Raw genomic sequence first — 60,037 nt, forward strand, 5'->3', positions numbered from 1 at the left:
ATAATGGCTAGGGCTATACAGTTTGTGCACCAGGTAAAAAACAAAGCACTAGCACACGATATCATCTGGAATATTATTCTTTCGAACCCACACATTTCCAGTGCTTTCTCACGCTGGTAAACTTCTTATTTCACATCAAAATGCCAGTTAGTCCTGATAAGCACGTTGCTGCTACCACGACAGTCATACGTCAGTGATAATTATAACACTGAATATCCGCTGTCCATTTAATTGAATATGCTTTAGTACAATTAGTACGTGACCGGGGTTGTTGGAGAAGTATGGGAGAGGCCTTTGCCCTGCAGTGGGCGTAACCAGGCTGATGATGATGCTTTAAAGCAGCATGAATGTTCATTGTTGCAGTTACACATCGGCATGGACATGTTAGGCATATGTCCTTTGATGCCGAGAAGTAATTAATGAAGACAGTGGAGGTGAATACCGAAGGGAGAAGAAGGGTATCGTAAGTGTGAAACAGAATGCACTTCCCGTGAAGGGGGCAGCTGAGTGAGAAATAGCTAGCTTTTAGGTTTTGGTATTTGGCTTTTTGGTTTTTGGCTGAACTCTGTCATGCCGAGAAAACGACGTAGTTCCATTCTACATCTGATTGAAGGGAAAATGTGAGAGACCTAGTCATAAACCCAGCTCTTGTCGTTCAAAGATAAATGAGATATGCGTCTCCAGCATTCATCACTGGGGGCTCATTCTCCATGAAGACACTTTTCGCCTGCGACCACCGCGTGCGAGATGCACATGTTTTAAAATCCGAATGAATGTTGCAAAACAACTCGACAGAAAGACATGTGGGGTCGCTCGAGTCGTCTGCAGCACGGCAGATTCCTTGAATCTGCGCGACGGCGGCTCTCTTCTGCTCAAAGTGGCGTCGCCGCCGCACGCGCTTGTTGTAGCTGCCGCGTGCTCTTTCACTCGACCGACGTACTCATCTGTCACAACTGTCCTCATTGCTACGCACTTCAACCACCACAGATTGAATGGTCGCTTTGCCCTTCTGCTAAACATCGGCGTAGGAACTTTTGCGAAAAGGTATGTCAACACCCTATACCTCGGAAAATACGTTGTTTGTTCCCTTATATTTTCTGAGAAAGCTTGCTCCCACTGCAGAGAAATGCTCGCGCGTGGTGTCTCCTAATCGACGCACATCGATAAGCATTTGATGATTTGATTGACTGATTTATTGACTGATTGTTACTTAACTTATTTATTGACTGATTGTTGTACGACTGACCACTAAGGCTTCAATAATTTGCACGGTGTCCTTTTAAGACAGGCCGTGATTGCGTGACGCAATCAGGCGAACCAGTCCTGAGATTTGTTTTATTTGCTTATCGAGGAGTTTCAGTGTAAAACCCGAATCTAGGTTAGATTGGATGTGCAAACCCAGGATCCTAATTCTATGTACCTTAGGCACTTGTTGACCATGTATGAACAGCTGTACGCCTGAGTCGCCTTTGTGGGGTTTAATAGTGAGCAATTCGGACTTTTCTGGCGAGCAGAAGAGCTCCATTATGCGAACATGCCGTTCGATAACGTTGATAGCTGTTTGTATGACATCTTGGGCATCCCCAATAGAGCCTTGTGACACCAATAGAGTCATATCATCAGCATAGAAAGCGTGGTGCAAGTTAGTGATACCTGCGAGCTCTCTGGCGAGTGGGGCCATGGCTACGTTAAATAATAGTGGTGATAGGACTGCTTCCTGGGGTGTGCTCCTGTTTGGGAGGACAAAGGTTGCCGATGTGAGTGGATCTAATCTAATCTCGGCGGTACGATTTTCCATAAAAGCTTTGACATAATGCCAGATCCTACGGCCGCAACCTGTGGTGGCAAGGGTCCTGAGGATATGGTCGTGTCCTACGTTGTCAAAGGCATTTTGTATGTCTAATGCTAGGAAGGCTCTGGTACGGGATGTCCGTCATTTGGGATTTGATAAGGCCTCTTTAATATGCAAGAGGACATCCTGCGCCGATATGTTGGGGCGGAAGCCAAACTGAGCGTTGGGAAAGAAATGCTTAACTTCTAAGTGCGGTTGTAGTCGCCGGACAATCACGTGCTCAAAAAGTTTGCCTACACAACTTGTGAGCGAGATAGGTCGTAAATTATGAAGCAGTAAGGATTTACTCTGTTTTGGAATAAGATTAATCTGGGCGTGTTTTCATTCGCCAGGCAGAGTGCCCTTTCGCCAGTGTTCGTTAAAGAGATCCGTGAGCTCTTGCAAAGATACGTCATCTAAATTTCGGAGGACTTTGTACGTTATGCGGTCGTGCCCTGGTGCAGTGTCCCTGGTAATATAGCCAAGGACCTGTTTCACCTCTGGTAGTGTGACATCTGCATCAAGGTTTTCGTCTGCATCAGGGGGCACAAAAGGGGCTGCGTTCGGATGCGTAGGTATGGGCTGTGTAATATATAGATTTTTGATGTGTGTCATAATATCCGTACCCTTTTGCTCCTCTAAGTAAATCAGCTTTTGAGTAGTAGTGTCCGCGTGGGTTTTGGTGGAAGTAGGATCGAGAAGAGCCCTCAGGAGGTTCCAAGTGCGTTTTGTGCAGAGCGTTCCTTTCAGCGTGGTGCAAAAGTGGGCCCAGTTTGTTTGAGCAAGCTGGGTGGCGTATTGTGCAGCTTCCCCCGTGACTGCAGCGATACGGAGGCGAAGTTTGCGGTTTAATCTTTGGCGCTTCCATCGTTTGGAGAGGCTTCGACGAGCCTCCCACAGATGGATGAGGTGCGAGTCTACTTGGGGGGGGGGGGGCATTCTTGGTGTTCTTAATCTTTCTTCCGGCTTTGTCGAGAGCATGTTGTATCTTATGAGGCCAAGACTCCAAGGTCTGCGGTGTGGTATCCTCGACGGCGACGTACGAGCGGAGTTTATGCCAGTGAACGAGGGTCTGAATTTTGGGCCGAAAAATTTTGGAATTTTGCGTTAGGATTGTTTCTATCACGTGGTGAGCGCTGCCTAATGTGTTCGGCAGGACCTCGAGTGCTTTCACTATCACATGTGTGCTTGTCATCGTGATGTCTGGCGTGCTGTCTCTTGCCGTACTGGTGCCCACTCTCGTTGGTATAGTAGGATCTGTGATTAAAGTAAGCGCGTGGTGCATCATAGTGTTATGTATAAGGTTGCTCTTTGGCGTGTTATATATATAAACCCATGCCGTATGGCGGGCGTTAAAGTCGCCCACTATGATTCGATGTGTATAGCATTTTTGAGCAAGAATTTTGTTTATCCTTGTGCACTTATCTTTAGGGGGACTGTATATGTTGAGAACCAACAGTCCTTTTCCCCATGGGGGGTTGGACGGGATAATCTCGAGAGCGGTGCACTCGGTTCCTCCTTCTGAAGGATCCCCGGTAGGGGTTCGGTCTATGAAGGGGAGGGTTTTATTAATAAGAATAGCGGTACGCGATGTTACAGATGCCACATGATATCCCTGCAAGGTTAGAGACGCGGACTCTGTTTCCTGCAGGGCCAGTATATCTGGCGGCTTCGGGAAGTGTTGAATGTACGCAGTCAATTGGGCGAGTTTCTTTTTCATGCTACTACAATTAAATTGCCATATGATTAGGTCAGATAACGTATGGTTTCCGGGTGGAGAAGTTAATCACGCTCTACCCGAATTCTGTCGCTTATTGGAGTTGGCCATGTTGAGTCGTTACGGGGGTCGAAACCCCAAACTGTGGGCTGGTCACCTCCTCCGTGGGCTGAGGGGAGTGAGCGGCGGCGGCGGCAGGTTTGGGCTGTTTATGCTTACGCGTGGGTTGCTGCATCTGTGGGTCTGGATCCAGGCGGCCTCCGGTTGCCAAACCAGATGGAATCTTCAAACCCCCTCTTGCCGCCGAGCCAGGTGCATTGGTGCGCAATCGTTGCGGGAGTGCCGGCCACGTGGCGTCACTTCCCGTGCCGCACTGCACAGGAGAGCGTGGCGGGTGGTTCGTGAGTGGTGTCGCAGGTGTCCGTAGGGCAGGAGGTACTCGTGGTTGAACGTGTGCTTTTTTGGTTTACTTTTCGTGGTATGATATTTTCTGTTCCTTGGGTCGGGCAGTGCTGTGAAATGCTTGGCTGCAGGCATTCTTAGGAATGTCGTCAGGTGGTTGGTTTGTCGTTGATACCTCGGTACTCCGCCTCGGTGGAGTCGTATCGGGTCCCTTTGGGCGCTGGCGCCACTCTTTCACCACTCGGGGCCCAAGTCTCCTCTGAGGAGCCGGGCAACTCAGGTCGATCGTGGGATGGTCATCGGATCCACAAGTAAGACAGCGTGGAAGGCAACCTTAGTGGTGTTCATATGGGTTAAGCAAGCCACAGTTCCCGCACCGCCGTTCTTGAGGGTATGGGCAGATGTCATGTCGATGACCGGTTCGGAGGCAGCAGTGGCACACTTGGGTGACTGGGCGGAAAGGTCTGCATCGAAATTCTACGCCTTGAAAGTACACGTAGCTGGGAACTCGCCTGCCCTCGAAGGTGTACAGGCATGCTCCGTTCGTTCCGAAGGGTCTGGCTTGGATTATGTTGATATCATGGGGGTAGGTGACCATATCGTTCATGAGGGCTTCCTCGGTAGGTACAGGCAGAGCGCCTGTGATTATCCCCTTGCAGGAGTTGTCCGGGGAAGCCACATACGCAGAGACTTGATACGATGTGTTGCCGAGCAGGAGCGTTTGAATGTGGCAAAGCTGTTGCGCCATGTCAGGGTCCGGGGTACTGACCATTGCGATGTTCTGTTCCTGGCGTACTGGTATGCGCGCCGCCGGAGGCAGCGGGGCTCGGAGTGCGATTTGTATCGCGTCTCGCAGCGGTAAGACCGCTCCTTGTTGTAGTGGTATACCTCCTCTTATTCTGAGAACCACCTTGTGGTCCCCTGCGGGGAGGTGCGGAAGTCGAGGCCAGCCGGGTCCGTGTCAACGTTCGCGTGAGTCAAATGGGACGGGTGGAGTCTTGAAGAACTCCTCGGCGACAACCCTCCGTCGGCGAGCGTCAACTACCCGGTAACATGGAGCGTGAGGCACGGCTGGCTGAGGATGTGTATCATTGGACATGTCACCTGCTACGCTCCGGCCGGGTCGGTAGTCGTAGAACTCGATGTCGAGCTCGGGCTCCAAGTCGTCTGCATCCATGCAGTCCAGTTGGCCTGCCGGGTCGGAATTGCTGGCGGACATCTCCGCGGCTCAGGCCCCTACCCTGGGAGCCGCGTTGCAGGGTGCGTCGGATGCCGACGCGGCGTCCGCGTCCGCCGTGCCGCTGTCGCGGTGGCGCGTTTAGGCTTAACTCGGTGACCACCGCTTAGGGATTTCAAACGGCCGTCTCGGGCTAAGAAAAGAGTCCAGCCCGGAAATATTGGTGTCAAGTAAAAGCTGGGGCTTGCCGGTGACGATGGTTGTACGATTTCGTGCCGATGGTGAAAGATTCCGGGTGGTTGAGGGTGGATTAGCAGAGCCAGCTGCGACGCGATGTGCATCCGCCGGTGCCTAGGTACAAAATCCGACCGAGCACGAGCTGCTCTTCGAACGCCAAAGGTGCAGCTCGCAACGCGGTGATTGCGCCACAACAGGCAGGGGCAGGAGACGCTTCTGCCTGCAGAAAGCGCGGCCCCTGCCTTCCCCACGTTGGTGGTCCATCCCAGAAGGCCGCCGGGGACGCACGTATGGTACCAATGTGGCAATGGCGTGGTTTCCCAGTACACACGAGCAGGTTCTAGTCCTGGTCAGCTATGACCAAGAATGTCATGCCGCGCCTCCCCTCATCGCTCGCGCGTCCGTCGTAGTCTTCTTCCACAGCTGGCTCCAATGTCGCTCGTGATGCCGGCGCTACCGTACAACGAAACTGAGTGGGCAGACGTATAACACAGGTTATAATTTGCATTCTTAGGCTAAGTACCCAAATTCTAATTTTTAAAAGGTCACGTACTCATTAATTCCTCATTCAGGAAGCTGCGGCTCGGAGTTGGCATTTTTTTTCAACAATGCTACAGATGATTTGCACCAAATCATAACGCACACAAACCGGCACTCTACGTGCATGCTTGAAGAAGAACATGTGACAACTAAAATTTTATTTAAACATTTTGCCATGGAAGAAAGTAGCAGGTGTGTCCGAAAGGCGAACCAACGATTTTAATAGCGAAATAATAGAGAGCTATAAGAAGTAAACATAATAGCTTCATCGGCCATATATACATGTAAACGTTCGCTTACTGAATAAATAAAGCAAGCATGTTGCCCTACATGCACAGGAAAATATAAAACACCTTACTGAATGACCGCAGGAACTCGCTGTCAGAAGGCTGGTGTGAGGAAGATCGGCACAGCATCGAACGAATTTACTTTCGTACTGCCTCTTGCTTCAACGTGAACTAAGCGTCAAGAACACAGCGCACACCAAAATACCAATCCATTGGCCCAGTTTGGAGCACCAGATAGCTTTCAAGATAGCGTCCGTGCTATACGCGGCCAACCCTAAAGTATAACGCACCCGGTGCCTTGCTCGCTATAGAAGACGGTGCGCTTCCTCCCCGCCTCCCTTCCTTGCGCGGAGAAGGTCGAGCCACCATCCGTGGCTCACCCTCACACGCTTTCACTCGCACCCGCAGCATGTGACGTGCGGCCATAATTTTATCGGACCTGTACTTTATACGGAGCATCACGGCGACGCCGACAGCGACGGCGGAAATGTGCCTGCAGTGTTTGTATAATTGCTAACCCAACAAAACTGTTCATTATTCGCTGTCGCTAGGCAGCCTCTTGAGGCGCAGAAGGAGTGGGTTTATTTTAATAAAGTTCTCGCAGACAACTCGGATAAGAAGAAACAGGTTCCCAGACGTACAAGACAGGGATAAGCTCTTCCGAATCGGCTTTGTCGATCTCCTAGCTGCCACCAACATTGACACTTTGATGAAGAAGAGAGACGAATTCTCGGAAGTTTGCGATAAGAACTTCCTGCACCAATTTTCATAAAATTTGCAGCAAGCAAACAGTTGTAAAATAACTGACATAGAGCTGACGGCGCCAGCCCGACCGACTAGGTCGACTGGTGGCGCCTCTCTACGATAAGAAGTAGACCCGTGCGGCTTTAACTGCGCTTGACGACACAGGCTCGGCAGACTACCACAGCACGTAAGACAGTTAGACAGGTGGTGACGTCATCCGTGGCGCATTCTTTCACTTGAGGATTGAAGAAGTCATTGAAGAAGCTTGAAGAAGTTATTGGGGCTCGGCGATGGCTTTGGTTAGAGTTACTGAATGAGCCCTATACAATATCCCTAGCATGGGCTGCCTCACTCCATTCCGTCCGAGCGCAAGGCACGTGCGCGGAAACGTGAGGAAGCGCTCGTTCCTCGCCACCGCAATGACACATAACGTGGTGGTGTCAGAAGAGAACGTATATTGCAGGGGTTTACTAGTCGCAAATAAGACGTTAAGTTTGTTTGAGGATGGTTGTTCGCTACTACACGGCTTAAATTTCCCATTGTCAACGTGTGAACCCTAAAGTGCATAATTTGAAAGGTATTTATTGATTAATTTCCAATAACTAAATGCCAATTGCGCTTTGCCATTCAATTCAATAGTGCGTTTTGCAGAAATACATATGAAAAGTTGGAAGAGGGCTATTTGTCATTGAAAAAACAACAACTTTGCAGTAAAGGTTACGTACATGGTGATAGGAAGGTATGTACTCTTTGTAGTTATCAGCTGAAACTGAAAAAATTAAAATAATAAAATTTTGTCGAGAACCCCGTCTCTAAATCGCTGCTGCTGCTGCAAAAAAAAGACAGGTACCGAATAAGTATGAAAGCAAAAAAAAAAAAACAGATTTGTCCGTTTCAACACACACACACACACACAATAAGACGGTAGAGGTATAAATGAGTCCTCACTGATCACTGGACCTCCTACCGGGTGCGTTTCTGGTGGTGGACTGTACAGGTTTGCCTCTTGGCCAGAATACACGCATGACAGTTCGCTCGCATTGCGGGAAAGGGAATCTGCGTTCCCGTGCTTCCGACACCGCAACATAAGGGCGAGTTTAAGTATTATGGGGTTTTGCGTGCCGTGGCTTGATTACGAGGCTAGTGGGGGACTTCTGGAGTAATTTCGACCACCAGGAGTTCTTTAACGCCTGGTAGCCTGGTGCGCCGAGTTTCAAAGACCGTAGTATTGTTACCGAAAATGCAATCGCGCCAAACCGGAAACATTGTTTTGGGCCGTTCGAAACGCTTTTTTGTGTAATCGTCAACACCTTGTGCGCTGAGGTCTCTCTACGCATAGCATCTTGAGGAGTAAATTCCGCTAAACGTGGTACAGGTATTTTTACATCTTGACTTTAGAGCACGTGGTAGCTTCCTCGGCATTCATTCGTACGACGCAAACGTTTTTTTTTTTGTTGTTGTTGTTGAGGAGGCTAACCTTATGGCACACATGTAGCGTTCTTCCTGCCGCAAATAAGCTAAGGGTCACTGAAATAGCTCTATATATCTTGAAGGTTAGCAGCTGTGTTCGAAGTGGTTAAGCAGAGGTGCTTTCAGATGTATATTTGCGCTCGTCGCGTCGCTTAGTGAATACGGCGAACCTGTATTTACCAGGCACTTCCTTTGTTGCTGCTCCTTATAAAAGCAGGCGCAAGAAAACTTTCATAACACGAACATAATTTACTTGCCAAAAAGAAAATTCCGTCCCCCCCCCCTCCACTGCGGGCCTCCGTAGAACTGATTTCCCATAATTCATTCATCTGTACCATAAAAGGCAGAAAGCTGTGGCGCATTTTATGCTGGGCGCGGCTCAGCTGCTTCGGCAATTTGGCGTGAGGCGCTGACGCTACCAAAAACCAGCTCTGCGTTAGACACGTGGCGTCACACTCCAGTCGACAACCGCCGGCTTCTTATCTGACAAGTCGTCATCTAGCACTGTCTGGCTCATTCGCATGTAACAGATGCTCTTATTGCCTAAGATTATCCCGTGACGATTGAACCGTAAAGTGCGACCATTTAATGACAAGTGGTTGCTGTTTCCGAGAAGCTTTCTTTTTTTTAGTTTTTGTCGCTTGGGCTTACATATAGAGACTGTACTATTGTGGCTTCTGTATATTTACGCGCTGCCGGAACTCAGACGTAATACATTCCAAATGGTCGCTTGTCGCGACCAAAATTTTATGATGATCATCACCATTTGCTCGAATGCAGAGTGGGTTCGGTGCGATCGTTGTGACAGTTGTCCGTATAGAGCACTAGATTCTGTTTAACGCTTTGTGTGAATTTTATTTTGTTGTGCTTTGTGAACTTTGACATCGAAGTGGCGTCGCAGCTGTTAGCGTTTGCCCCTGTTAGCGTTCGGCTTGGTACACTGTAAACATAAATAAACCCACGTGGGAGTGTTCAGCAGGTGATGTGCCTTAAAAGCTCTCCGTCCTTGAACATTTACTGCGATGTATGGCAGCAATACAGCGGCATTGCCTCGTTTCACTCCGTTGGCTAGCCGCGGGAGGATTAAGGCGACATTACGTGATTTTACTCCGCTTAAAAATCTTGTTCTCTTGTGAAAATTCCGCACAGGAGGTTTCAAAAAACTCCCCCCCCCCCCGCCGAAACAGGTTGGTCACGTGGCGCTTCCCATGAGGCTGTGCGCCGTGCCAGTGAGCGGCCGCGTTCGGCGGAGTCGGCAGTGCTCATGGCGGGCGGTTTGTTTACGTATGTGAAGTAGCGTTCCGTAACAGCTTTCCGTCAACTTATATCCGCTATTTCCTTCCAGAAAGTGTTATAGGCTTGCCTGAATATCACTGTAATTCAGCCTCAAGTACGTTAGCTGTGATCACTTTGCTGACAACGATGAATGCAAGAGCAACGTCCTCAAGTGCGGAAACAAGGCTTAGATATACCACCTCGAAGCTGCTCCAATCGACTCATGTCGGCTTAGGTTTCTGGCTGTGTTCTCGTATTGGGTTACTTTGGCTTGTGTTCTTCTTTAGGCGTAATACGGTTTTTATGTCCGGGTGTTTACATGCTGACAGCGTCCGGTGTAATGCTTGATAGGACAGCGTAGCAATTGCAAGAGCAGCTGCTGTTCGAGCGACGACGTCCATGCTAGTCGCACGTGAATGGCAGATTCCTAGTTTGTTGATGAGCTGTGTTGCCGGTGAGAAAGACCGGAGTGCAAGCAACTGTTTTTATGTATATGTGTACGGATGTCCCTGCCCGAGAAGAATGGTAGGATATAAGTATACGTGCTGTAAATAAAGCCTACTGAGCTATGTGAATCGAATTATTATCGAGCATTAGGCACTTTCGGTGTTACGTCGACTGCTGCAGGTCATGCTCACACATAATAATTTCTTGCTTCGCTACCACTATTTCGCACATAATTAATTTTGCCACGGAGCACATACACATTTGTGTTACTTACTGCAACTAACGCACAACCTTTCGGCCGCGAACGTTGGCAGTGCACAAAGTCGCTTCAAAGCTCACAAAATGCCATGATAATTTTGAAAAAAAATGTCATTAACTTTTTTTCTCACTATACTGAATTAACAGTTTTGTCTTCATTAAGGTGTTCAGGTAATTTGAAAGAATTATATCTCGCATGAGCGAGCATGTGAGTGGCAATACAGAAAACAGCACAGCTGCTCCCTAGGCGGTTTCGAGGCACACAGTATCGTGGCTATATATACTGCCCGCGTTGCTTCTAGTGTGTCCTGTGTACGTTCGATGTCTTTCAAAGTAGTGCATTAAACGTTTCTCAAGTATATATGTATGCCATGATTTATGTGCTCTCATTGACTTATTTCGTTGAATTTGACGTGGACTTGTGTGTATATATCAAAATTTGACCAGTAGCCTCTGCATATAGACATCTTCCCACAAACTGACACGATACATTTCTTTATACTCGCCTTGCACGTCGAGAAAACTCCTTGCAGAGCGAAGTAAAAAGAAGTAGAAAAGACAGAAAAAAAAACTCCCATGAGTTCACGCAAAAATTCCGCTGAAACAGAGTAAAAATTCTACTCCTATCATACGGAGTATGATGACCTCACAACCGGGGGGTCACTAGAGGACAAGCATTAGACTCCCACGAGGGAGTTATTTTCGTTTACAGTGTACCGCTATTCTAGAAGATTACGTCGCGCCGGGCTCTCGAGCGTACAATGGCGTTACGTCGCTCTGTAATGCCAACGCAAGCAACTTGCGTTTTACTAAAGCTCTCTAACATTGATGTAAAGAGTACCCTCGGTTGAGATCAAATAGCTGTTTGTTCCAGAAAACGGAAAAGCTCGCAAAATCCCATCAGCGGCAATCAATGCTCAGCAGGTAGCCCTCGTAAAACCAGTGCAATAGTGCAATATAATAGTGTCATAAAATGTATATAACGTTGGAAGCTCGGCTTCATTTCATTGTGACACAATAATATCAAAGCAGACAGTCAAGACAGCTGTAATTTCCGGGTTGTTGTGGTCTTACTCAAATAAATATTTAAATGCGCAAGATCAATAGAATAATTGTTACACACTGGATATTTTTTCCCATATCTAGAAATGTTATGATGACATCTGCGTAGAGAGGGCACTGATCTGCGATCCCTGTGAAATTATTTTTTTAGGTTTTGTTTTCTGGCCGTCTACGCGGAAATTCGGGTGTTCTAAATCAAATCATAACGTTTTCTTTTATTTTATTAGCTTACAACCTGAAATGTGCAAAATATTGTCATTCAAGCACATTCTAGGCCGAAAAAGGAAAACCTACGGGCTTCTGTGAAAGAAAGCCTCGCAGATGAAGAAGACCTCATGGTCAGAGATACGAGCCCTGGACCAACGCCTTTTCGGGGCGGTCACTCAACAACCTGAGCTAAACAGGTGGCTAGCAGATAGGATAGACAGTCGAACTAAGCGGCAACTCGAGGCACTGAGGCACTACATATGGCAAATCGGTTCTCTGGAAGCCCGCAAGGTGGGGAAAAGGGCGCGATAAATGAAAAATTGTCATCCAGCGTTTTCCTGAACGCTAAACGTACGGCACAATATACTGAAAAGAGTCCCAGCGCAAGCGGCACGAAACAAGGTGTTTGTGTTGCTTTTGGCGGGCTAATATATTGTTCCTCTGTTTTGCAATCGCGAATATTTCATAGCTGCCCGACATTCAATATAGCCTAATTTACTAGGCTAAGAGATAATGAACTGTGTTTACGACGCTATGCAAACGCAAATAAGCGCCAACGTGCATGAAAATCCTTCATTTAATCGCATTTCTGTTTACCCGCGTTCGAGAAACATTTGCCTACCGCTACTAATACTTCAGCTACGCGCCAGTGCCTTTGCACGTGCTGAAATTCCATCTCAGATATTCCGGAATGAAAGAAAAAAAGTAAAAACAAAAGAGACCGTCTCTCCTCATCGCTGCCATTGTCGTCACGAGCAGAACACCCACTTGCCATGCTCCTTAGACTTTGCACTCAACTCGGCGTTGCTTTAAAGGATGCGAAATTAAACGCGGGATAAGGGCACACGAGCAGTTTAAACATCAATCACCGGGGAAGTTATTCAGCAGCTCGTACGTGCGTTCGCAGAAAGCTCTAGTATAATGCGCCGACGCCGCGCGCTTAGAAAGGCGCGCGAACGGCTGTAGCTATTGTCATCTCTGAAATAAGAAAAAAAGAGGTGTATGGAGAAGATAGACGACGAAAACGTAGCATGCATGCGACTCGGATCGCCGACTGCAAATGCGCATGGCGAAATACGCTGTAGCATAGCAGGAATATATATATGCGAACGTGAGCGCCTGCGACAGAAATGATGTTCTACATGCACCGCCAAGGTCCGTGGGTGGTGGCGCTGGCTAACACTCCCAGGGTTCTAATAGGAAATAGGAATATCCAAAAAGTGGATGGGGAAACGGCGCCACGGTAGCTCAATTGGTCGAGCATCGCACGCGAAATGCGAAGGCTGTGCAATCATTCCCCACCTGCGTCAAGTTAGTTTTTGATCCACTTTAATTTCCATTAATTTATCGTTATTTCATTTCATTTATTAGGCACAAGTAATTTCCCCCGTGGCGTCAGTGTTTGTTGGCTCCTTGTGATATGACTAATAAAAAGCGGGCCACTCGGTTAACACCCCTTCTTCTCTTGCATATATATATATATATATATATATATATATATATATATATATATATATATATATATATATAAACGAGAAGAAAGCGGGTTAACCGAGGGGCCCGATTTTCATTAGTCGTATCATAAGAAGCCAACAAACACTGACACCAAGGACCACATAGGGGAAATTACTTGTGCTTAATAAATGAAATGAAGAAACGATAAATTAATGGAAATTAAAGTGGATGAAAAAAACAACTAGCCGCAGGTGGGAACCGAACCCACAACCTTCGCATTTCGCGTGCGATGCTCTACCAACTTTTATTTCCATTAATTTATCGTTTCTTCATTTCATTTAATAAGTACAAGTAATTTCTCCTATGTTGTCCTTCGTGTCCATGTTTGCTGGCTTCTTATGATATATACATATATATATATATATCCGTAGTATGGGAAGGGTGTATGGGAAGTACGGCAGCTATCTTGGGCCCTAAGACCATTCCAGTCTGTTTTTATTCCAATCTCCTGACATCAGAAGTGCCTAAGCGTCGGTCGTTGGCACGCATGGTTGTTTGAACCGCCCAATGAAACACTCTCTTCATCTATAACAGACCACTTTAGCTTGTCGAAGCGACTAGCACAGCCTAGTATGACATCATTTTTTATCTAATTGGCAGAGAACAGCGGAGCAATACGCTGAAATGGAGAGGGCTTTGTTGGGACCGGGCTAGCGCAGTGAAAGTAGATAACCAGGTGAGGACGGTGGGGCCGGCGTGTGCGATTGGTCCACTGCCGTTGCTTAGCTTGCGGTGGCTGCTCGAAAGTCGCGGCGGCGTGCAACGGAACCGTAACAATGGCTCTCAGACGCATCTCCAGCGAAGAAGTGTTGGGAGAGCGATGTCGTACGCGTGCCGAAACGGCTAGACAACGGCTATTGCCCCGTAATAGATTTTACTAAACGCAAGTAAATCCGTTCTTGGCGGTAGCCCTGAGTAGTCAGCGGCAGAGTGATCGGCAGGACTTCTATTTCTTTCGGAACGGGGCACTATGTGGAACGGGGCACTCGGCAAAAAAAAAATAAATAAATAAAAAAAATAAAAAAAAGAAGTAGGATCAGTTTTGTTCGGCACAATAACTCTTGCAGGTCACTTTGACGTGGTGAGTTTTTGATGTTTTGTGACGTCGTGTAACTTCAAGGCAAAGTGGGCGCAGCACGAAATATTTTGACCAATAGTGGTGGGATAATAGCGACAAAGGTATAGAATCAGAGAAAAGATTCTTTTCTTCGGTGTAATCATGCAAAATCATTGTATCACTCATATCAGATAGTAAGCTCAGGCCGTTTCCGTGACGTCACGTGACATACAGGCGAAGCAGGGGTTGCCTGAAAATGATTGACCAATCTGGCACGGCCGACTGCATCAATAGAATAAGAGTTTGAAAAAGGTTTACGGTATAGGCGGCTCTGGCCATGGTGTGGTCTGACGCTGTCTTTGCTGATAAACGCTTTCATTGTCCTTCTCGCAAATAGGCGCTTTCTCGTGCCAACGCAGAAGACCAACGCTAGAAACCTAGGTAAAAACTTCATCCAAACGCTCAAGGCGCCGAAGAAATGTAGAAGAAAAATAACGGCGTCGTACAGATAGCAGCAAACAGGTTTCCTAATTCGAAACCATGTAGAACTCTGCCCATCATATGTTCAAATTCTGCAGGAGTGTTACACATCCCGAAGGGTATTGAGTTGAATTAATAAAATCTATATGGTATTAAAAGGCGCTTTTGTCCGTCTGCTTCGTGCGTAGGCATTTGCAAATAACCATCTCGAAGAAGGAGATTTGGGAAATATTCGGCACGCTCTAGTGCGTGAAAGGTATTTTCCATTCGTGGCATCGATTACAGGCATTTGCGCGTGAAATTATGTAGTACTCGATAATCGGCGTAAATTCGTACAGAGTCGTCCTTCTTACGGACCAGCGTAACAGTAAACGACTAACGGCTTGATGAATATCGGTTAATGTTAAGTTTGAGCATGTCGGCGACGTTTTCCTCGAGATACGTGGTATCAGCGGCGGCGCACTATCGAGCTGCCATCGCTTTTGATGCAACGTACTGCCAGGGAAGTGGGACCGGGAAGGTTTGAGTGGATGGGAAATACAATTTATTCTTATAAAGCAGAGCTAAAAAGTCACCTTCCTGGGTAACTATAAGATCATGGTTAATAGCGCGCTTAAAGGCTGCAGTCTTCATTAAATGTTGAATACAAATGTTGTGTTTCCAGGTGAAGGGAAACAAACGTAAGTGGTTACGCTAGTCTGCTCAAAGTAAGTGTCCTAAACGTAAGTGCCTTCTAAGCAAGTCACAGCGTTGCCTACTAGCAACACATTTGGCGAAGTAGTGCCAAATGCCGTGACTAGCGTTCTTCTGTCGGGAAATGCCACGAAGCTAAGAGAGATGGTAAGCTTGCTAACCCTTTATTGACGAGTGTTGCCCACAGGCAACATACCAGAAAGACATTCTTTCTTGCCGAGTTAGAATATTCAGTACGGAGATCCTTGTTAAGTGTTTTCGGCCAACATCGAAAGACAGGCAGCAAGCGCCATTTGCCGGTTTAAAGCAGGAACGCTACACAACGAAGATGAAGTTTAGCAGGCGACTCGCTGTCTTTTGAAAGAGGAGACAGGCCGATGCAAGATGTCGACGCGCAGCGCTGTCACACTCGTTATGTAAAGCAAATGAAATGTAGACATATGGTTCACGTAGGATGAAAGCTGTCTATAGAAATTGAAAATGAAGGCTTAGGTGGCTTGAGGTGAAGACGGCTTGAACCGTCCTGCCTGGGGTTTTCCCCCTATTGCTGAAAACATTTCGGCAAAATATTTTTTTTCTCTTTTGGTTGATTATGAACGTTAGTAGAGAGCACGATCAGGTTGCTATTGTAAGCGGAAGCGCCGTCGCTTCTGTCTTTCTCCTAGTTTCCCGAGGACGCAAGTGCGTGACCAGAAAGAAGAAGCCGCAGAGAGGAGTTAGCTGCACTAGTTGCGCGTCTGGATGGTCCTATTTCACATAACTGCGTCAGCACTGCAATCATAGTCGTGACATTTTTCATTAGTAAAATATTTGTTATTCTGCAGTTTCAAAGGCTAGCTAAGTACCTTGGCATAATTAGTTAGCTTTCCTCTAACACGATGACTGTTGGCTGAAAAATTCTCCCGTATGACCACCTTGTTTCCTTTGAGAACGTGACGCTTCGAAAAAACCGTTGCTTTGGTTTTGTAGGTGGAAAGCTTTACTATGATTTCTCGAACTTTGTTAGTTGAAAAATGCCGAATTCTATGCGCGCGCGATGCCTTGGCCAGAGAAGGTTAGTTCGAGAGATTGGCGAATAAAACTAACATTTTCTTCTGTCTGCTGCGCCGTTTAACAGGCGGCGCGCTCGTCATCAAGACGAGCGCGTCGCCTGAACGCCTGACTTTGCAACTGTTTCAGTTAGTTGACACGTTGTTAATTGGCACTGTGTATTACCTAACTCAGATGTCGGCTTCTTTGTCGTTTTCTAGGCGCGTGTTCAGCGATTGTTGCTGACTCTTAAGCCCTCGGATTTCACTTGACACCGTCATTGGTGCGGCTTCAGTGCGAATAGAGCATTCACGCGTATCTTTCGATTTGTGCAACTCTCTAAGCTTATCGTCCCTGGTACCCGGATTTCGCTCGACATCGCAGCACCTTAACACATATTGAATTTGATGTCATCTATTGAAACAATGCCACGCGCTGGCCCCTATCAATACCTAAAGGCTGTTTTGGCACATCACATTGCACATCTGTAAACAGAAGCCATGATAACGTGTGATGCGCAAAATTAAAACATTAAATTATCAGTTCTTGCCCGGGTAAAACCATGACTTAATTATGAGTCACGCCGTAGTGAGCACTCCACATTCATTTTGATCCCCTTGGGTTGTTTAACGTGCGCAGAATGCACGGTGCACGAGCATTGCTGCATTCCGCCCTCGTCGCAAAGCAGCCGCAGCAAAGCAGTATCGAAACCGCGACGCCGCGTGCAGCACCGCAGCGTCGTAGCGCTTCAAATAGTGCCGCGCGTGTTCAGCAAAAGAAAGGTCAACGCTGCCGTCAACGCGACGTTCTATGTATGGGATCCCGTGACAATGGTCCATCGCACCTTTCTCTGTGGTAGTAAGCGATGCACTCTTTTTCCGTCTGTCACCCGTGACGTCATTAATAACAGCTGCTTCGTCTGCTTAGACGCCTGTAAGGCTAAATTAAAATGAGCACCTACGAACGCGCGTGACATTGCGCAGAACTTCCACATTCGTGAGCACTCTGCTGCGGTGCAGGACATAAGCTAGTGAAATCGGCACTTCTAAAATAAAAGCACCAATATGTCGCAGTGAGCTTTTTCATTCGAGATGGAAGATAACACTGCACCGTCTTTTGACGAGGGTTTCTGCAGATCAACGTTTCGCGGCCAAATTAGGAGCTAGCGCCTGTGCGGCAGGCAACATGAACTGGACACTTTAAACACGCGTGCAGTATATCGCGTGTGAGACATTCCCGCGTTTCACGAAGTCGTCTTTACACTCACATTCAGCTTTGAAACAGACAGCAAACGAAAAAAGAATGAGCACTCAGTATACGTTCAAAACTTGCTTATGCTTGTCACCTATAGTGAAAGGCTCGTGAGTGTTCGGTCTCTATATCCTGCACATTCTGTACTTTGGTTTTGTACGCAGCCTGCTTAGCTACTGTATAGAATATTGGAGTAGTGCTTATATAACTTATCTAGACGCAGTTGTTCTCAAGCGAAATTCAGCAATTAGGACTGTTACGTTCGCGAAACTCACTGACTCAACACAGCTTTCATGCAAATCGCTCAGATTGCTACTTTTAAACTCTGTATACATGCAAACAACTGCAGCGATATTACATACTATTGTAGTGTATATTGGCCCCCTTGCCTTCGACCTCTTCAGACTAACCACCCCAACTACGAGAGCTGGAACACACCACAATTTTAACCTCTCACCATATCATAACACTTATTGTCGAAGACTGATCGAATTTAATGGTGCCCAAGTCTGGAAGGGAATTGCGAATGATATAAAAATAAAAAGCGATATCGCAATTCAATTTGGGCATTCCTGTTTGGCCACAAAGTAGTCTCAAGTATTGCTATTGTGTTGCTTTCATACATAGCCTTTCCTTTCATACATAGCTTTGTCAACAATTGTTGTTTTGCCTGTTTAACCTGGTACCATAGTCTGAATTGAACGAGACACTAGCCTTGTGGTTATTTGTCCAAACAATACTTGTAAATTTGTTTTTACACTGTGTGCATGATAAAGAAAAGAAAGAAAAATCTCGGCCACGACAGCTCGCTAGCGCACATGCTCTGGCAATGCTCCGCGTCAAGCGGCACCGTGTTCAGTAAAGAAGTCTGGGTGGACGCCCTGCGAAGCGACGACCACCACACCCAGCTCCGGGCCATCCAGAGGGCTCACGAAAGGGCGAACCCTCACGGGCTTAACGTCCCAACTTGGGTGCGGCCCGCGACCCCTGCCGACCACTAGACCAAGAGCGGGTGGGGAGTGGTTCCTCAGGACTCAATAAAGTCATTCCCTCCTCCTCCTTCTAGGCCACGACACTTAAGACTGCTTACGTGTGGGAATGCGAAAGCATTGTAGTTGATTTGGGAAAAATTTTTCGCTTAGTTATTGATTCGTATGCCGTCGTGCACGTTGTAACCTTGCGCAGCATTCCTTCTTGTGCGGCGTGCTTCCGTGGGCGACCACGTTTCGAGGATGCCGCAGGGGTAAACGCTTCGGAGTGCATTCCGGAAGACAGAGCACCGATAAAATCCAAAGATCAAGCGCGGGAGACAGCGACGTGACGTGTGCAATGACGCGCGCACTAGGCGCACCTCATTTTATGCGCTCATAATTTAGCGTGGATACGTGCATCGCAGTAGACACAATAGCGATGGCGTCCGAAGAGTAAGCGACACGTGCGAGGCAGGGACGTGACGTATGCAATGACGCACGCGCCGGCCACAGCTTCAGTGAACCGTAAGCGTGGAGGCGCCGTGGCGTCGGGGAAGCGTGCTAGTCTCGCCACACCGGATGCGAGACCCAGACCGAAATGGAGAAACCCATGCCGAAACACCGAGACCAACATGAATAAAATTTTCCCTTAAATTCCAATAATTTACTTTGTTTACAGGAACCGGCGTGGCAAATCTGACGTCAATGCGATCATTCTTCACGTGTTTTTATTCGTCGCAACATCGGCCATTTTCGGTACTATCTATCGGTCACGCTACCGACAACGACGGATTTTCGCGTAATGGGGCACATAATGCTTTCGAATTAAGAAAAAAATGCGTTGTGCACGAAAGATTTTTGGCAGAATGTTACACTCCTGTAACAGGTAAAGGCGAAAGGCTGCCGCCCACTTGGTAATGCGCTCTCTCGCATTGTCACGTTGCTGCTTCCGCAGTTCGGCGTCTTCGGCTCGTTTTCGACGCTTACCCGCGGCTTCGCGCGCTCGTATAGCGTGGTCAGATTCGCGGCAATGACGTTTTTCTTCGACTTTACGTTGCATCGTCTAAGCAGAGGATTGAAACGTGCGCTGTTCGGTGTGCTGTTATGGGTGATTCCAATGACTGCATACATTGTTCGCTTCCCTTTTCTCAGCGCTTGTAGCCTCATCCTTACGGGGGTACGAGTCACTGCATATTTTGATTGCTCTCGGGAGTATTAGCCGTTGCGAGGGATCGTTGCGTTTTTGTGGCAATTGGCTAGAGGCCGCGTCTCTGTACCCTGTATGCGTGATTCCAATGATTGTATGCACTGTACGCTACACTTTGATGAGTGCTGGTAGCTTCTCCATTACGAGACGGATGAGCCATTCTATTTTTTTTTCCTTGCTTGGTGCGTCAGCCATTGCTAATGATGAAAGTTTCAACGCAACAGCGTTAAGGGCCCAGTGCCGCAAAAATTCTGGTGTCCCGCATCCAGCGTTGACCGTCTTTACGCGAAAAGTCATTCCTAACCAGGTATACCCGACCACTCAGGCCACCAGCAGCGATTTGTGTCGCCGAAGCAGCGCCTCGCCGTTGCTGTGCTCCCATTGCTCCGAGAAACGTCACGTGACGTCAGTACACGTCTTCAGCACGTCAAAAGCACGCGCTAGCAATTTTGGAGGAGACTTTCCCATCTACTCTGTTACAGAAATAGCTCTATACGTTACTTCTGTAAAAGAAAACAGAGTTGGTCAGCTGAAATGTGTAGCCATAAGTGAGATCTCATTAAGGCTTAAAAACGCGTACGATCACCTTTAAAGGAAACCTCTGGAACACTTTCGTCTTTTCTCGCCGTCGGAAAAGGCAACAACGCATTTCCTGTTCTGCCGAAACAAGTTAGTGCCGCATTATCGGCAGTGCAGCTCTCCTTTTACGCGGAAATTTCGCCGCCTATCTTCCATCTATCATCATTCCTGAAAGGAAAATTCCGTCGTCGCCGCGAGAAAGGGTATTCATACTCTGTCATCATTGTAAACCAGGCTCTTGTTTTTTTTTCTATTTAAACGTGAGAGCGTTCATTCCGGTTTTAAAAGTGAATACTTTCAGCCTTCAAAGCCGCAGATTCTGCGTAGTAGCAATCTAGCACCATACTTTGTGCAGTTCTATTACTTTAAACCAGCTGCTAACCGCGAACTACGAACACTAGGTCTGTTAATATTTTAGAATCTACGTAAATATCCAGTAATATATTCAGTTCGAAAGCGGCAATATGCCATCTGCCCTTCTGATAACCAAAAGGACTAATGCCAGGGAACGACAGTATTTTTCCTGCATCCTCAAACGGATTCATTCGGCGATTCTAAACGTAGAAACACGTGGCTGTAAGATAGGCGCCAATCTCACCTCGGCGGAACAAAGGAGGACGAAGTATAAAAAAGCTTCCACTGACGGTCAAACTTTAGATAAAGGTATATTTTTAATGCCTTCCCGCGAATAGTGTAATACATGTCATAACGCGCATTTCTCAGTTACGGGATGTTTATTCATCTTTAAGGGTTTTCTCTTCCTATTTTCACAATCATTTTGCATATCTGACCTTTGAGAATCACTACGGAGTACTTGCTTTGGAAATAGCTCTATACAAGTGTACACTGAGAGACGAACCACTTTTGACGTCCAAGTGTGTTTTTCTGGTTTGAAGAAAATGCGCGAACACATGTCACATGTGGTGCATGCCGCTAATATAAATAGCGTAATATATATAACACGGCCGGATGATACCTTTAACGCTTGCATTACAATGACCCCGACGTTCTAAGTTCCGATGTTCTATGTTAACTATTTTGCACAGAGCGTTTTAAACATTGCAAGAGCATTTTATAGAAGAGGAATGCACTTCTCTTCAGATTATGCGGACATAGAGTAAGCTTTCCGACCGCTTATCCAGTTACTGCCGCACACACGCTCCGTAATGAAATTATAAGCCCCAAAAGCAGAAGCTCAGCTCGAGAAGGAAACTTCATTGGACTTATTCAACTGGCCGCGATCTCTAAATCACCACTATCGCCGTGCGCCCCGGCAAGATTTTGAAAAAGGTTGGCAGTGTGTTATACTCCTGTAGCACGTAAAGGCCTAAGCGTGCAGTACGCGTGGTAATGCATTAAGTTATACCATCGAGGGGGTCAGACTTCTTTTAAGACATAACGAGCCGCAATGCGATGAAAACATATTGCACTGGAGGTCGACCTCCTCAACGGCACATGCGAACCCCTAATGCACTACCCGAAAGTTCTTTCGCTCTTTCTTTTGTTCTTTCTATCTTTAGTTCCTTGTGTGTTCTTTCTTTCTTTCGTCGTGTCTTTCGTTCGTTCTTTCTTGCATTTCTTCATTCATATTCAGCCATTGCATCTTTGCTTGCTTATGGGGACACGAGCCCGTCCTGATGATGGTACTTTTTGCATCATAATTTTTGCATCCCTGGGCTGGACGCGGATTTTTCCAGGCACGAGTCGTTGCTGATGGTGTTATTTTTTTGTTTAATGAGTCAACTTTTTTTTTCGTATCACTGCACTAGACGGCACTTTTTTTCTGGTATGAGCCCTAGCAACGAGTCACCTCCTTTTTTATTATTCTGCGACATCCTCTTTTCTTCTTTCTTTCAACATTGCAGGTACCATGCGCTGAAGCGTTCTTTTTTTGCACCTTTTGTAACCCACACACACATACACAGAGAATCGCACATCTATATAAGTACTCGCCTTTGCTGCAGGCGCTTCTTCTCCGCCTGCCATCTCAGACTCCAGCTGGTAGCCCATCTGGAGCATAACGTTTTCAAGCATCTACCAAAATATACTGTAAAAACAGCGATTAAGCATTTATTTGTTAGGTTGGATGTTGAAGTTTTACCTGCAAAAACATGGCTACGTAACAAGGGTTTTTTCATCCCGTGGTCAACGGACTGCCCGCTCTGCCCCTTATCCAGAAACATTGCAGCATGTATTTTTGTTTTGTACAAACGCAGTACACTTTTGGCACAACATACGAATTGTGTTTGACGTGCAGATATACCCAAATTGGGATAGCGTAATATTTCTGACACTGGGAAGATGAGAAAAAGAACAACAGTGTTGAAACCCTGTTATTGCTAGGTTTGTATGCAATTTGGAGATCACGAACTGACTACGTCCTAGCTCAAGAAAGCGCGAAACCTGCGCGAAGGCACTTTTGTGATGCGTTTGCGTATGCAAGTTTGCTGCTGGGCACGCTTCCTAAACGCCACGGTGGTCATGCTTCTGGGTGCCTAGAGGTATCTAGAAAGGTTATCTAGAGTTGGCGTGCGTCATTGCGCACGCCATGTCGCAGCCATCTGGCTGAATAAACGTGTGGCCTAGTGCGGGCGTCGTTCGGCAAGTGACGCCGTAGCCAATGAGTAGAAGGTGGCGCCACGTCATGAGTATATAAAACGAAAAGCATTAATATCGATTTGAAGGCCACTGAGTGATCGTTTAAGCTATGAACTCCCGGCAGCCATGCCAGCACGTTTCCATGTGCACTTAACGAGGCGCCGCTAGATGGCAAGCGAGAGCTTGCGCGAACAAAGAAAGGGCTGAAAAAGATCATTTCACCAAAAGTACTATAATGGTTTCGCGATCCCACACGTAAGCAATGGTAAGTGTTTCTGCAGAATTTTTTTCCTGTTCGATGTAGTTCCGTAGCTGCCTTCCTCATCCCAGATTTTTTGTTAGACACCATTTCCATTGTCGCTGTCGGCACTATTAAAGCGACATTTACTTGTGACGTTTGTGGCCCATTTGAACATTTTCACCGCATTGAGTGAAAATTTTTCAAAAATCCTACTCTTTACTCTCTCTTTTTTAATATTTTGCTTGTGCTTTCCTTTCAAGTGACTGCGAAAGGCAAGTCTGTTGCCGAATGTGGGTGATCGTCAAAATATCAAGCTACTCTTGCAAGCCTACTTACCGTAAAGTGCCAGATAGCCGACTGTGACTGGTGATAGTCGACGTGCTCCTTTCTTAGCTGGACCATTATTTACCCTTACATTATTTTTCTGTTTATTCGTCTAACGGAAACAACGTGACATAAACGTGCTCTTCGCATGACCATTACCAGTGGCAGGTACTGCTCCACCTAAAACTTCTGACCCTTAAGCACTTTGAAGACTGCCGCAATCTCACAATTGCGACTTTATAATAATGGCGACATGAGTACCTCTTTCGAAAGGCGGGGTGACATAGGCAACAAAGCTCGTTCTAACTTTCGGGCGTATCTATTTCCTTGAATACCTGCATGACATCAGCTATACACACTATCGTTTACTGTATCGTTGAAAGGAGAAATATAGCGACGCATTGCTAATAGGCATTATTATGTACCTGGAACACCTGCAGGCATATGCAGCGTGTAATGCGAAGATTACGCACTCACGCTCTATGTGGAACGATCGAGAAACTATAGAAAGACGTCGCAGCTGATGACGAAAAGCTGCTTTATAACTGTACCGCACAGTAGTGCCTCGTGTGAGTTTTGAAGACGGCATAAAAATCACAGATTGAGGTTTGTGCATGGTCTAATGTGATGCAAATCTTTACAGCAATGTAGGCTGTTTCCGAACGGGAATATGACCCTTTGGTAGAATATCTGAAAATAATCTAGCGTGTTAGTAGAAAACATTCCAAATGAAGGATGACTGCTGGAAGGAGATGGCTGTCAAATCTTCTCAACATATAGCGACCTATTATCCGACAATAAATATTACAATGGCGGATGAAGGCCTCCCAGTTGTCACTAATTACATCAGGCTTGTGTCAAGTGACACCTTACGAAGCATGCGAATTTTCAAATTTCATTGCATCACCTAGTTCTCTGCCAGCCTAGTCTGCGCATTCACTCCTTTTCCAAATGCTGCAATCAACTCTAATAGACCACCCTTTACCTACCTTGCTTAGTATCATGTCTTCATAAATTAAATACTTGCTCTCAATTTCAACTTACGTGTCGGCTACCCCTCCTTGCTTTCTAATACACACTGCTCTTTCCCTTCTCTTCAGATTACTCCTATCACTTTTCGTACCACTCCTCGAAGCGGGCCTACCTTGTGCTCACGATTTTGTTGGCCTCCAAGTTTCCGCGCCGTATGTAAGTATCGGCGGAACGCAATGGTTATCCCCGTACAATCATTGCGTTATTCAGACAATTGTATGTCCACACAATTTGACAGCAGAAAGAAGAGCAAAGAAGTTTTACTTTGACTTGCCTTCGAAGCGACTAGGGGTGTTGGCAATGCCTGACCATTCCTGGTTATGAGGGTAAATTTGTGACTTTGCTTGTGTGCTTCAACGCCCGTTCCACTTCTTTACTGTGACCACTATCTGATCGTGCTGACCCTGAATGTATATTAATAAATAGGGAGGTATGCAAATGGTAAATGCCTGTCATAAAAGCCAGACCATGTGATGATAGAGATAGTACTTTTATTAACGGCAGGTGGTCGCTCGCAGCTACGAAGTTAGAACACTTTCATAATTGGAGCCATAAATTACGCTTTTAGCACTTCTTTGAACCAAACATCAATTAGAGACTGCTTGCACTGGAGTTAATCGAAATATTTTTTATAGCGCGTTGCACTATCGAAAATGCTGTTATCACTCTCTGTTTGTGCAAATGTGCGGGGATGTTTCTGCAGGTCGGAAAAAACGTTAAGGACAGCAGGCTGCAGGATGTGCTGGCGACAAGGTACGGTCCTCTTTGTTGTCACTCCGTAATTACGCACATACAAAATGCCTTTAAGCGTGCCTCAATAGTTATTGCGTTTCCTCCAGCAGCAATGCCTATGAACTTTCAATGAGAAAACTTAATTGTTTGCAGGTGTAGTCATCACGAGTGCGACGGCGTGCCATACTGCCACGTAATTATTCGTAAATGTCAAGCAAAAATACAGCCGATTATTGAGCGATGTTGATAAACAGAAATTGCCACTTTTCATTCTGCTGAGAAACTAGTCAGTAAACTAAACGCTAGAGAAACGGTTAATAAATTTTTTGACGGGATCTGTGAAAATTCCGGAAGGTCGTGCCGTGTTCTTGAAATGTGTCATTTATGGGTTTTGCTAATGACCTTTTAGCTTTGAGCCACGAAAATTTAGGATCTCTAATTTGTGAAATCACCATTTTCGCTTGACCACATTGTGAGCGAACTTTGCCCAAGCAGGGTCCGTGCTTGTCCAATAACCTTTTAATCAAGTTGCACAGCCTTGACCTTATTCGCGGATAACATAGTGATAGGTAGGATTCTGTCATTCTGCGCAAGGTCTTGCTCATGGTTCAGTGGCAAGAAAAATGTCCGAAGGATTGCAGTAAATAACTACAAGGAGAAAAGCGTACTATATGCCTTTGAACAACACACAAAAATGCGCTTCTAGCGAAACATTAACCATTGTACTATATGACCCGCTTGGCAATAACGATACGTGTGCTTGTTCATCTGTTTTCCGCGGGCTGCATTACGAAAACAAAATAACAACCTATAGTTATCGTTCAGTGCATAATGCGCCTGTATAATTTGGAACTTGCTCCAATGTTGTGGTTGATTACATCTGCGTTCCATGTTCTAACCGAATCTTGTGTATACAGTGTGCATGCAGCAAGGGCAACAGTGTCGTGCTTTTTAGACCATATACGAGCACGTGCGGTGAGAATGGAACCTTTGATGAGTCATGTATAAAAGCCGATGCGCATGAGCCGCTGGTGACATTTTCGACGATCGACGAGTTCGCTTGCCGCTATCACTGTGCTGTATTTTTCTTGGCACCGGTTCGCCAAACAAAGAATTCGATTGGTAACCCAGCTGCGTCAGTCAGCTCAATACAATGCGAAATATGGTTGCGCCGGAAATGTATAAAGCAAGAGGAAATCGAAGCTCTGCTAAATTCATTTATGGGCGCTTTGGAATTGGGGACATCCTGCCATCACATTAACGTTTCGAGAAGAAGTCTCTCCTTGTGGTACTCTAAGCCATACATATCGGGCTGAAAAGATTTTCGACATTTGAAAAACAAAGCTCGCGACAGACCAATGACATACCACAGGAGTGAAAGCTATAACAAACAAGCAGACAGACAGACAGACAGACAGACAGACAGACAGACAGACAGACAGACAGACAGACAGACAGACAGACAGACAGACAGACAGACAGACAGACAGACAGACAGACAGGCAAACAAACAAACAAACAAAGCGAACAACAGAGAAGCGAACGCATTGTCCTCAGGGCAACAACTGAGCTGGGTAACTCCCCAGCAGTTGTATTGCGGTGACATTTATCACTGATCTCCAAAACAACGAGGCAACACTGGGGCGCACAGCGGAATGAAAATAAATGACAGCAATCATCCACGCTTATGTGCTGCCATCAATATTATGCTCGCTAAACTCTGTTTACAGGCCAGCATCTCCAGACAAAGGGTAGCTGAGCTGCTGCGCACATTAATCATGCGGAACGCAGGAGTTTTTTTTTTTTCATGAAACACAGTAACGCAGCAATACTTTTCATGAGTAATCTATTTGTTTGCCTTGTACCTCGGTATGCTCACAAACTATGAATGTTTTTGTAGTGAAATGGTTAAAGCTACAGAATTTAAATTCGAGAAAAAGTACAATATAAATGTAAAATAGTTGGTTGTGGGAGCATTCTGACCACAGAGTGAAATAATGTAGGAAAGATGATAGTTAAAGTTTTCCACAACCGCAGTTGTTTGTTTACGCTGAAGTAAGCAGCGCACCTTCCACACCGAATAACATCGTGAGGTGTGACTAGGTGCCTGAAAAGTAACTTACAGTAAGAGAATAAACAAAACTATGATAATACCTGTAACCGGCATCGAAGTGTCATGGGCGGTATGATAGCGCAAAACGCGTAGTTTGTTACTAACATAGCGTAGTTTGTTATATTTAAACGCGTGCCGCTCATCACGCCAGCGTTCCCATACGACCCCTCGCTCTGCAAAAGCGCTGACGGCACAGGTCCGCTGCCAGTCGGTGCGGTAATTTTGGTCTGAAATTCTTCGCCTCAGTATATCGCGAAATGAAAACGAATATGCAGTTGCACTTGTTGTTGATGGGAGCGTTGTACCGTATTCGTTGGACATTTCTTGGACGGCGTTTACTGCCAAGCTAACGACGTCGCAAGACCAGTGGATGAAACAGGCGCGTATCCTTCAAGCAATCAGAGGCTTGTAAGAAGAATGAGAGCGTACTGAGAGCTCATGGCCGCGGCTGCTACCTTAAGCGTATGCAATTGGTATTCATGGATGTGTGTGCTTGGGGACTCGTGGTGTGAAAGCACCCTAACCCACCTAACTGAGAGCAAGTTCAGAGAGAACTGCTCAATTCGATGTACCTTCCCATATATCCTCACGTAGTAGTGACGCGAAGATTGCTGCGGGGTCCAAATGGGGAGTAACAAATTTAACTCTTCATTAGGTGAACGTGTGCCCACCAAAACAAGTAACCCACAATCGCAATGATAGCGGCGAGCAAATTCAGTGGCAGTCAAAAATCTGATCGGTAGATCAAGCGCATCGGCGTCAAGGGTGAATCTCCACATGACTGCGATTGGGTGTTTTTAAGTAGACGCTCTTCCGACGCTAGCACCAAAGTCCCCGTCAGTTACGGCCCTAGCAGGGGGGCGATACTTTGGCAAATTGGCAGCGCACACGATTCTTTACGTTGTCATGGCAACAGGAACAGCAGACGCGCGGCGCTTCATCACACTAGCGCTTTTAGTTCTTTTTTTCTTTTTATTATGAGGACCCGCTGCGCTCCCTTTCCACCCTTCCCTATGGCCCGCACACCTTTACTTTGGCTTTCTGTTTGCCTTTCCGCGGCTTTCCGCGGGCTCGCATCATGGCTTTGGAATGACATTCGGTGCATGAACGCACTAGGAACTCTACCAGATTCCCCTTAGTAGTGAGAGTAAGGAACACAGTAGACGAAACTATGAATGTCGAAACTAAGTTTTAATTGGGCGAATCTATGCCCACAAAAATAGGTTACACTCAAAGCACTACGTTAGCAGTGAACGCAGTCGGAGATTGTCGATAAACTGATCAGCGCGTCAAGCACGTCGGCTTTTATACGTGAGTAATCGAAGGTTCCGGAGTAATAGCTGGTGCCCGCGTGTCTCCCAGAAAGTACTACATAATTGGCGTCTTGCATACATGCAGTCAGATTAGGCAGGGCTCGGCGACAACAAATAGTGGATCGAACCACCGATAACTTTCGAGAAACTTCCGATACATGCGCTGAGCGATAACATTTGTTAAACAGTGAATTGTGGTCTCCCGATAAAGGTTACAAAAGTACATGTGTCCCTATCCCGTACGCGCTGTCCCCCTACTTTCGCACTATCCCGCCTGAGGTACGCGCTAATGCTGACGTCGCCTGACGTCGGTTGTTTCTGATGCCGAATTTCCTCGAACTAAAACCCGATAAAAGGTATTTCGGTTTAACTTCGAAAAAAATAATATATACGTTTTAGGTTTTGGTTTTGGACAAGCCTATTGTGATTTTTCTCGCGTATCATTTTTCTTCTTGTTTCATTCTGACAGACTGGCTTACACGCTTAATTTCAAAACATAATTTTCAGTTCTTGATGTTCTCATGTCATTTTTCATAACATGAAGTGCTCTAAAACGGCGCCTGAACGTGAACCTCTGTTGGTATAAAGAATGGAAGATGCCCAGAAGAAAGATGTGACTGCGAATGGAAAACCGAGGATTGTCAAGTAAGCAGCCAGCTTGTAGAACTACCAGCTTTATAACGTTTATTTTGTGTCTGGAGGTAAAGGGGCTCCTCATAAACATCGCTCTATTGGTTTCAGTAGTCTCTGGCACAAAATATGATAATTAGTACTACAAAGCCATGTGACTTGGTTTTGTTACTTATATTCTGGCCACGCGTCGTGGTTTCTCAGTGGATACGGTGCGGGCTGCCGAGCACGAGGTCGCGGGATCGAATCCCGGCCATGGCGGCTGCATTTCGATGGGGGCGAAATGCGAAAACACCCGTGTACTTAGATTTAAGTGCACGCTAAAGCACCCCCGGTGGTCGAAATTTCCTGAGTTCTCCACTACGGCGTGCCTCATAATCAGAAAGTGGTTTTGGCACGTAAAACTCTATAATTTAATTTTATATTCCGGCCACTGCAGTAGGCAGTGCCACTGTGTTCATGTTCTTATCTATAGTGTAGCTCGGGCTTTACATTGAGTTGCGGAGATATCGCTCGGAAATGACAGCACTCAAAATATGACTGATGTCAAAGCGACAGGGAGAGAACAACAGGGAGCTTAGCCAGTACATACCGGCTGGCTACCTTGCGCTCATGCAAGCGCGTAATGGGAATTAAATATGATAGAAACAATCGAAATCTGCGTCATTGAGTAACTCGAGTTATTCCTGACATAACGTGTTTTGGAGATAAAAGCGCTTTCTGTGCTTAATAGCCTTTTGTAAACCCATCTACTGCAACTATAAATATTACAGACATGTTCAAACCGACTTGAAATCAGTGGCTGAGGTTTTAGAACGAGTGAGGTAATCTATCAGTGACATTCAATAGAGTGCACATTATGGGGAATTCAGATAACTCTCTTTTCCGGGCCCGCTTGGTGATGCCGTTGGAAGCAGTGCCTGTTTTAAAGAGTTGTGTTAACTTGTTGCTCAGTTTCATGTCGTTGGCGCCATTGTCATCAAGAGGCGACATCCACCGATTGCCCCGGTCATTTTACCAATGAAGTCATTTTTCTTTCAATATTCTAACGCAGTCACGTTGTTGTGATTCAATCCTGATTAAGACGCCATACACATGCCTTTGTAGACATTGAGTCACCGTCATACAGTCGATGCCGTTGTCTTCATTATGAATCCATCATTCGAACTTCGCCATCAGATGCGCAACATACCACCATCGACACGCCATCGCGATGTTGCCGTCATACAGTCGTCCTCATACACTCGTGATTCCACTGTCCTTGTGGCGCCGTCGTCACGCTGTCGTCGTTATACCATGTTCACCATTTCAGAATCCTCATTGCACCATCATCATACATTCGACATGCATTTGCTATGACAAGGTCGTAGCCACGCCCTCGCGGTCGTTTCATCGTCAGCATTCTTGCTTCATATGGTTCTCGTCGCACCATCGTCGTAGCTATGCCAGCATCGCCGTCACGCTATTGTCCTCATACACTCTTCGCCCTGCACTTCTGTGTAGCGAATTGTCGTTATGCCGTCGTCGTCATACCGCATTCGTCAGACTATCGACGTTATACCTTCATTGTCGCTCCATTCTAGTCACGCTGTGTCATTCAGTAGTAATTATGACGCCGTCGTCAAATCATGGCCGTCATACCGTCGTAGTCATGCATTCCTCGTCGTACCGTCATCCTCAGGTCGTGGCGGCGGTTTCAGCCCAGTGTAACTTCCTCATTCGATTCTCATTAAGTTCTGTTCAATACTTCGTCGTCGGCGCGCCATCCTCGTCACACACTCGTAGTTACCCACTCTTGTCATGCTGTCATCGTCACGCTGCCGTCATTATACGATTGTTATCCCAATAACGTCATGCCGTCGTCGTCATAAAACATTCGGCTGCGCCAGTCTATGCTTCATTGCGCTCCCCTGTGTCACCTTGTGTACGCTTCATATCCAGTGTTCGTTTCGTCTCCGGTGCGTCTTACAGTACTCAGCACAAGAAAAATAAATATACAGCAACTAGCCCAATTCATGGCCCTTCCGGTCTGTTCTTAGAAAGCCAGGAAGCACTCGAGCATGAGAGAGGAGCGTAGAAGTGAAAAAGAACGCTGTAAAACGTCGTTTGCATTGACATTTACTGGGAGAAGCAGTATCTTCAGACTCTGAAGCGACTCGGATAGCTCGAGTTCGAGATGGAAAATGTCAAGCCAGCACCGCAGCTAACGCTTAAACATTCGCGTTGTACACTAGTCTCTAGCGCCAGCAGCATCGACGCGATCGCTCTAGGAAAGAAGACGATGCGAGGCGACGCCCCGAGCGGCGCGGAAGCTTAGTTCGCTGGAACCACAGGAATGAAAGTTGAGTTTGGGCTCCAGTACTGGGTCTCGTTGTCTTTCTCTCATGGGCTCTACAGCTGGTGACCGCGGCCGCCTGAATCATCGCTCAAACTTTTCCTGGTAATAGAGCGCCACACAAAAAGGAAGTGCAGCCATGTCGAACACCGAAGACGAATGTCAAAAAGCCTCGACTAACCCGGAAGCCGCTTAGCGTGCTTCAACCGCTGCAGTTGTCTGGAACATCATCCGCGTGACAGAATTTTGGGAGCGGAACCCGACGGCGTGGTTCATCGAAGCAGAGGCCCGCTTCGAACTCTCGCGTTTAACGTCACAGGCCCGCCAGTATCTCCTTGTGGTCAATACGTTTCCTGCGGCCGTTACCGACGAGATTGCCGATTTTCTCCTTTCGTTCGCGTGCACGGTGCACCCCCTCAGCGTCGGCTTACGATGCAATCAAGGGCGCTAGACTGTCGCGTACGGCTGCGCCGGGACGCTCAAGATCTTATACAACAGCTACTCCTTGGAACAGCTGGGCAATTAAGGTCCAAGCCAGTTACTGCGTCGAATGCTAGACCTTCTCGGCTGACGCGATTCCACCGCGGACAATGCTCTCCTAGGTGAGCTACATCAGCGCGTGCCCACCGAAGTACAGATGGTGCTGGCCACTGCTGCAGCCTACGATCTGTCAGAGCTCGCTAGATTGGCCGACAAGGTGATGCAAGAAGCCAATCCCCTTCCGCTGGCTGCAGCTGGTATGCCGACGTCAGCGTCGTGCACTCCGTGTTCCTGACCTCCGAACCGGCCAGAGAAGACAGCATCGACAACATTCCCCATCATTCAGTTGTGCGATAGACTGAACGAGCCCCTGGTTGCTACCACTCGTAGGAATGTTTTTTTCCTCGTTCCCGTCGTCATCGCCAATTTTCATCTCGTCAGAGCATTCTGTCCAGCGAGCGCGCCAGTGCTACAGTGCAGCATATCAGCCAGCCATTTGCTGGTAACATCACCATTTCTGTGCGGAAGCAAGTCGCTGCCTTCTTCCTTGGTCTTGGCAGGGAGACCGCCCGGCACGATCGCTAACGGCAACAAGTGGTCGCACCACCAACCCATGTCGCCTCTTCTACGTCATCGATAAGGTCATTGGGCAACGCTTACTGATCGACACGGGTGTACAGGTCAGCTTTCTACTTGCTACATGAGCTGATCACACAGCTGCTCCCATTCTGTGCTGGCAAGCCATGAGTGGAAATCGAATTCCGGTATTTCGACAATGCTCACTCACCCCTCACCTCGTCCTGCGAAGGGTGTTCCAATGATTGTTCATGGTTGCCGACATCAGCTCTGCCATTATCGGTAGTGATTTCCTCAGCGACCATGGTATCATTGTACGTCAAACGACAACGTCTCCTGGACACGACAACCTCTCTCTCTCTCTGTACAAGGCATTGCTGCACCCGAAACCACAGATTTAGCGCTCTCTTGGGCTACGGTCTCTTAGGCAGGGAGATACGATCTCTCCAATGCTATTCACAGCGTGTTTACAGGAGGTATTCAGAGACCTGGATTGGGAAGAATTGGGGATAAAAGTTAATGGAGAATACCTTAGTAACTTGAGATTCGCCGATGATATTGCCTTGCTTAGTAACTCAGGGGACCAATTGCAATGCATGCTCACTGACCTGGAGAGGCAAAGCAGAAGAGTGGGTCTAAAAATTATTCTGCAGAAAACTAAAGTGATGTTTAACAGTCTCGGAAGAGAACAGCAATTTACAATAGGTAGCGAGGCACTGGAAGTGGTAAGGGAATACATCTACTTAGGGCAGGTAGTGACGACAGATCCGGATCGTGAGACGGAAATAATAAGAAGAATAAAAATGGGCTGGGGTGCGTTTGGCAGGCATTCTCAGATCATGAACACTAGGTTGCCGTTATCCCTCAAGAGAAAAGTGTATAATAGCTGTGTCTTACCAGTACTCACCTACGGGGCAGAAACCTGGAGGCTTACCAAAAGGGTTCTACTCAAATTGAGGACGGCGCAACGGGCTATGGAAAGAAGAATGATATGTGTAACGTTAAGGGATAAGAAAAAAGCAGATTGGGTGAGGGAACAAACGTGAGTTAATGACATCTTAGTTGAAATCAAGAAAAATAAATGGGGGTGGCATGGGCAGGACATGTAATGAGGAGGGAAGATAACCGATGGTCATTAAGGGTTACGGACTGGATTTCAAGGGAAGGGAAGCGTAGCAGGGGGCGGCAGAAAGCTAGGTGGGCGGATGATATTAAGAAGTTTGCAGGGACGACATGGCCACAATTAGTAGATGACCGGGGTTGTTGGAGAAGTATGGGAGACGCCTTTGCCCTGCAGTGGGCGTAACCAGGCTGATCATGATGATGATCATGATGGGCTACGGTTTCCAATGGACCCTTCGAGGCTTCGTTACGAGAAATTCACGAACTGGTCACCCACCTTCGCAGAGTGGAACGCCTCCTCAGTTTTTTTTTTGTCGTTTCACAGCTAAGCAGAGAGCGCCTCGCTGTCGTCTCGGAGAGACGCGCTTGTTAAGCGATGTGAACGTCCTTCATGCAGCCGCACATATTAACCAAAGCTCTGTTAAAACTCTTTATTTTACCACCTCCGGAATCGGTCCAGGTAGTAATGGAATACGTTGCCAACTCTATTCGCCCAAATGAAAAACAAACGAAAAAATACCCGCCACGATTGCTTAGTGGCTATGGTGCTGGGCTATTGAGCACGAGGTCGCGGAATTGAATCCCGTCCACGGTGGCCGCATGTCGATGGGGGTGAAATGCGAAAACACCTGTGTACTTAGATTCAGGTGCCCGTGAAAGAACTCCAGGTGGTCCAAATTTCCGGAGTCCTCCACTATGGCGTGGATCAGATGGTTGTTTTGGCACGTAAAACCCCATAACTTAAAAAATAAGGAAGCTGTCGTCATGCCATTTCCGTTATGCTGTCTCCGTTTTGCAGTGTCTTGACACTAAAGTTTGTGGCACACTGCCAATTTCTTGCCTTATATAGATACGTTGGTCCATACGGTACCACGCTGAAGAAACCAAAAGAATGCTGTATAGCGGGCTATGTGCAAAATCATTCGCATAACATTAGTTGGCACATTGTGTGGGATCTGCACAATCTTTTTTGCTTATAAGTGCAACGTTACACAGTGCTTTTTAAATAGAATTGATATCACTTTTGAGCGTCTACCATACAGTCCTGTAGACGGTGTTTCGCATGTGAGCTCTGAAAATTGGTGTCCAAGCTGGGGTTGTAATTCTTCCATAGTTATTCGTGTTTGGTTATCAAGAAAAACCGGCACCACGGAGGTTTCTTCGGACAGTGGACGTATCTCTTACTATAATGTGAACTGATGCGACTCAGCAGCCTAGAACAGTATTGCTGAAACTCCGAGTGGGCTTATCTTGCTCCTTGTTCTGTGCAACTCCTTCTGAACCCTCTACAGGAAGTTTGTGCTTATTTTGATGATGAAAGAAGGTGTGATGACATTACCGAAATATATCATACAGAGATGCGTAGTCACTCTCACAAGAATGCTGTCGAGTTGTTCATCGCTTTTTTCGCAAGATATATGAAAAAATCATTTGTGCATTTTAGCGTTATTTTGTGTAGGTTGAAGCAGCGAACGCTATTTCGTTCACACGATTGCTTACTGATTCGTTTCTTCCTTAACCTCCAGGGTAGACCTGTATGAGGAACCCAGCGAAGCTACGGGCGAAGGCTTCTGCAGAGCCCCCAGATTGAGTTTCGTGGAGTGCAGCTGTCCTGATGCCACTGTTCTCGGAAAGAAGAAGAAAGGCGAAGCAGCCGGCATAGACAAGTGCTGGTGGGTGGTAGCGCTTGCTTTCCTCATGACCACCATGGAGTCCTCGACAAGCCGCTGCTCGGGTTTTCTATACGTGGGTATCATAGAGCAGATGCGTGTGGAGCGTGGCCTTGCATCGTGGCCCGTGAACCTCATCACTTCGGTGAACGACTTTGGAGGTAAGCTCACGTAGCTTGGTTTGGTAGGAATGTTGGCAGTAGGGAATTCCACAGAGAGTGCACGGATTATCTGCTTAGGGTTAATGACATGTTCAAGCGACAGTACGGAAGCTCGAGCAAAAGCAAACTCATGTTTATGTTACAGGACACTTTTAAGAGATAGAACCGAGGTACCCGGCGTACAGTAAATTACAACACTGAACAATAGCATGAATTTTCGGCAACACGAAGCCGTAGGCTCAGTCACAAGGCACTTATCAAAGGTCAGCCAAGGAGCCCTGCCTACGGACAACGACAACACTAAACAATACCACATGACACTAGCACAAGGACCTGAAGGTTACATAATAAGCCATTCTTCGAAATGACAGCACAGCCGCCCGGTTTATGGTTAACAAAACCCCCAAACGATAGTATAGGGTTTTAGCAACCAGGAACACAAGGCTAATGATACCAAACTCTTAAAAGGGAGAATTGAGGTACCCTTATTATGGTCTGCGACAACACCAAACGATAATAAAGCAAGACGCGTTTTTCTTTCAGAATTATTCCAAACAACTTTTCGCTTACAGCTACTCTTTCTTTTACGGCGAAGCTGTATATTTGTTCTTCCGTCCGTCCGCCTTCTGCACTGCAAAACTCCTCCGCCGGGCTTAGCAAAAAGAGACCTAAGGTCATGTTGCAGGATACTCTTCAAAGTGGTTGCCGAGGCGCCCTGCTTACCGACAACACCAAATGATAGTACAGACTTTCAGTGATAAGTGACCCAAGGTAAGAGATAAAAGACCCAAGGTTTGTTTTCTGGCTTATTACGATATGATTAATAAAAATTGGGCCCCTCGGTTAACCCCATTTCTTGCCGTTCATAACATAACGAGGGTCTCGAATCCGGCAACATTTATGCCTTCACGTAGCACGTGAGGGTTCATTGACCAGTTGTGTTCACCCAAAAAGATCGCGTGACTGTGACGCCTGCGGCAGAAAGGACGTTTCCCATCCGCCTCGAATGTTTGTGAGTGGTGGCGCTGATAACACTCCCAGGGTAAGTTCTATTAGCAACAGATAAATACCCCAGAAAGTGGATGGGAAGACGGCGTCGATGGTGGCTCAATTGGTAGAGCATCGAACGCGTAATGCGAAGACATGGGTTCGTTCCCCCCCTCCCTTGCGGCAGGTTGTTTTTTCATCTACTTTAAATTCCATTTTTTATAATTTTTTAATTGCAATCAGTAAGTACAAGTAATTTCCCCTGTGTCGTCCTTGCGTCTTTGTTGGCCTCTTATGATATGATTAATAATAATCAGGCGCATCGGTTAACCACAGGACGCTCTTTAAAGGAGCAGCTGAGGCGCCCTGATGAAGATTACCGAATACAGGAAACGACATAGTATTTATTTTCGGAAACAAGAGCCCAATGTCTCTACGTTACAGGGCGCTCTTCAAGGAGACTGCACAGGGGACATCGTTCGGGTTACGGACAACGTCAAACCTTGTGTTTTTCGGGATAAGGGGGAATGCCAACAGTGCTCAGCCTTGGTACACTAATTCCTGCAGTTGGTGCAAGCCTGCCACTCAACCGCAGTCCGGTAGAAGCTAGATGAAACAACAGTGGTAACCACGTGTACGCACGAAAGCATTTATTACCATTGCAACTAACAGTCAAAGCAGGACAGCTAGCTATAGTTGACATCACTGAGGGTTCCCTCGAAGAGAATAATACGTTAGGTTAAGGAGGCCTTCTGAGTTACCAGCTGGGGGGGAATACCGGTGGTCGCGGCGATTGTATGGGAAAAAATTGGAGGACGCTTAAGCTTCTCCTTCAAGAGTATATCGATATCGATATCGTTATCGATATCGTTATCGCACCGCGTTCATACGCACCACGTTCAACGATAACGATATCGTTATAGCACCGCATTCGCACCGCCCACTCATGCGCTCGGCATGCTGTTGAGTCACACAAAGACATAGTTTTCATATACAACACTTCTAAGTCCACAGCACAACTTTTAATAATAATTTGTTCTAACAACTGCTTCTCACAGTCTACATTACCGCACTGTGTTGTGCACACTATAACGTTTCTTTCTCCCATGTTCCTTTATCTTTCACACGCACTGAGTATCTCAGTCAGTCGAAGCACGGCATACATCGCAGGGGACGATTTCCCACCAGACGCGCTACGGTGCAGCGATCACATCAGAGGCGTCCCGCATCGGACGCTGCACCTAGAAATCGCGCTGTGAGCGGAAAGAGGAGCCGCGTCGCGTAAACACGAGTGTTTGAGTGACGCACGCTGGCAGTTGGAAGAGGCGAGAGCGATAAAACTTATTAAACGTAAGGGTATTGGGGCATCCTCGCACAGGTCCCCGCACGGCCCCAATGCGCTCAAACGAGACGAAGGGGAGAAGCGGGCGAGTGGCGCGCCACCTGTTGGGGCAGCGCCGTACATAGGGGGGGGGTCTTCTGTGTTTGCCGCAAGATGGCTCTGCGTGTGCGCCAAGCGCAGGAGAAATGTGGCAGAAACATACTTCGCTAATCGAAGTGCGACTTCGCAAATTTACATGCTCATAATTACCGATATAAACCATAGTATAACTTTCCCCGGCACGTTTCTAAGGCAACACCACATGCACTAGACGCGCTTTTGCGTCGCGTTGAACCACCAAACTCATGGCTGAGTGGCAGCGTCTGCGTCTCATACTCCTGAGACCCTGGTTCGATTCCCACATAGCCTATCTTGCAAGTTGTTTTTATTTATGAATTGCCTTCCGGAATTTTTCGCTCACGGCCAGCGCCGCCCACACCGACGACGCCGATTTTCTGCGACACGAGCTCCTTAACGCTGTCGCGTTAAAATGTTGCACTTTCGCCCAAAAGGCGAAGCATCGATTGCGATTGCACTTTATTCGACAACTGTACAAAGTAGTGATAATAGATTTATCGGCCGTATAAACTTGTAAACATAAGCATACTAACTAAATTAACTAGCATGGCGCAGCATACACGCGAGCAAATATGAACACATCTAACTCGATGGCCGAGGAAGCTCGCTGTCGAAACGCTGGAGTCAGAAAGGGCGGCGGCCGCAGCGCGCAAATTAACCTTGTTGCTGCATCTCGCATCCCCCCCCCCCCCCTAGCCCGAACTAACCCGCGAAAAGGCAGCGCGCAGCTCGCCCCGTCCCCGTCGCAGATGGCTTTCAAGAGACAGCGGCCCAGGCAGGCACGCGCGACCGCCCTGGCCGCGTGGAGTAGAACGGGCCTTCCTCCCCACCCTCTCACCGAAGACGGAAGACGACGGGCTACCTGCTCGCTTCCCTTCTTTGCGTGAGCAAGACTGAGCCGTGATCGCTGGCTCACCCCTAGTACGATTTCACTCGCATGTGCAGCGTACGGCGTGCGGCGGCAATTTTGTCGTCCTTGGACTTTATAGGTAACCTCACGGTGAAGCCAACGGTGACCGCAGAAATGCTACTGGGGTGCCCATATAGTTGCTATCGAGTTAGAACAGAATTGACCAATTATGTGCGGGAAAACGGGAGCGGCACCGGTGACTACCACACTCGCTGATTGCTGGTGACCAAAGAGACTTGGTTGATGTCAGAGGGATCTCACGTGACAAACCAAGAGGAGCTGATAGAGCTTGCGCGTCGCGTGTGTCGCACGCGGAAGGAAAGTTTTCCCTCTCTCCAGCTTGCCTGGCGTGCGTTCGCCCGACGCAACGTTAGCTGAGACTCGAGGGCCCCCACAAGTGGAAAGTCAGTAACGAGGGAGCAAATGTTAGGCTACCGTGCATTCTACAAGGGGACAGCTGAGGCGTCTAAGTATTAGCATCAAAAAGAAATCATAATATTGAGTTCTACCAAGAAGGAATTCAAGGTTTGTCTGCGCTGCTCTCCGCTTGTACCAAATAACGGAACTGGAGTACAAACGAACACATACATTGTTGGGGTTTTATAGAGCGCGCTAAGCAGCTTGAAAACGGTATGTGTATAGTACAGCCGCCCTGATTTTTAATAATATAGCGCGAGCGTCGACTGAACTGCTGGTGAGCGCCTTATAACGGCGATAAGCGTGCAACAAGAGCGTGCAACAAGGCGAGTGCAACAAGGCAACAAGGCTCGTGCGCGAACTCTCACCTTGTTGCACGCTTATCGCCGTTATAAGGCGCTCACCAGCAGTTCAGTCGACGCTCGCGCTATATTATTAAAAATCAGGGCGGCTGTACCTTCTATATTATTGAGCATACAGTTTAGCTACGGCTTCGTGTAAGCCAAAAAAGAGGGTAGAGCCTATGTCCATGTCTGATAGAGGACGTGGATGTGGGATCTAGATGTATCCCCAGCAAATGCGTTGGGCCCGCGCACGTGCAGTGATAACCTGTTCCATGTTCCAATCTCACTTCCTACTATGCTAATGAACACTATTTCCTCATTTTCAGCAATAACCTTGCAAACAAAATGCACTGAATATGTGTTTTTTCTGACGCTGTCTTTTCTTTCTTTCTTTCCCCTAATTTACGGAACGATGCCAACTTAATTTATTTTATGTGCAGATACATTTGGCCGTCTTGAACGTGACAGGATAGTTATAGAAAATCTGCATATAACATTGAAAAATGAATTAAACATCCAGAAGACCCGTAGAGAACAGATATCAGAATATACCAGACAACATATGTGTTTGTCTCACTATGACAAATATAAGGACCGAAACATAGGTATCGTATGTAGGCGTCTCACACGCATTATGATTGTCGTTTCGACAGTTTCTAGGAGATTCGGTGATGGCTGGCACGATGTTTACGAAACTCGTATGTCATAAAATACTTTTAACAGTGTCTTCAAACGTTCCAGTGCAAATGGAATGGAAGCACATTTTTAAGTAGTATCAATATTTTTTCACTCGTGGAAACGAATCTGATTAACTTATGCATGAAGCAGTGCGCGTAAAATTGCCAACAGGCAATGATTGCTTTGTCTGATGTTTCTTGATAAGTTGAAAACAATATAGAGTATTCCCTTTATATTGACTGTGCAAATAAATTTAGGTGTTTATTTCCGGTTGTTAGGCCATGTTAGCAAAGAAAGTAAACCAAACAGTCCAAACACAGCTTCCGTGGGAGAATACCGTGTATAAGTGGGCCTTGTGGCTTTCATTAGTTTGTTTGGTTTTCAGGTAAGTCATTTGTTCTCGCTTCGAACGAATCCATTATGACAGAGATGTAATCTGATCTAATGCAGATCAAAATTGAGTACGCGCGTTGCTTAAATGGTAGAGTTGATAGCTTTATGTTGACACAAAGGAACGATAACTTGTTTTTAGATGGCCGTTATATCGACACTCTAGGTAAATCTCCGCTGTCCCCGTCGGCGTCATGATCTGCATAAACATGAAGGAAGGAACAAAATAACAAGGGAGCATCACATGTGCAGTATCGCACCCGAAGCCGGACGACCGAGGGGTATGGCGTCTGGGGCGACAACGCAGTAAGGTTGACGGAGACGTTTCTGCCATGTGAGAGGGTCCGCCCAAAGAGGCGTTTATTCGGCTTCAAAAGCATTTCAACGCCAGGTTATACCATGCCATCTGCTATTACACAGATAGCTCGATCGCACTTGATTGGTAGTGCACAGGTGGTGTGATCCCACCTCCTTGGCCCATTGAATTCATAAAGATGCAGAGACATGGAGGTAGCCGTTCCATCATGCGGACATTGCCGATAACAGTGTATCGAGAGCTACTTATGACACCACATAGGCCAACGCGACACAACAACGTGATTCCGCTACTCACAGCAAGCCAACCTCCTCTGACTCCGCCCATCGCGCTACCCGGGACCACGCGCGCGCTGCCTCTTGTGTAGGAATCCGCCCATATGACTGTCGGGCGATTCGAGATTGTCTGGTACGTGGTAACATTTAGTGGCGCCTGCCGTCACTGGCATGGATGCACGTAGGAAGTAACGGGCGTTATTCTGGCGCTGCGCACGTCGTTATTCGCTTCAAAAGCGTTGCCTTGAAACGAGGAGAAAGGCTGGGTGGGAGAACCATACCGTGCGAAGTTTCGAACAGTCACTTGCATTGTCCACCGCGGTTATAAGAGCTGCCAGCGCTCTCGCCTCGAAATCCTCTCCAGAACACCCGAGCGTGGTCTGTTGTTCCCGCATTTCTCACGCAATCCTTAAATTTAATCAAATGAGCTGTTGTGCACACAACACTGCGATGCGCATTTTATTGATGAATTTCGTTCCTCTGTCTTGCACCTAGAAAGAGACGCGATGTCTTGAGGCACACTTTCTTTGTAGCGTTTTAGCTTAGTAAAACGTATTGCTCGCGGTCTATCGCTTGAAAGAAATATACATAAAGCATCTACGTGCACTCTAAGCGCCGAACTCCACATTTACATGCACTATTTTGTAAAATATTGTGGTGGGATGAGGTTACGCCGTTGAGTCGTGCCTGTTGAGCTCTCACTCGTCTGCTGAAAAGCCGAAGACTTTGAGAACAACAGCGCCGACTGGGACCATTTGCATCAACAATTGGCTGCCGCGGACTTAAGTATGTTCTGTGGCCCCGTATGGCCAGTCTATCCTTGCGCATAAGAATGGAAAAATTTTTCCCATTGTAAAGCAGTCGCTGCGGGGCCTGGGTTCTCGCCTTATCGCCTGCACATGCTTGCAGGAGCGACAAACGTCGTTGGTTCCCGGAGTACGTGTCCAAAGACGACGAATCGCCGTGGGGAGGGGGGCTTGGTGGCCTACTCCCGTTTGCAGCGCGCAAGGTTTCATCGTTCCCTGAAATTACGCTGAAACGGTACAAGTCATCCCTTAGGTGGTTCTCGGGCTGTTGCACACAATACCGGATACTACAATGAAACTTGGAACTGGGCTAGTTGCTGATGCATTCTTTAAAGCTGATCATGTCGTCATGTCGTCTTTTCACCGTGTGTTCGTACCTTTTAGCGCTACCATCAGTTTTAACGAAGCGCTTACTAGATGCATTTCGTTCGCTACAGATTTTGCGTCTGTCTGCTGCTCAAGCAGCGAGCCCCGTTTACGTGGCGTGTGGTGGTTAGGTGCGTTCTGACTAACATGAAACAGACTCGACTGCTTCATACGCTCGAACATTCATTACCCTCGACGTGCGTTTGTGAATAACTTGTATGCGCGCCTGTCCTAAATTCCCGCAGCAGACCCAAACAAAGCGAGCAGATTATAATTTACCGGTTGTCTAACATGTGACTAGCGACTAAGTGAGTGAGTGAGTGAGTGAGTGAGTGAGTGAGTGAGTGAGTGAGTGAGTGAGTGAGTGAGTGAGTGAGTGAGTGAGTGAGTGAGTGAGTGAGTGAGTGAGTGAGTGAGTGAGTGAATAAACATTTATTGCGTCCAGCAAAACGCGATGAACCACGCACCCAGCTAATCCCACGTCGGGGCTGGCAGGTCTAGCCTGCCGGCGCGATCGCGAAGCGCTGGACGGCCAGGATTTGGCCTTCAAAGACGGGACTTCGCCGGATAGCGTCCCACTCTTCCTTAGCGAACTTTGGGCCGAACGACCCGTACTCCCACAGTGTGGGAGACAATGTAGCAGCCTCACCACAGGCCGCGCAAGGACAATTCGCGTAAATGTCAGGCCTACTTTTCCCTTATATTTGTCACTAACGCGCCCAACTTCTCACAATACTGTTTTCCTCTACATTCAGTTTCAGTTCATTATTCCTTAAATACAATGAATTACAAGAACAATACACGAAATGAAATACAAGAATGAAACCTGATGGTCCCTCCTAGCGTATTCCTTCGCCCATGAGTGCAAAGTCCCCGCACGATACGGTCCTTGGGCGCCCCGCGGCACCACTTGCTGCAGGCGTGAGGGAAAGGATCAGGGTGAGCCGATGTAGGCGGCGGCTTGATGGGTGCCATCTTCACGCTCGGCCAGCGTTGTGCGCGAAAAGGGAGGTTGCCCACGCGAGCGCGCGCTAATGGGGAGGAAGGGAGGCAGGTTAGCGTACTGGGATTGATTCCTTTGCATGGACGTCCGTACGATCACAGAAATCTCGAGACTTTTTGGTAGACAATCTTGCTTCGAAATGTGCGCTTCCCTAGGTATTACAGTATTACGGAGGACGCGCGTTGCTGCGTTTGTCCCTAGCTGAGCTGAACTACGGAACTGCCAATAAATACTCCGTAATAGGATGTCCCTCCGTTGGATGGCCGTTGCCGACCAACGTTGCATAGCCGACACAGCACTGCGCTCGTGAGTGGAAGGTCTGAAGATCGCAAGGTTCATTTGACACACAAGCTTTAATGCGTTTGCGTGGGGACTGTGAAAGTGCAAAAAGGGTGTGAAGTGTGGAAAGCTGGTCACGTGGTAGAGTTACAGGGGGTATGGAAGAGGTGAGAAGAGAGCGCATATATATATATACATATATATAGTGTACTGGAAGAGCCCCAGAGCCATACGTGAATATATTGGAGAAACTGTACAATGATTCATCCGCTACTTTATTTATCTACAAGCAAGGTGGAAAAATAACTAGCAAGACAGGGGTCAGTCAGTGACACATCATTGTTACAAAGCTATTCACTGCATGCTTAGAACAAGTATTCAAGCTGTTAGACTGGGAAGGCTTAGGAGTGAGGGACAACGGTCGATATCTCAACAACCTACGCTTCGCCGATGAAAGCGTCCGGTTCGACAGACACTGGGGTGAATTGCAGCAAATGAATAAGGACCTGGAGCGAGAGCGTGTAAGAACAGGTTTGAAGCACAATATGCAGAAGATAAAGACAATTTTCAATAGCCCGGCAAAAAACAGTAGCACATGATCGGGAGTCAGCCTCAGGAGTCTGCGCAAAAGTACGTATATCTGTGAAAATTACTCACACGGTACCCTGCTCATAGGAATAAGAACGAGTTGGACTGTATACGACAGGCATTGTGAAATCCAGACTGGAAGCTTACCACTCTCGTTGAAAAGGAAAGTGTACAATCATTGCATTCTACTGGGGCTAATATATGGGAGATAAACATGTAGATTAAACCAGTAGCTCGGGACCAAGTTAAGGACCACACAAAGAGCGATAGAACGAAAAATCTGAGCGGTGAATTTAAGATACGGGAAGAGTGCTGTGGATTACAGGGCAAACAAGGATAGCCGTAGTTGGCATTCAAAGAAAGGAATGGAACTGGGCAGGCCGTGTAATGCGCATGCTACCAAAGGAAGCGAAGCCCAGTCAAGTACAACAGAACATTAGGCCGAGTTATGAAACTAGGAAATTTGCAGGCACAAGTTTTAATCAGGTACCTCAAGACAGGGGTAATGGCGGATTGGTGGCACTGGCCATCGTCCTGCACAGGTGATTAAAATAGCCTGCTGCGGATGAAAATATCGTACATTTGTGAAGCGTGCAGATAGATTTGAGCGGAGATATCTACAGAAGCATGAAAAGAAACTAGAACTGCTTAAGCCAGCTGCTATGCATGAACAGTGCGACAAAAGTTCGTCACTCACAATCATAGCAGCGAGGCTTTCATAAAATGAAAGGTCTCCACAGAACTTGTTTAAGTATTGCATTACAAATGAGTGATTTTACGTCATAGTATGCCGCTTAAGTAGAAGTCAACTTGGCATGCGATAGAATATCCATGGCTGAAATATTATTCTGATCATTTCGGCACTTCTGTCAGTCTTGCCTAATTTGTTTTCAATGTGTAGTTCTGCGTGCCGGAAATGGGTCCTGTTTTTATTGTTTGCCGATTTAACTGAGATTTGTGCCGTGAAAATTTAATTGACGCGTGTGTGCCACCAATCGTTTGCAGGTCTCGTGTCCGGTACACTGAGTGAACATTTCAGCACTGTTCCAGTGATGGCAGTAGGATCCGTGTTGGCGTCTACAGGCGTTATAGCATCGGCTTTTGCGCCGGATCTCACGTGGCTTTCTATCACTCTCGGCGTAGTACACGGTGCGTTGTTTGTCTTTGGAACTAACCTGATTGGTTCACAGAATCTGATTGGTTCCCTTGAAGCCGAGTGATACTTTTGGTATCGCAATCCTAGTAGTCCAACACGCTGTAGCGTCACAACATTACAGTGGCTGTAAAGATATTGGAACGTTGAGATATATGATGTACACCACATAATATCAGTCCCAAATATATTATTTTGCCGAATTTAGGATCTCTTCTTTAACAGTAGAACGTATAATGAGTGCACAAGGCTGCCAGCTCCAAAGACACAGGTGTGATGCTGCTGCACATGAGAATCTAAATAGCACAGGAATTGTACCCGTGAAGTTGGTTCACACGTTCATATTTTTATTGGCCGCTGCCATATACTAGGTAATCGACGCGCATCAATATATTAAGGGTGCCCGGAAAGAAAACTAGCTCATAAAATTTGTCATGGAAAAAGCCTTGAAGAGTATTAACGGTGCACTGTCAACATGCGGTAACTACGGTATACAGTGCAGTATTTCCGTTCCTAACTTACCGTGACTGATAATCTTTTATCTGCGCAGGCCTCCCGATACGTACTGTGTAGTGATGATCATAGAGGCCCATATCCAGGCTTTTCAGGATCCTTTCAAATCTGCTCAGGTGTAAGTCCCACCCCTGACAGAAGTTTCTGGGAACAGTTTTCTTCCCCTCGAGAAAGTGGGATTAGGGAGGCCTAATAACTCCAGAATAAAAACAGGAACAGCGCGACACAGGACGAGTGAGTAAAAGCACAAGACAGAGCACTGTCCTGTGCTCCGTATGAAACTCCGTATGAAACAGAAATGACTTGCGCTGGAAAGGTGGTGATCACAGTGGACGGGATCACATACATTCCAAAGCAGCAACCGGCTCACTTCGCCGGTTCCAACGCCCGAACACATGACACCGGTAATTGTGTTCACATAAACAACAAGAACCTGCTTGATCATAAGCGAAACGGTACGACGCAAAATATGAAAGAAATAATGGTGGTAGGTGTGGAGCCATATAAAATGATGTGGCCTAGTGCCATAGTTTGTGGCGCTCTGTGAGTATTGTTATCGTGTTCTTTTAGGCTTCGGCTGATGCGTTCGCTAATGTTTGACTGGGTTGGTAATAGTGCCGTTTTCTTATGGTCTACAAATGCAGCTACACATGTGTCGCTGAGAACTTTGCTAGTAAAGCACGTGGTATGACATGTTCTGATTTGTATTGGAAAACCTCATCTTGTAAATGACTGAGGCAACTTCTCCCGGATAATTTTACAGTTTAGACTGCTCAAAGTGCCCAACCAAGCCAATTTAGAGGAACGGTCCGGCAGTATGAAGGTGCAGCGGTTTCCTTGTGTACTTGTTGGGTATGGTCCTATGATGCCGCAAGCCGCTTTCGGCCAGGGTTAATAGCTATCGACGGCTTGTGTTAGACCATGTTCAAACAGCTTTTAGTACTGTCCCGCATATTCACGTACCTGTTCACGTTCTATGAAATAATTTGAATGAATTAATATATGTTCCTGAGGTATATAAAGTATTGTAACATTAGTATTTGATCATGATATTGTCGAGATGAGCACCGCAGCAAAATCGAGCTGTAGCAAATGCCCTTTAACAAATTTTTCGCCATCTGTTTGAGAAACAGTGTGAAACAAATAAAATTCTGATTCTGCAGTATTTAAGAGCCAGCAAAACAATTTGATTATGAGGCGTGCAGTTGTCAGACACTCCGGAATACTTTCGGCCACCTGGAATTCTTTAACGAATACAAATGCACGGTACACAATTATTCTTGAATTTAACTCCCTTCGAGTTGCGGCCGCCGCTGCTGGTGCTCTATCTCACGCGATCGGGCCTAATATCGCAACGCCACAGCCGCTACGCCGCCATGGTGGGTGGCGAAGCAGCCTAAGCTATACGGCTGGGGCAAATCATTGTTTCCGGGGCCTTTGAGTTACCCCTCCTAGTGGGTTTGAGGTTCTTTGTGGGCGTTTGTTTATTTTTGAGCGATCTTACTTTTTGATGCGTAATATTGGCATGTCGTCGTTATTCACCAATATCGAAGAATGGTTGCACCAAGGGGACGCAAGCATAATAAATCATCATCATCATCATCAGCCTGGTTATGCCCATTGCAGGGCAAAGGCCTCTCCCACACTTCTCCAACTACCCCGGTCATGTACTAATTGTGGCCACGTTGTCCCTGCCAACTTCTTAATCTAATCCACACACCTACTTTTCTGCCACCCCCCTGCTACACTTCCCTTCCCTTGGAATCCAGTCCGTAACCATTAATGACCATCGGTTACCTTCCCTCCTGATTACATGTCCTGGCCATGTCCATTTCTTTTTCTTGATTTCAACTAAGATGCCATCAACTCGCGTTTGTTCCCTCACCCAATCTGCTATTTTCTTATCCCTTAACGTTACACCCATCATTCTTCTTTCCATAGCTCGTTGCGTCGTCCTCACTTTAAGCAGAACCCTTTTCATAAGCCTCCCGGTTTCTGCCCCGTACGTGAGCACTGGTAAGACACAGCTGTTAAACACTTTTCTCTTGAGGGATAATGGCAACCTGCTGTTCATGATCTGAGAATGCTTGCCAAACGCAGCCCAGCCCATTCTTATTCTTCTGATCATTTCCGTCTCATGATACGGATCCGCCATCACTACCTGCCCTAAGTAGATGTATTCCCTTACCACTTCCAGTGCCTCGCTACCTATCGTAATCTGGTGTTCTCTTCCGAGACTGTTAAAAATTACTTTAGCTTTATGCAGATTAATTTTTATACCAACCCCTCTGCTTTGCCTCTCCAGATCAGTGAGCATGCCTTGCAATTGGTCCCCTGAGTTGCTAAGCAAGGCAATATCATCAGCGAATCGCAAGTTACTAAGGTATCCTCCATTAACTCCTATCCCAAATTCTTCCCACTCCAGGTCTCTGAATACCTCCTGTAAACACGCTGTGAATAGCATTGGAGAGATCGGATCTCCCTGCCTGACCCCTTTCTTTATTGGGATTTTGTTGCTTTCTTTATGGAGGACTACGGTGGCTGTGGAGCCGCTATAGATATCTTTCAGTATTTTTCATATGGCTCGTCTACACCCTGATTCCGTAATGCCTCCATGACTGCTGAGGTTTCGACTGAATCAAATGCTTTTTCGTAATCAATGAAAGCTATATATAAGGGTTGGTTATATTCCGCGCATTTCTCTATCACCTGATTGATAGTGTGAATATAGTCTATCGTTGAGCAGCCTTTACCGAATGCTGCCTGGTCCTTTGGTTGACAGAAATCTAAGGTGTTCCTGATTCTATTTGCGATTACCTTTGTAAATACTTTTAAGCAACGGACAGTAAGCTGGTCGGTCTATAATTTTTCAAGTCTTTGGCGTCCCCTTTTTTACGGATTAGGATTATGTTAGCGTTCATCCAAGATTCCGATACGCTCGAGGTCATGAGGCATTGTGTATACAGGGTAGCCAATTTTTCTAGAACAGTGTGCCCAGCATCCTTCAACAAATCTGCTGTTACCTGATCCTCCCCAGCTGCCTTCCCTCTTTGCATAGCTCCCAAGGCATTCTTTACTTCTTCCGGCGTTACTTGTGGGATTCTGGCATTACTTGTTGACTATTCTCTCTCACGTTATCTTCGTGTGTGCCACTGGTACTGCATAAATCTCTATAGAACTCCTCAGCCACTTTAACTATCTCATCCATATTAGTAATGATATTGCCGGCTTTGTGTCTTAATGCATGCATCTATAACAAATATAATAAATACATCGCGCCGCAATCCGCGAGATAAACCTGCCTGTTCAGCTCTGTCTGTGGATGGATAGCCATTGCAGCAAAACTACAGCCAGCGTACTAAAGATAGAGGGGGCTGCTACGGAGTTTCAAGCAGAGAGGGAGAAGGTGTTCTGATTACAAGATATACTATGACGTGGTAGCATTTAGGCATTCTGATTGGTACTGAGATTGTCACTTCGCGTGCCTGGTGATGGGCCCGGAAGACTTCGCGATTCACAGATGGCATGAGGATATGCAACAAGTCTCACAAGAAAGTGATCGCTTACATATTCACCATGAACGTCTATGATTGCTGCCGCAATAATATTCTGTAATCAACCCTGTAACATGTTTTGTTTCTTTTTCCGCACCAGGTTTTGGTATCGGAGTCGTCGCCACCATGCTGCAAGTCATCATAAGCATGTATTTCAAGCGCTACAGAGGCACCGCCCACGGCATCATGTTTGCTGGTTCGACAGCGTGCGCATTCTTCTACCCTCAGCTCCTGCTCTTCCTGAGAAACACGTACGGCTTCAAGGGAAGCCTCCTTCTTTTTGGTGCCATCCTGATGCATATGTTTGCCTTAAGCTTCGTGTTCCGCGAACCCTCTTGGGTTTCCAGTGAGAGAACCGAGAAAAGGCGCCCGACAGCAGCAAGTCTACCGCCGTTTCCAATGACCGAATTCGAAACTCGGCGGCAGTCGAAGTTACGCCGCTCATCGTGCCCTATCACTGAACTAGAATCCCGACTCGCGGCGGAAGCACGTCGGCTATCGATTCCTGCTAGCGGACTGAGAGCCCGAAGCGAGACACAAGCACCTCGACCATCGCTTCTTATTACTCAACTGGAAGCCAGCTGCGCAACCGTGCCGGTCTCCACCTTGCAGGCTGTGCTGCGAAGTGTTCGTGAAGTCTTCAAGTGCAGTATGTTTTACACGCTCATTGTTACTTGGCTAGTGCTCTGCTACAACACGGATATCTTCTTCTCTACAATAGTGGACCTTGCTTTGGACAAAGGCGTACCGCTGCGGGAGGCTGTGACCCTCATCCCTTACTTCTCAATAACGGACCTTGTGGGAAGGGTGTTCCTGCCGCTATTGGCAGATCGCAAATACTTGCGGCGCACGACCTTGATGGTAGTGAACTACATTCTTCTTGGCGCGACGGTGGTGTCGGTGCCATTCACCGATCGGTACGTCGCTTTGGTTGGCGCGTCACTGTGCGTGGCCATGTTCATGGGCTGCGGCATGACAATGCACAGCGTTATGATGGCAGACTATTTGGGACTCGAGCGGCTAGCCGTTGGGTACAGTATCATGGGCGCCATCTGTGGGCCACTTCTACTGGGAAAGCCTCCTGTTGTGGGTGAGTATCATGTTTATTAAGATAATTTTACATAATTTTAGGCGTCGTAGTCCTCACGTATCGTACCAATTCGTATCGGGACACAGGGATGTATTGCACGCGATAAATGGAGATTGTATCAAGACAAGCATCCCAGGTTAGGTTATGTGCTTCGAAATTATGCCAGCGGGCGCCATGACCTCGTAGGCGTCTTACACGCGCCTACCGTCTTTAGAGATTTCACCGATTGCTTCCTGGAGGAAAACTCACACTAACCCTGGTTATATTTGTACCTACAGGTTTCCTGAAAATAAAGAGGGGCGGGGCAACGCTCTGGAAACTCCTTGCACATGTATCGGAAGAACATAATTGCAAAGTAATAGCATTCATGGCTTGTTGGACAGGGCCAAATTTAGATTTTTTTGATTGTTTTGCCGTTAAACATTACGGAAGAACATCATATAATAAACAAAAAGAAGAACAAGGGGCATGATGTTATAGTCGCGTTAGAGTATCGCCACAAGCAGACCTATTCGCTGCAATAACGCGTTTCTTGGAAGTTATTCCTAAGTGTTACTTCAATGAAATATTATATCCCACTGAAAATATTCCTCAGCCAATGGGAAGACTTGAGCCTGAACCATATAATGTCAGTTAACGTGACCTGGTGCCTTTTTTATTGTTTGGCTGAAAAAAAATCTAACGTGGCTAAGTTGAGTTAACAAAGTTGATGACTTAATATGACAACGAGCAGAAAACTTGAGCGAGCTGAACCTAGGTAGGTGGTTTTCGTTACTCAAACACCGATGAAGGCGTACGTGGCAGAGTTGAGGTTTTCTGTTAGAACGACAGCTCGAGTGCTCATTAAGTGTCGCCTTACTGTAGTCCCCTCCACTAGTGCAGGATAGCCTACTGGACTCAGACTTCGTTAGACGCCCTGTCTTCGATTGATCCGGTCGCAATGATCGGCACACACCTGTCGGCATATTACACAATCATGACCGAATTCTGGCGAAATAATTTGAGGGTTATGGTGCAGAGCTTGTGAAATTTATTCATTTCGACACACAATATTTGTGCCGCCAGTGCACGCGATGCTGCACAGCTTCGTCACTATAATTTGAAAGCCTTTTTCACTCATGCAGATCATATGTGAAGCAGACGCTACTTGCGCGGTTTGCCTGCTCAACAAGGTGTTAATTAGGTGGCCCTAGTTGAGTACTTGCGTCGTTGAGATTGTAACTTTCGTCGCTGTAATACGCTGAGTATGCGTTCGCTTATGATTTGTGCAAGCAGTTATGTTGAGTATGTGTTGGCATAAAGAAAATCTGAGTATCTGTGGCTTCGTCATTCACTCCAAGAACAAGTAAGTTGCATCTAGATGAGCGTAGTTCTGCGCAATTTCAAGTTTGTATCCCTATACAGCGAACAAGCTCTGGCTGCCCAGTGAGAGAGAGAGATAATTCTTTATTCCCATATACACGCGACCGTAGATATATACAGAGTATTTCATTGTGTGCGTGAATCATGCATGACTGTTATTATGTGCTATTCATAGTCTCCATGCTCTCGACTGCTTAGATTGCTCATCAGCCCGTGGCTTGGAGAGCTGTACGGTGTCTAGCGTGTTCCGTTTTTGCAGGCAGGCAGTTTTTGACAATGCTTCTTTTCATTTATAGTAATCCAGTACATGAAGTGGACGATGCACATAGACACGACGTGCTCTGACAAAGGATAATAAGTAGGAAAGAAAATAACAGGGCTAAGAAAAAAAATGAAACCTTGCCCTAAGTTACCGCGAACCAGTATTATGAACACTGTACCCTCAAGTTCTGTTTTTGAGGAGGTCAGAAAAAGAACGAGAGCGTTTGACATAATTACTACTTACAGTGTCTTCATGATTCCAGCGCCTTAACGCAGAATCAAAGCCAGTGTATAAAGCTCACTTTAGCTCTTGTATTTGGCTTCCATGGAAAACGCACTCATCCCGAGAGTAAGATGGCTCTGCTCAATTTAAGAATTAGCTAATAATTGCCGATGAAATAGGTTAACCTAATAAAGAGCTAGATAACCAAGCATACTTTTAACTGCACAACTTGATGAAAAGGTGGAAGTACGTCTGATATGGTTCACCTATGCAGGATTCCGATTGTAGCAAATAGTGGCCACGCGGCCCCGATGGAACATAATTGGATAATCGCATTTGGTTTGGCATTTATAAAAGAAAGTATCATGCTGGAATGTGTCTCATTGTTTTGTAAACACTGTGCTGCTCCTCCTGAAGTTAATTTTTTGTTTGCCAGGTCTCCATTTATTCGGTGATGTTACCTCAGACAAACGGACTTTTACTTGCGTCAATTAGCGTCGCGTCTGTGGACTGCGTTGCGTCCAGTTACTTGCCTCATTGGTCGGGAAAGCCAAATGACACTACTGATTTTTTAAGCCCCAGTAATCGAAATTTAACTGTAAAACTGTTAGCCTCGCAGTTAGAAGGTGTAGTCCAATGACCCTATCGTCGCAGTTTCTTCTATTTTTCAACATTCAGTATATCCTCCTGAGACGTGAATGCAGCTATGGGGCATAAGAGCTCTTCAAGGTGGTTTTTATTGTCTACTCTTACGCTATGAACGTGAAACACAATTTTTGAAATTTAAATATCACTGTCAGATGCCAAAAGCTCTGTCTCCATGTACATGAAAAGAAAACAAACAATAACAACTATCTCCATCATCTCCTCATGTTTTCTTCGATAAATGCAGCACTTCATTGCCTAATGTATATATGACTATGTTAGTAGGACTGGGGTTGCGTGGCAGTTGTGATATCGAGTTGCTGTCGTGCCAGGCAGTCATCAGGACATGTTGACGAAAGGAAGAAAAACATTATTCAGGTATTTACATAATTAAAGGATGTAAGCCAACCGACTGCGGCTCTTCTCCGGGCACTGACTTAACTAGCCAGGCTGGGGTCCGTCCCCGTTTTTCCTTTCTCTTCGCGGTGGCCAGGAAAGCACCAATCTGGGAACCCTGGGTGACCGTAATTCATGAACACGCATTTGCACTGGAACTGAGAGGGCACGTTTCTTACTCTCAAAGGGCGGTGCCCGGTTCACGGCTCAGGAATGTCGCGGTTGGCTGCTGATAACCGGCAGTGCCTCTGGCAACCCTTTTAGATACTTGGCAGTTCGGTGAAATTTCCTTCTCCAAACTTGATCGGCGTTTGGTGCCACACAGGGGAAATCGCCGGTGCGCTAGTCTTTCCTCCCCCAGGTGGTTTTCGGTCGCTGAGGGGGGGGGGGATGTGGAAATTTAGCCGCTGCGGCCAGGATGATACGCGCGACCTCAACCTCAGCAGCCCAATGGCATGGTCAGTGGGCAACCACGTCGCCAAAACGCATGGCATATTACACATGCCTAATAGGCAATGTGTTCTCTAAAACCAACAACCAACGAAAAAAAAACGAACTGTTCTACGTGTCGTCGGACGCGTTAGCCTGAGGCAGTGTAAGTAAATGCGATCTGTCGAGGTCGCATCCGATGCAAGAAAACTTTCACTTTGCATTAGATTGCACGCGCGAAGAACTTGAAGTTCATTTGAACAATTGAAGAATCCTTATTCACTTCGTATGCGATTACAGAGCATAGAATTCTATATTTTCTAGCATTAGACTTTGCCGAGCGTCGAACATATTACAGTGCTTGCAACGAACGGGAGTATCCGCCCCATACAGGCAGCATTTTTAAGGTTACCCCAGTACAAGCATTATTTTGTTATTATTTCATAAATGACCTTTGGAAGTACATTGGTAAACAAAAACGCAACCTACTGCAATGGAGGCCTTTCTGCCAGTGTCGAAATTTTGTGTAGGGCCTTAAACTTTCTCGGGTATTGCATGGCATCGAGCTATTCATAATTTATAGCGGTCATTGTTTAATTTATTTTCTGCGTTAAAATTGTCCTTGTTAACGACTCTTATGAAGTGCAGGAGCTGCTAGATGAATGTTTTCAACAGCATTAAATTTGATTGGTTGTGGCATTGTATTGGGCCCTTGGCCAAACCTGGTATGCTTCTCAGTGTGTTTGGTTGCCACGTTCCCTCAACCTGCTGTAAACATTTTTCTTCTTCATTAGGCACAGCACTACTGATTTACGGTTTTGATCAAAACAAATTTACATTCAAAGTCATGCTACGAATACCTTGTACGTGTCGTTCGCACAAAATCTGTAGAGTTAAGCGGTCAAGTTCAACTTCGTTTAATAACCAAACTTCGCGAGTTTAAAAGCTGAATAAGCAACTCTATTTCACTATGCCCGTTGTCTGCTTATTCCTCAGAATAGAAAAAAAATGCGAAAAGAGCAGGAAGATCTTACAAACGTATTATGAAATATTTATTCATATATTCCATGGTTCTAAATCTTTCTGAGAGGGAGTGCTGCTCAACCACAGAGGACGCCCATAAAGCCTTCTAACTTTCATGAGGAAAACTGATTTCGCCTCCCGTTTAGAGGCATTTTTTCCGTGTTCCTACTTTCTTTTGTCCGTGTCTCTGTCATTTGTTTATTTCCTATTTTCTTTCCTTTTCTTTGATCCCTATATTCTCCCCTTCTCTACCGAAACAGTAGGCATGCGTTGAGCCCCGCTTGGTGCCAGTTGTCATGTTGCTCCCATGTTTCCTTCGTGGCCTTGTATGTTTCCATATCTAATATTATAATTTTCGATCCCTAAATAGTATTATTCTAACTCTTCAGTATAGCACACCATTTGTTCGTTATGGTTAAGCTTCTTCGGATATGAGGACTAGAGGTGAGGATATATATGAGCATATGAGGTTACAGAATACGCTTTTTCAACTGGTGCAGAAAAATAGATTGAAATTTTATATAGTGGCAGGAACAGGGAATCACTAAACCATATGTGCTATAAGGGTTATAAAGTTCTTTGTCTTTCTTCTTTTTTTTTCGAGGATTTGTAGCCTTGTGTGTTCTGCTAAAAATTAAATATAACGTTCTGCTTGCTGACAGGCAAATGCGGAACATTGCTTAACGGGAAAGCTTTTCTTGACCAAACCCCCAATGTTCATTTGTGAGCAGTGGAGCCATACACATACCTGGAGTTGTATGATCAAATACAGACAGTTTGCACTTCATTTCGTGGTATGGTCTAGCCTGGAGAAGAAGCTTGCCTCATTCTTGTTCTGCTGTTGCAGGTCTATTCAGGGACAATCTTGGCTCGTACGATGCGATGTTCTGGCTTCTGGGAAGCCTGTGCATATTCGTCGGCTTGCTGTGGATGATTGTGTCGTGGTTTGAAAGGAAGAAAGTTCGCAACTGGGAACTGGACATTGCCAGAAATATGCCATGCACGTTGCACATGTGAAGATTGAAGCCAGATAGAACAACCTATTTTAGTAAAAAAAAGTTACCTGAGACAATGTTCTTCATCGTATATGTGATGGCCTTCGTAAGCGCCATTTCCGCTTTAGTAGTATAATAGTTTTGGGCTAGAAGTAGGTCCTCATCGTAAGCCATCTTTTTCTTTAGCCTCAAAATTTGCATGAGCATTGTGCTGGAATATTGTAACAGCATGTGATTGTGATAACGTGGTAGAATTCTATGGTATACTCGGTATTGAGCAATGGTGCGTAGCAAGCCCTAATACCGGGGGCCAGAAAAACTCGCGTTGGCCTTTTATGGATGTTGCCAAATTTGTCCTAGTGGATTAAGCCTCGGCTGCTCCAAAGAAAGCTCGTGGCCAGCTGAAACCTAAAGACATATCCTTTTTCGTAGACCACATGGCTAGTAAATTTCATTATGTACCTGTCTTTAGAGTTAAAATATCCGTAACACTAATAAGAATTTCCATGCAAATCCTGCAGCACTAGTGCTTTATATGCTTTTGTGGACATAATTTTCGCTAACAGATGGAGCAAGCAAGCACAACGATAACAAGAAGTTGTTAATGAAGGACATAATGTTGCGATTATCGTACGTGCTTATATTTAAAATTTGAAAACAGTCATATGCGAAGACACTCCAACTTATCTGGCACGCGTTCCGAGATGTTCGTCATCAATGTTAACGCTGTTTCGCATTTGTAGGCGGCAGTCTCGGTTCAAAGACGATCTTCCTATGAGACGCAGTCGATTGTCAGTTGCAATGGAAAGGGCGAAGACCACCTCGTTTTTCCAGCTGTCAGCTGGAGTGCACTGGAGCGCGCCTGTTATCAGCGCCGCCTTGCGTTTCGACTGACGTGCTGTACGGAGTGAACTACGTCATAGGTGGGCGTTTGCCGTAATGCCGGGACTCCCGCCTATTGAAGCCACGTATCATTTCGGGCGTTTATAAAATGCAATTTCGCTGTAGCACAAGTCTGTGCTTAACGTTATAGGTTAGGTTGCGAGCGAAAAATGGCGCTGAATTGAAAAACGAGTGCCGTCACTGCAACGACGTTACCGCGCTCACTGATCTCGCGGAGTTTGACAATGTCCACATTGATCCGGCAAACGCTGATTAGTAAGCAATGAAGAACTATGTGCATAGTACTGCGGATGAAATACATACTCAACTTGACAAGTTCCGAGAATTGTTCATGAAATAAAGATGCTAAAATATGAGAGTACGTTGAATTCAGTGTGGTTATATTGACGTGAGCTTTCGGGGAGACATTCAATAAAGCAAGCTTCGATCTTGATTTATTAATGTTATCTGAAAGAAGATGGTATCATTACTGACGTGGCCTACTCCTTTATGCAGGGCAAGCAAAACAAGTGCGCAAGTAGTGATATGCACTGGTGACGGTCAAATCGTGTTCACATTTGCAAAGTTATACGCACATAAGAAAGCAGAAAGTATACTAGAAGACACACGCCTTTCCGTAAACGAATGAAAGTGCACAAAAGAGGCTGAAACACGCACATAAAGTTAGTTCATATCTGTGCAGGAAGGCATATAAAACATATAACAACGCCAGACAAGCGCGATACGCATAAAACATACACTAAAACCACTGGTATCCCAAGAAAATGTAATAGTAGGGCCAACCACGACGCACTGAGTAATAACATTATATATATATATATATATATATATATATATATATATATATATTCTTTCCAAGTACACTTTGCAAAGTGAAGCGTCTGCGGTCTAGCCACAATAAATCTGCCTGTAGTATTCGCCTCGCGGTATCGTCACGCGTGCACTCGAGAAGCTGCTGTACCTAGTCATCAGCCTAGGCCCAAAGGGACGAGAGACTGGCAACTCGCTGAATTATTTGTACAAAATGATGGTTGAATATTGCGCCAAATTGCAAACGATGCAATGTATTCACAAGGTTCCTCTTGTCGCTCAAGTTTGGAGGGATGGACGCCTTAAAATTACGATCTATAAAGAATAACTGTGAGCGCTTCGATTTCTGATCAAACCAAGTGTTTGTGCTGATTCCACACGATGTCATTCTCAGAAACAGGCGAATTCCACAATGAGTAAAGAGGGATATTTACTTCATTTTTGTAGTCGTGTCCCTGTGTTGGAGGAGCCTCCGTTGCAATGTTTTCAAGAATGTTGCAGTGTCCTGGAATACACTTTTACGCTATGATGCACAGTATCTTGTGCGTAACCTTATAGTTTGCTTCACCAAGTCTGTATTCAGCGCTTTTCGGTCTGTGCTATTTATTGACGTAAGTCCGGGACTCACCAAAGATTACCCATTTCTGTGTGATCTCCACTGACGTTATGAAGTGCAAGACAGAAAGGCTTGCAAATATTTCGGAATATGTAGAAGATATGTGCTGAGAAAATTTAAACTTTTTTTAGAGCTTAAGGTCCAGGATAACAAATGCGCATGTAGACGAATCATTTTGACATTATTCGTCTGCATAAACATGAATAGACAATGGATCTAAGGGATAAATTTCGAACAGTACAAGTTGTTGAGCATCGTAACTCTCAACACATCTCTAAGTACGTATGGTACGCTCGATTAGTAATTTTATCTTGGGCATTGACAGGATTCAAGGAGTGCAACCGAGATCCGTTCTGCGTGCTTCCAAACTCGGTAATCCCCAATGTCCCAGATAACCTGATGAATTTCCCTTTCATTTCATTTTATTTTAGTGGGTGCCATTCGTGTCGCTTAGGATGCGGTACGCGTGTCTAGAAGTTTAAGCCTTTCAGATAACTGGAAAAATTGAATGATGAGCCTCAGGGGTAACAAGAGGATTGCATGTTACTTGGGGGACGCTAAGACACATTCAGAACCATCTTTCTAATAAACGTTGCCGTCTCTCCTCCGAAGGTCGCAAGAAAGCGTCGAATAAGCTATTTTTTGTTTTACCAGTCCATTTTTAACTTGCAGTAGTGACGAAGGTAATACTTCCCATTTTGTTCATGGTGTTCATTCTGCCCGGCCACGCTTCAACTAGTATCCGCAAAATGTATGAAAATAGAGTTCGGAAGTTATGCTCTCCCAAACTCAAATAATTCAGTCAATTGTTTAACGGCCTTTCATGTACGTCATAAAACACTTCCGATTACACATATGTTGAGAAATTTTCTAATATATGCGAAATGCTGTACAAGAGAGAAGTAAAAAAAAACACATCTTTACGTTTGCTCGCACACTGGTGAGAGGTCACGTAAAAGGGTCTCCTTTTCAAGCGTTTTGGTACCAAATATTCTGATAAGGCAAGCTTTTCCACTAGCTAGACGTTTTCTAACTACGCTGCACGCTAAACAGTTTTCTAAGATAATGCATGCAGTCCACATATGTCGAGGTTACTGAACTCAAAGCAAATTTCAACCTGTTTTAACCTGCTGCCGTATGTGTTAATGATGGTGAGCGTCTGTGGTGTTGTTGTGTATTATTTTTTACTTGCCTCCCATCCAACAATTCGCTGCGCTGCCTGTTGTACAGCAGTTCATTTTCGCACTCTTCACTGTGGCTTTGCTGTCACGCTCGCTGAGATTCCGAAAAGTTTGGGAGTTTTGGGTTTCGAAGAAATCATGCATCCTAAGGACGGCCTTATCCAAATTCTTGCCCTGCTGAAAGCAGCGGTTGACCGTCGAGTTCGTGTCAGTTCTCTGTCACTGACAGAACGGATAACGAAGGCGTGCGCCTTTTCAGTCGTCAGTATCCACTACTATGGGCCCCTCTATGTACGAACAGC

General features: G+C 46.3%; 1 protein-coding gene across 4 annotated transcripts; it reads left to right on the top strand.

Annotated features, from left to right (window-relative positions):
• Window positions 1-787: 787 nt before the first annotated feature.
• Window positions 788-57,489, top strand: LOC142576276 (monocarboxylate transporter 12-like). Of its 4 annotated transcripts, none has more exons than XM_075686325.1 (8): window positions 793-1,044; window positions 24,700-24,787; window positions 25,335-25,384; window positions 29,259-29,434; window positions 35,459-35,763; window positions 45,587-45,730; window positions 49,902-50,891; window positions 56,078-57,489. In XM_075686325.1, exons 4-8 carry the CDS (start codon window positions 29,379-29,381, stop codon window positions 56,245-56,247), a joined length of 1,665 nt encoding a protein of 554 aa, XP_075542440.1. In that variant the 5' UTR covers window positions 793-1,044; window positions 24,700-24,787; window positions 25,335-25,384; window positions 29,259-29,378; the 3' UTR covers window positions 56,248-57,489. The 4 variants fall into 4 exon arrangements, with proteins under 4 accessions (XP_075542442.1, XP_075542440.1, XP_075542441.1 ...); XM_075686326.1 differs by having other exon boundaries at window positions 29,297-29,434; XM_075686324.1 differs by having other exon boundaries at window positions 794-1,044; window positions 29,334-29,434.
• The last annotated feature ends 2,548 nt before the right edge of the window (window positions 57,490-60,037 follow it).

The sequence above is a fragment of the Dermacentor variabilis genome, chromosome 3, assembly GCF_050947875.1.
Source record: "Dermacentor variabilis isolate Ectoservices chromosome 3, ASM5094787v1, whole genome shotgun sequence".
Classification (NCBI taxonomy): Eukaryota; Metazoa; Arthropoda; class Arachnida; order Ixodida; family Ixodidae; genus Dermacentor; species Dermacentor variabilis.

Coding starts and splice junctions, on each gene's coding strand:
- LOC142576276 (XM_075686325.1), top strand. CDS start 29,379: ATGGAAGATGCCCAGAAGAAAGATGTGACTGCGAATGGAAAACCGAGG. Junction 29,435..35,458: donor GGAAAACCGAGGATTGTCAA/GTAAGCAGCCAG, acceptor CTTAACCTCCAG/GGTAGACCTGTATGAGGAAC. Junction 35,764..45,586: donor TTCGGTGAACGACTTTGGAG/GTAAGCTCACGT, acceptor AATCGTTTGCAG/GTCTCGTGTCCGGTACACTG.